This window comes from Capra hircus (genome assembly GCF_001704415.2).
Source record: "Capra hircus breed San Clemente chromosome X unlocalized genomic scaffold, ASM170441v1, whole genome shotgun sequence".
Lineage (NCBI taxonomy): Eukaryota > Metazoa > Chordata > Mammalia > Artiodactyla > Bovidae > Capra > Capra hircus.
Genome location: NW_017189517.1, coordinates 2,303,816 through 2,375,904, shown reverse-complemented (window position 1 = coordinate 2,375,904; position 72,089 = coordinate 2,303,816). Strand labels below are relative to the sequence as shown.

General features: G+C 39.7%; 1 protein-coding gene and 1 pseudogene across 1 annotated transcript; both read left to right on the top strand.

Moving 5' to 3' along the window:
- The first annotated feature begins 40,603 nt into the window (after nucleotides 1–40,603).
- On the top strand, nucleotides 40,604–41,530 carry LOC102180925 (olfactory receptor 13H1-like). The gene has a single exon (XM_005700392.2). It carries the CDS (start codon nucleotides 40,604–40,606, stop codon nucleotides 41,528–41,530), a length of 927 nt encoding a protein of 308 aa, XP_005700449.2.
- An 18,144-nt stretch (nucleotides 41,531–59,674) lies between these two features.
- LOC102180658 lies at nucleotides 59,675–61,650 on the top strand (annotated as a pseudogene).
- The last annotated feature ends 10,439 nt before the right edge of the window (nucleotides 61,651–72,089 follow it).

The following is a 72,089-nucleotide window of genomic DNA, read 5'->3' as shown; positions in this document are numbered from 1 at the left end:
AGCGTCTCCGAGAAATCATGGATGTTCTTTTAACCAAGAGTTGGCTTCTCTGCTATCCAAAAGAAAGGGCATCAATCAAAGAACAGCCAAAACACCTGCTGTGAAAATGCTTTCTTCACTGGTCTCTGAAATCTCTTTTCTAGGCTGGCTTTCATAAGAAGTATAAAATCTTCCGTACTCTGTCACCTGGGAAGCTGTGATGTTAACTGCCAAGGACTTGCGTGACACAAAAAGCTGAAACCAAAGGGCAAGAAGAGGCTCCATGGGGATAAGCAAACATGGGCACTGTGACCCTCCCAGGCATATATTGTCACTGTGGGGGAGCAAATGTGGGCATCACAGGGGGCATTTCCTCTGGCCCTTAGGAGGCTCCCTGCAAATTCTCAGCAGAGGAAATAGCAGGAGCGATAAGCTTATTTCCAAAGCCCTCCCCAACAACCTTTAGATTTGATGCATTTGGACTGCACTTAAAAATATCAAATAACTGGCCTCTGTTTTTAGGTGCATTCCAAATGAGTCACCTTTCAAAGAAATAATTGGAGGCAAACTGAGAAAGTAGCAGGCACTCACTAAATGCTTCTAAGATGAGTGAAATGAATGAATGTGTGTGAGACAGTGAATGTAAAGCTTACAATCTAAAGAGTCTAAATCTGTAAATGATCAGAAAAGTACATTTCCTGAGGAAACTGTTTCATCTCAATTTGAGAATACTAATTTCTGGCCTCAAGAGTGCAGATAATGTATTTTCCCATCCATTTCATATAGGTTTGTACACTAGCTTTTCCAGACAAATTTCATTTAGGAAAAAATAATAATAACTCTGTCCTCTGCCTGAGCCCCGGAACCTGATTGATTTGGATGAGAAACCTGATCCTACTGGCTTTTGTCCCATGCTACAGCTCTCTGATGAAGTTTTAGCTACATTAGACTGGCTTGTACCCATCTAAACTTATAAATCCCAGGTAGATTTGAGAGGGACCCAAAGAGCTAAAAAGAATGAGTTCTCTTCTGTTTCTATACCAACCCATTTCCCATTGTCAATAGGTCAGTTGCTTTTGTTCAGTGAGCAATGGCCATGCTCCTACAATAAATTATTATGAGGTGTAGAAATCAGTAAATTATGAGTTTTAATTTCCAGAGAAATAAATAAAATGTTTATGAGATGATTATGGAAGCCTTCCTAAGAATCATTTCAAATGATTTTGATAGATTATCTTGATATTAAAAACAAAATAGTACCTATAATTAATTTTCATTGCTAATTTTGGAAGAAAATTGAAACTGTTTGCTTAAATATGTATTTGTGGAAAAATAGTTCATGTTAACTACCAAAGACACTGAATTGCAGCTAACTTGATAAGAAGCCATTATTAGGGAGTAAATAATGATTCTATTAAAAATTGATGAATATAGGGTAATCTAAATATATTTACAGTGTTAACAATCTAAAATGCAGGACTTTCAGAAACACTTACCATGAATAACACTTCCCAAGTAAAGAGACGTTAAAAAAATCATAGATGTTTCATTATTAATGTGGACACCTCACCCGTATGGGATGTGAAGTGCAGAGAAAGTTAAGGAAAGCTTTTACTCGCAAAGGAAAGAAGAATGAGGCAGACTAGCAGCATAAAGGGCACCCCAACTGTATGCTGACATGCTGGGGGAAAAATTCCTACCCACAAAGGGAAAACAAAGCCCCAAAGGGAGATGGAGAAGGCAATGGCACCCCACTCCAGTACTCTTGCCTGGAAAATCCCATGGACGGAGGAGCCTGGAAGGCTGCAGTCCATAGTGTCGCTGAGGGTTGGACACAACTGAGCGACTTCACTTTCACTTTTCACTTTCATGCATTGGAGAAGGAAATGGCAACCCACTCCAGTGTTCTTGCCTGGAGAATCCCAGGGACGGGGGATTCTGGTGGGCTGCCGTCTATGGGGTCGCACAGAGTCAGACACGACTGAAGTGACTTAGCAGCAAACGGAGATGAAGTTGGAAGAAGGGGCCAAAGCAAGAGGATGCCAGTGCTCAGTACTGGTCCTTCTGCACCTGCACCTGTGGGGTGAGACCCCTTTACTTCTGCCATCTCTCGCTGCCCACTTGCTCAGGCCCGCCCCCTACAGACACCCTGCTCTTAAGAGAAAACCCTAGCTCGTGCTCACTACAGTGGAAAGACTAATCCCAGCTCCCTGGGCCTCCTGGGAATGGCTGGCAGTGAGGGTGTGACGGGCAGACAGTTAAAAGAGTGGAAAATGGACAGTGTGACTGTTAACAGAGGTGACACCAGTGCATTCAGGTAAGGGAATCTGGTGCAACTGGGAGAAGTTGGGGCAAGAAGTTTTCCCTCTCTTCCTGCATCTTGCTGGGGCTGTGCCTGGTAACCACCACTCTTTCAAGAATGTCGTGTTGCAAACAGGTGCCAATGTTCTTGCTACACTAACGAGCTAAGTGACGCAGTGGACAAAGCAAGGATCCTGTTCCTGGCTCAATCTCTCTTTGAGGACGATGATTTGCTGCATCAACTTACCTTGCCAGGCACGAAGCATCAGAGGATTAGCTATTAAAAGAAAAACATTTTCTCGCTCATTACAGCCTGCAATGTAAACCAGCTAGAGATGTAAAGGCTCTTGTTTTCACCATTAAAGTAGAAATTATTTCCGGCGGCTTTGGGAGAAAATGCAGTTCTTTCCCTTCTTGTCACAGAGGTTCCACACTCACCTAGAGATGAGAGTGCCCTATTAACATGGCCTCATCTTGCTTTGAATGATATCCATCAGTGACCATCCTGGACTTGGGGGTGGGGAGGCTGGGCCCTGTGCCCTCACCTCTTAGAATGTGGGATCACCAAGGGCAGAGGTCATTGGACAGCACTGAGTCCTTCCCACACACATCCCCTAACTGTGGGAAGAGGAACGTTTTCAGAGAGGAAAATGAGCTCTTCAGGCAGAGTCCACCAATTTTGCCAATGACCAGACCCCGCTCGGGCCAGACGGCCACAGGCTGTATCAGGGCTCTACTCCTGGAGAAGCAGCCTTAGAGCTGGGATCTGCCTGGCCACAGCTCTTTCCCCACTTGTCTGCCACCGCAGAGGCAGGAGGACACCTGTAGCTCCACCTACACTAATCAGAGCTCTTTGGCGTTGGTCACATCTCTCAGCCAGCTTGGCTGTTGAGTGAAATTGCCCCAGGTGGCAAGTTTCCTCCCTACGTTATTCATTCATTTGGCTTGAATCTGGCCACTGAGCTGGTCACAGTCTCAGCCCCTGCCAGAGGCCCTCTCTCCCTGTCAGTTCCAAAGAAGGACCCAGGGCCATCGCGTCCTCATAAATTCAGGATCGATGTTCAAAGATGACTCATTGGCACCATCTAGAATGATGAGTAATCACATCCCCACCCAAGATAGGTATCCAGAATAGATGAGTCAGGGGTCCTCTTCTCTTACACATATAGCTTTTTACCATATTTTTCATTTAGTATGTTTTCCATAGTTCAGTGAAAACAGAACACTCTTAGACATAAATCACAGCCATATTTCTTAATCCATTTGCTAGATAATGGAAATAGAAACAAAAATAAACAAAAGAAATCTAATTAAACTTAAAAACTTTTCCATAGTAAAGGAAACCATAAACAAAATGAAAAGGCCACCTGCAGAATGAGAGAAAATATTTGCACATGCTGCTACTGATAAAAGATTAATTTCCAAGAAATACAGAGTCCATACAGCTTGATATTAAAATAACCAAACAGCTCAATCAAAAAATGAACAGAAGATTTAAATAAGCATTTCTCCAAGATGGCCAGCAGGCACATTAAAAGATCATCAATTATTAGAGAAATACAAATCCAAACTACAATGAGATATCACCTCAAACCAGTTAGCAGAAACTTTGTGTGTGCGCTCAGTCATGTCCAACTCTTTGCGACTCCATGGACTATAGATGGCCAGCCTCCTCTGTCCATGGAATTTTCTGGATAAGAATACCAGGGTCAGTTGCCGTTTCCTACTCCAGCAGGTCTTCCCCACTCAGGGATCGAATTCACATTTCCTGTGTCTTCTGCGTTGCAGGAGGATTCTTTTGCCCCCTGGAAGCCCAATGAAGAAAGCTGCAACAGTGGCAAAAGGACTGGCGAGCGCCTGTGTGTCTTGAACCACCCTCAAAAGGTAATTGAATCACTTTGTAGTTGAAGGAGCCACTGATCTACAGCCAGCAGATATCAATTAGAATGGCCATAATTACAATATCTGCAAATAATAGATGCTAGAGGGTGTGGAGAAAATGGAACTCTCTTACAATGCTGGTGAGAATGTAAATTTGTGCAGCCACTATTTAGAACAGTAAGGAGGATCCTTTAAAAACAACTGAAAATAGAGCTCCCATGTGATCAGCAATAGCACTCATGGGCATATATCCACAGGAAACTATAATTTGAAAAGATACATGCACTGTTCATTGTAGCACTGTTTACAATAGAGAATAGACATGGAAGCAACCTAAATGTCTATAAATGAAAGGGTAAAGAAGATGTGGTATATATACACAATGGAATATTACTCATTCATTAAAAAGGAGAAAATAATGCCATTTTCAACAACATGGATGGACTTAGAGATTGTCATACTGAGTGAAGTAAGCTCGACAGATAAAGACAAATATCACATGATATCATTTATATATATAAGCATGCTAAGTGACTTTAATCATGTCTGACATTTCGCGACCCCATGGACCATGATCCACCAGTTTCCTCCGTCCATGGGATTCTCCAGGCAAGAATACTAGAGTGGGTGGCCATGCCCTCCTCCAGGGGATCTTCCCGACCCAGGGATTGAACCTGCATCTCTTATGTCTCCTGCATTGGCACCTGGGTTCTTTACCACTAGTACCACCTGGAAAGCCTGATATCATTTATATGGATAATCTAAAAAAATGACACTAATAAACTTGTTTACCAAACAGAAATAGACTCACAGACATAGAAAACAAACTTATGGTTACCAGAGGGAATAGTTGTGGGGGGAAGATAAATTAGGAGTTTTGGATTAACATATGCACACTACTATAAATAAAAATAGTGAACAAAAGGATGTATATAGAGTGCAAGGAACTATACTCAATATATATAATATATATTATATACCATATAATCTATAATGGAAAAAATCTGTATAACTGAAACACTTTGCTGTACACTTGAAACTAATACAACTTTGTAAAATTTTTAATGTTTAATTTAAAAAATGATGAGATTTTTATGAATCTAATAAATCATTTTCAAATGTAAAAAGCAAAAAAATAGATATACCTGCTAAATGAGCAATCCTGATATAATACTGGAAATTTGTACATAACTTTTTTATTGACAGTTAATTCTTATAAAAAATTAAATATTAATGACAAAATACAATTAACAACATTAATGAACAAAAACTGAATTCTATACACAAAAGCTAAAAATATCAATTATTTTCATAGATAAATGGAACACTTACATATATTAATTATATTAAGGGGGTGAGAAAGTTAAGTTTCAGAGAATTGGTATTTGATTAAAACACAAGTTAGATGCCAATAGTAATTGTTTTTTTAATTCCCTTACATTTGGAAATTTTAAAGCACATTTCTAAGTCACAGATTAAAGAATAATGGATGGAAGTTTTTAAATACATAGAACTAAATAATACTAAAATGCTTCATATAAAACCTATTAGATACAAATAGCTGTATTTAGAAGGAAAGTTATTGTCTCACGTTTTATTAGAAAATGATATCAATTATTATTTAATTTATTTAAATTACTCAAAATTAATATGCTATATATCTAACTTAAGAAACTTGAATAAAGAACAAGATAAAAATGTAATAAAAGAAAGGAGACAACAATGATAAGAAAAAACTCAATGAAATAAAAAGCAAGGAGATTAAAAAGAAAAGATTGATATTCAAAGTAAACAAACCTTTGGTAAAATTTATCCTAACAAAAGATAGAAGGCAAAAAATACAATTCTAGAAAGCAAAGTGGCTCCTTAATACAGGTACAGATCAGATTAAAAGTAGAATAAGATAATACTTTGAAAAACTTTATGCCAAAGAAGAAAACTAGACAAATTCTAATTACCTACACATTACCAAAAAAATTTTTTAAATACAGTTTTAATAGCCCAATAACTATTTTAAAAATTGAAGTGGTATTAAGATCTTTCTCATAAAGAAAATAACACAGAGAAAGTCTTTTCTTAGTGTTTTCTACCAAAATATGAAGAACCAGATTATTTCCATCTCAAATAATATAATCTAGAAAATAAAACAGATAATACTGCCTAACCTATGGGTTTTCCTGTGGTCATGTATGGATGTGAGAGTTGGACTGTGAAGAAGGCTGAGCACCAAAGAACTGATGCTTTTGAACTGTGGTGTTGGAGAAGACTCTTGAGAGTCCCTTGGACTGCAAGGAGATCCAACCAGTCCATTCTGAAGGAGATCAGTCCTGGGATTTCTTTGGAAGGAATGGTGCTAAAGCTGAAACTCCAGTACTTTGGCCACCTCATGCGAAGAGTTGACTCATTGGAAAAGACTCTGATGCTGGGAGGGATTGGGGGCAGGAGGAGAAGGGGACGACAGAGGATGAGATGGCTGGATGGCATCACAGACTCGATGGACGTGAGTCTGAGTGAACTCTGGGAGTTGGTGATGGACAGGGAGGCCTGGCATGCTGCGATTCATGGGGTCGCAGAGAGTCGGTCACGACTGTGCGACTGAATTGAACTGAACTGAACTCATTCTATGAAGTTATTATAATCTTGCTATCTGAACCAAAAGACAATATGAGAATGAAACTTAATATGCCATTCTCTCTCATGACCTAGATTATAAGAAAATCTTAAAATTTAGAGTTAATTGAGTCAAACAATATGTAAAGATACTAATATACAATGATCAAGTTGAATTTATCTGAAGCAGTCAAGTGGCTGGCCTAAATATAATAAATATTATTATGTTAACATATTAACCACCATGTGAGAAATTCATTTTAAACATGCATCTAGACCCATGTGGAATTTGCCTCCCACTGACACTCATTCATTAATTATTCCAATATATTTAATGAATACAGACTCTATTACACATATGTATCACATGACATTGTGATAATATATTTATGCAGTGGCCTCGTCAAAGAAACTGAGTCCTCCTTAAAGGCAGTCAGTATTCACCACTGTATCTATAGCACAATCACTGGAAAGAGTATATATATAACATATGTGCATATATGTGTGTGATATATGCATGGGATAGCCTAAGAAACAGAGCAAAAGTTTACCTAGTGTCAAGTCAGGAAAGCCTTGTTTGAGTTGCATGTGTACTTGCTCAGTCACTCAGTTGTGTCCGACTCTTTGTGACCCTGTGGACTGTAGCCCGCCAGGCTCCTCTGTCCATGGGATGTTCCAGACAAGAATACTGGAGTGAGTTGCCATTTCCTGCTCCAGGGGATCTTCCCCACGCAGCGATCAAACCTGTGTCGCCTGCATTGCCATCTGAGCCAGCTGGGAAGTCCCCTGCTTGGCAGTGCCCAAACAGGAACTTACCTTAAAAGATGCATGTAGCAATAGTCAAGCTATGGAAATAACCTAAATATCTATCGACAGATCAATGGGTAAATAAAATGTTGTGCTACCATCCAGTGAAATGTCTTTCTGCTTTAAAAAAGAAAGAAATCCTGCTATTTGCAACAACATACATGGGTCTGGAGGACATTATGCTTAGTGAAATAAGCCAGGTACAGAGAGACAAATATTGTATTAGTTTACTTACGCTTATTAAACAATTCCCCATTTTTGCTCGCTCCAACCCCTTGAAACCACAATTCTGTTCTCTGCTTCTTTAAATTCCACTGTTTTAGATACCGCATTTAAGTGACAGCATGCAGTATTTGCTCTGTATCTGCCTTACTTCATTTAGAATAATATCCTTAGCTCCATCCACAGTATGGTATATGGCATGATTTACTTCTTTAAAAATGCCTTGGAGTACAGAATGAAGCCGGGCAAAGGCTAACAGACTTCTGCCAAGAGAACGCACTAGTCATAGCTAACATCCTCTTTCAACAACACGCAAGATGACTCTACACATGGACATCACCAGATGATCAACACTGAAATCAGATTGATTATATCCTTTGCAGCCAAAGATAGAGAAGCTACATACAGTCAGCCAAAACAAGACCAGGAGCTGACTGTGGCTTGGATCATGAATACCTTATTGCCAAATTCAGACTTAAATTGAAGAAAGTGGGCAGAACCACTAGACCATTCAGGTATGACCTAAATCAAATCCCTTATGACTATATAATGGAAGTGAGAAATAGATTTAAGGGACTAGATCTGATAGAGTGCCTGAGGGAACTATGGAATGAGGTTCGTGACATAACACAGGAGACAGGGATCAAGACCATCCTCAAGAAAAAGAAATGCAAAAAAGCAAAATAGCTGTCCAAGGAGGCCTTACAAATAGCTGTGAAAAGAAGAGCAGGGAAAAGCAGAGGAGAAGAGGAAAGATATACCCATCTGAATGCAGAGTTCCAAACAATAGCAAGGAGAGATAAGAAAGCCTTCCTCAGGGATCAATGCAAAGAAATAGAGGAAAACAACAGATTGGGAAAGACTAGAGATCTCTTCAAGGAAATTAGAGATACCAAGGGAACATTTCATGCAAAGATGGGCTCGATAAAGGACAGAAATGGTATGGACCTAACAGAAGCAGAAGATATTAAGAAGAGATGGAAAGACTACACAGAAGAACTGTACAAAAAAATCTTCATGACCCAGAAAATCACGATGGTGTGATCACTCACCTAGAGCCAGATATCTTGGAATGTGAAGTCAAGTGGGCCTTAGAAAGCATCACTATGAACAAAGCTCATGGAGGTGATGGAATTCCAGTGGAGCTGTTTCAAATCCTGAAAGATGATGCTGTGAAAGTGCTGCACTCAATATGCCAGCAAATTTGGAAAACTCAGCAGTGGCCACAGGACTGGAAAAGGTCAGTTTTCATTCCAATCCCAAAGAAGGTGTAATGCCAAAGAATGCTCAAACTACCACACAATTGCACTCATCTCACATGCTAGTAAAGTAATGCTCAAAATTCTCCAAGCCACGCTTCAGCAATACGTGAACCGTGAACTTCCAGATGTTCAAGCTGGTTTTAGAAAAGGCAGAGGACCCAGAGATCAAATTGCCAACATCCACTGGATCATGGAAAAAGCAAGAGAGTTCCAGAAAAAAACATCAATTTCTGCTTTATTGGCTATTCCAAAGCCTTTGACTGTGTGGATCACAATAAACTGTGGAAAGTTCTAAAAGAGATGGGAATACCAGACCACCTGATCTGCCTCTTGAGAAACCTATATGCAGGTCAGGAAGCAACAGTTAGAACTGGACATGGAACAACAGACTGGTTCCAAATACGGAAAGGAGTACGTCAAGGCTGTATATTGTCACCCTGCTTATTTAACTTATATGCAGAGTACATCGTGAGAAATGCTGGGTGGGAGGAAGCACAAGCTGGAATCAATATTGCTGGGAGAAATATCAATAACCTCACATATGCAGATGACAGCACCCTTATGGCAGAAAGTGAAGAGGAACTAAAGACCCTCTTGATGAAAGTGAAAGAGGAGAGTGAAAAAATTGGCTTAAAACTCAACATATCAATGTATGGCAAAACCAATACAGTATTGTAAGTAAAAATAAATAAATAAATAAAAAGAAAAAAAAACTAAGATCATGGCATCCAGTCCTATCACTACATGGTTAATAGATGGGGGAACAATGGAAACAGTGAGAGACTTTATTGGTGGGGGGGCTTCAAAATCACTGCAGATGGTGACTCAGCCATGAAATTAAAAGATGCTTGATCCTTGGAAGAAGTTATGACCAAACTAGTGAAAGTGAAGTGAAAGTCGCTCAGTCGTGCCCAACTCTTTGCGACCCCGTGGACTGTAGCCTACAAGGCTCCTCCGTCCATGGGATTCTCCAGGCAAGAATACTAAAGCAGAGACACTACTTTGCCAACAAAGGTCCATCTAGTCAAAGCTATGGTTTTTGCAGTAGTCATGTATGGATGTGAGAGCTGGACTATAAAGAAAGCTGAGAGCTGAAGAATTGATGTTTTTGAGCTGTGGTGTTGGAGAAGACTCTTGAGAGTCCCTTGAACTGCAAGGAGATCCAACCAGTCCATCCTAAAGGAAATCAGTCCTGAATATTCATTGGAAGGACTGATGCTGAAACTGAAACTCCTATACTTTGGCCACCTGATGTAAAGAACCAACTCATCGGAAAAGACCCTGATGCTGGGAAAGATTGAAGGCAGGAGAAGAAGGGGACGACAGAGGACGAGATGGTTGAATGGCATCACCAACACAATGGACATGAGTTTGAGTAAGCTCTGGGAGTTGGTGATGGACAGGGAAGCCTGGCGTACTGCAGTTCACGGGATCACAAAAAGTCAGACACGAGTGAGCAACTGAACTGAAGTGAACAGCATTTGTTATCTTGTTGTTGGGATTTCTTTTTATAATAGCCATTCTAAAAAGTGGGAGGTGATATCACATTGTGGTTTTCTTTTTATTTCCCTAATAATGAGTGATGTTGAGCACCTTTTCATATAGCTCTTGGCTATTTGTATATCTTCTTTTGAGACATGTCTACTCAAGAAAATTATGCTGGTAAACCTGGATGTCTACATGCAAAGAATAAAAATGGATCTGTATCTTATGCCATATATAAATATCAGCTCAAAAGGCTTTACAGACTTCAAGATAATACCTGAAACTGTAAAACTTCAAGAAGAAAACACAGAGGGACATCTTCTGGACTTCAGTCTTGGCAACGATTTCTTGGATATGGCACAAAAAGCACAGGCAACAAAAACACATATTGACAAGTGGGACCACATCAAACTCAAAAGCTTCTGTAGAGTAAAGGGAACAATCAATAAAATTACAAGGCAAACAACAGAATGGGAGAAAATATTGGCAAATTCTGTATTTTTTAAATAGTTATAATATTTGAGGAACTCCTAAAACTTAATAGCAAAATAATAATAGTAATAATCACATTTGAAAATGGACAAGTAACTTAAATAGACACTTCTGTTTTGTTAGTTTTTAGCTTTATTATTCTCTCATCAGCAAATATCATCTGTATTTTTTTACTATTTTGACTTTATTTTCTTCTTTGAAGTTCAGTTATTGCAAATTTATCTAAGCAACTGATAAGAACCTATTGATATATTCTCTGTTTAAAAGCTGTATAATTCAATGTTTATTTTTATATAATTTCAAAATTTGAGGTTATATATTTCTTATGTGTTCTTTTCTTAAATTTGTATTGGAGTTTATAGTTGATTTTCAATGTAATGTTAGTTTCAGGAATACAACAAAGTGAATCAGTAATACATATACATATATCTACTCTTTTTTAGATTCTTTTCCTTATAGACATTATAGAGTATTGAGTAGAGTTCTCTGTGGGTCTTTTTTTTAATTTATTTATTTATTTAATGGGAGGTTAATTACTTTACAATATTGTAGTGGATTTCGCTATACATTGACATGAATCAGCCATGAGAGTACATGTGTCCCCCATCCTGAACCCAGCTCCCACCTCCCTCCCCATCCTATCCCTCAGGGTCAACCCAGTGCACCGGCCCTGAGCACCCTGTCTCATGCATCAAACCTGGACTGGCAATCTCTTTCACATATGGTAATATACATGTTTCAATGCTATTCTTTCAAATCATCCCACCCTCTCCTTCGTCCAGAGTCCAAAAGTCTGTTATTTATATCTGTGTCTCTTTTGCTGTCATCATTACCACCTTTCTAAATTCCATATATATGTATTAATATACTGTATTGGTGTTTTTCTTTCTGACGTATTTCACTCTGTACAATAGGCTCCAGTTTCATCCACCTCATTAGAACTGATTCAAATGTATTCTTTTTAATGGCTGAGTAATATTCCATTGTGTATATGTACCACAGCTTTCTTATCCATTCGTCTGCTGATGGACATCTAGGTTGTTTCCATGTCGTGGCTATTGTAAACAGAGCTGCGATGAACATTGGGGTACATGTGTCTCTTTCAATTCTGGTTTCTTCGGTGTATGCCCAGCAGTGGAATGGCTGGATCATATGGCAGTTCTATTTGCAATTTTTTAAGGAATCTCCACACTGTTCTCCATAGTGGCTGTACTAGTTTGCATTCCCACCAACAGTGTAAGAGGGTTCCCTTTTCTCCACACCCTCTCCAGCATTTATTGTTTGTAGACTTTTTGATAGCAGCCATTATGACCAGCGTGAGATGCTACCTCATTGTGTTTTTGATTTGCATTTCTCTGACAATGAGTGATGTTGAGCATCTTTTCATGTGTTTGTTAGCCATCTGTATGTCTTCTTTGGAGAAATGTCTCTTTAGTTATTTGGCCCATTTTTTGATTGAGTCATTTATTTTTCTGGTATTGAGCTGCGTGAGCTGCTTGTATATTTTTGAGATTAATTCTTTGTCAGTTGCTTTGTTTGCTATTATTTTCTCCCATTCCCAAGGCTGTCTTTTCACCTTGCTTATAGTTTCTTTCATTGTGCAAAAGCTTTTACATTTAATTAGGTCCCATGTGTTTATTTTTGCTTTTATTTCCATTACTCTGGGAGGTGGGTCATAGAGGATCCTGCCATGATTTATGTCAGAGAGTGTTTTACCTATGTTTTCCTCTAGGAGTTTTATAGTTCCTGGTCTTACACTTAGAACTTTAATCCATTTTGAATTAATTTTGTTAGAAAGTTTTCATTCTTTTACAAGTGATTGACCAGTTTTCCCAGCACCACTTGTTAAAGAGGTTGTCTTTTCTCCATTGTATACTCTTGCCTCCTTTGTCAAAGATAAGGTGTCCATAGGTGTGTGAATTTATCTCTGGGCTTTCTATTTTGTCCCATTGATCTATATTTCTGTATTTGTACCAGTACAGTACTGTGCCAGTATAGTCTTGATGACTGTAGCTTTGTAATATAGTCTGAAGTCAGGCAGGTTGATTGTAGGTCTTTATTAGTTATCTATTTAATATGTAGTAATAAGTATCTGTCAATCCCCATCTCCCAATCTATACATCCCCCACCTTTCTTCCCTGGCAACCATCAGTTTGTTTTCAATATCTGTGACTCTATTTACTTTTTACAAATAAATTCATTTGTACCATTTTTTTAGATTCCGCATATAAGCAATATCATACTATATGTATTGTTCTCTGAGTTCATTCAATATGGAAATCTCTAAGCCCATCCATGTTGCTATAAATGGCATTATTTTATTCTTTTTGTGGCTGAGTAGTATTCTGTTGCATATATGCAGCACACTTTCTTTATCCATTTCTCTGTCAATGGACATTTAGGTTGCTTCCTTGTCCTGGCTATTTTAAGTAGTGCTGCAATAAACACTGGAGTGCATCTATCTTTTCAAATTATGGTTTTCTGTGAATGCATGCTCAGGAGTGGAATTGTTGGATCATATGGTAGCTCTATTTTTTAGTTTTTTAAGGAACTTCCATACTGTTCTCCATAGTGGCTCTACCAATTTATATTTTCACTAACAGTATAGGAGGGTTTCCTTTTTTCCATACCCTCTCTAGTATTTATTGTTTGTAGGTTTTTAAAAAATCTACAGTGGATCTCATAGTTCTATTATCTTTTAGTTAATTTTTATTGGGGTATAGTTAATTTACACTGCCATGTTAGTTTCTGCCATACAGAAAAGTTACTCAGTTATACATATACACATATCCACTCCTTTGAAGATTCTTTTCCCACACGTTGTTGTTCAGTCACAAAGTCATGTCCAACTCTTTGCGATCCCATGGACAGCAGCATGCAGGCTTAGATAGATGATAGACAGATACACTAAATAGGTTTCTAGTCTCTGCTACTCCATCTTATTCTGAGTGTGTCTCTGAAAAATATATATATTTTTAATGGTAAGATTGTCTCATGCCTACTTATTGATATGTCACTTTTTGCTTTTGTTTCTTTGTGTTAAGCTTTTTAAGAAAATTTCCTCTGTGTTTTGTCCTTCCCTATATTAACCTACTTTTCTTTGTTTTATTTCAATTATGTCTTCTAAAGTTTATTGTTTTTAGTGCCAAATGCTACTTTAATAACTACAGCTTTATGCAATAAACTTAAATCATGATTTCTTTAATTATAAACTGTAGAAAATACATTAGAGGCTACACACTATGACAGATAAGAAAATAACTACTTAATACTTCTTCTGACTCTAAATCTGCCTCTATCTCTTACTTCCTATTTTTTATGTTCATATTTTTAGTTCATATGGTTATCTTCATATATACAAGTAATAAATTAAGAATAATTTTATTTAATCAACTTTTAAAGCAATCACTATAAAAGGTATTTAAGGTACACTTAAATATTCCCCCAACTGCTCTACCAATTTATACCTGCTGATTTGGATCAGAAAGAACATTGTTTCTATTTCATTAAATGTTATTGTGGCAGAAAGTGGATATACACCAATTTCATTTCCTCTTTCTAGGAACTCACAAAGGCTACATTTCCCATCCTCCCTTGTAGCTAGGTTGGACCATGTGATAAATTATACCACCAAGAATGTGGAAACTATAAGCAAGGTGAAAAGACAGCCTTCTGAATGGGAGAAAATAATAGCAAATGAAGCAACTGACAAACAACTAATCTCAAAAATATACAAGCAACTTATGCAGCTCAATTCCAGAAAAATAAATGACCCAATCAAAAAATGGGCCAAAGAACTAAACAGACATTTCTCCAAAGAAGACATACAGATGGCTAACAAACACATGAAAAGATGCTCAACATCACTCATTATCAGAGAAATGCAAATCAAAACCACAATGAGGTACCATCTTACGCCAGTCAGAATGGCTGCAATCCAAAAGTCTACAAGCAATAAATTCTGGAGAGGGTGTGGAAAAAAGGGAACCCTGTTACACTGTTGGTGGGAATGCAAACTAGTACAGCCACTATGGAGAAGAGTGTGGAGATTCCTTTAAAAGCTTGTAATAGAACTGGCATACCACCCAGCACTCCCACTACTGGGCATACACACCGAGGAAACCAGAATTGAAAGAGACACATGTACCCCAATGTTCATCGCAGCACTGTTTATAATAGCCAGGACATGGAAACAACCCAGATGTCCATCAGCAGATGAATGGATAAGAAAGCTGTGGTACATATACACAATGGAGTATTACTCAGCCATTAAAAAGAATACATTTGAATCAGTTCTAATGAGGTGGATGAAACTGGAGCCGATTATACAGAGTGAAGTAAGCCAGAAAGAAAAACACCAATACAGTATATTAACACATATATATGGAATTTAAAAGATGGTAACTATAACCTTGTATACATGACAGCAAAAGAGACACAGATGTGTAGAACAGTCTTTTGGAGTCTGTGGGAGAGGGAGAGGTTGGGATGATTTGGGAGAATGGCATTGAAACATGTATAATATCATATAAGAAACGAATTGCCAGTCCAGGTTTGATACAGGATGCTCAGGGCTGGTGCACTGGGATGACCTGGAGGGATGGTATGGGGAGGGAGGTGGGAGAGGGGTTCAGGATGCGGAACATGTGTACACCCGTGGCGGATTCATGTTGATGTGTGGTAGAACAATACAATATTGTAAAGTAATTAGCCTCCAATTAAAATAAATAAATTTAAATTAAAAAAAAAAGAATGTGAACAGAAATGATTTATACATTTTCCAGATTTGGCCTCTAGAATATCCTGTGAGAATCTTCTTTCTTGCTCTAGCTCTTGCACTATCTCTCTCTCTCCAATACATTTACTTGAAAGTGAATGATTTCTAGACAGCAGAACTACACATTGAAAATGGCCTTGAATTCCTGAGTCACTGTGTGGAAGAGAAGAGCCACTTAAGAGAATCACTTAACAGACAGTGATGGGAACAAGAAATAACCCTTTACTGAGTTCAAGCTCTGATATTTTGATAGTGCGTATTATAGCAGTTATCAATCCTTTTCCTAAATAATGCATTTGATTTTATATCCTTGTATGTAAATAGATATCTTTCATTGTATTTTAAAAATATATTCCACATTCATCACAAATTCCTTCATAAAATTTTCTTCACATGTAACTTAATTAGTTGAATTTTTCATAAAGCACGATTGATGGGGATTTTATCACCTACTCTGGTAGGAAGAATGATGACTCCTCCCCGCAGGTTGTCTATGCCCTAATTCTGGAATGCTGAGAATGTGTTATGTCAAATCGCAAGAGATACTTCACTGGTAGAATTAAGTCAGTTGACCTTAAGATAGACAGAGTATGAAACTGGATCCTATTATAGAGTGAAGTAAGTCAGAAAGAAAAACACCAATGCAATATACTAATGTATATACATGGAATTTAGAAAGATGGTAATGATAACCCTATATGCGAGACAGCAAAAGAGACACAGATGTATAGAACAGCCTTTTGGACTTTGTGGGAGAAGGCGAGGGTGGGATGGTTTGAGAAAATAGTATTGAAACATGTATATTATCATATGTGAAATAGATCGCCAGTCCAGGTTCGATGCATGAGACAGGGTGCTCAGGGCTGGTCCACTGGGATGACCCTAAGGGATGGGATGGGGAGGGGGATTCAGGATGGGGAACACATGTACACCCATGGATGATTCATGACAATGTATGGCAAAAGCCACTACAATATTGTAAAGTAATTAGCCTCCAATTAAAATTTTTTAAAAAAGAGTATCCTAGGTTAGCCAGCTGGGCCCAATGTAATCACAGGAGCCCCTTGAGACTCTAAGCAGAGACATCACCAAACTAAGTTGTACATAGTATTCTGAAATACAGAAAGTACGAGATAATACATTTATATTGTTTTAAGCTATGGATTCTGTGGTAATTTGTTACACATGCAATAGAAAATTATTATACCTTAGAAAATTATTATACCTTCATTCTTACATGTTTAAAATAATGTCTGTGTATAAATTTTTTCTCATTTCTACTTAAAATATCTCAGGCATTTCTTCACTGTTTTTTGGAATTGATTATTATTGCCTAGATGTCTGATGCCAGCCTGATTCTTTTGTCCTTGTAGTCGATTTCACTGGGAATGGAGAGTGGCCTAGGTATGTACCCATAGCATTTTTTTTGACATTTGAGGTACAGTAAACTTAGCACATTGTGCTTTGGTAGTGATATTGTTGTTAATCAGTCATTAAGTCATGTCTGACTCCTTGCAGCCCCATGGACTACAGCACGCCAGGGTTCCCTGTCCTTCACAGTCTCCTAGAGTTTTCTCAGTCATGTTCATTCAATCAGTGATGCTATCTAACGATCTCATCTTCTGCTGCCCTCTTCTCCTTTTGCCTTCAATCTTTCCCAGCAACAGTGTCTTTTCCAAAGAGTCAGCTCTTTGTATCAGGTGGTCAAAGTATGAGAGCTTTAGCTTCAGCACCAGTTCTTCCAATGAATATTCAGAATTTATTTCCTTTATGATTGACTGGTTTGATCTCCTTGCTGTCCAGGGGACTTTCAAGAGTCTTGTCCAGCACCAAAATCTGAAAGCCTTCTTTGAAGGCTTCTTTGAAATTTGGCATTTAGCCTTCTTTATGGTCCAGCCACATCTGTACATGACTACTGGAAAAACCATAGCTTTGACTACATGGACATTTGTCAGCAAAGTGATGTCTCTGCTTTTTAATATGCTGTCAGGGATTGTAATGACATATAACATAAAAGCTGAAATCAGGGAGCACTAAAAGTCTCCATATAGATAGCAAGAATGGGCAGTGTGAAACCCATCCCAGGCATACACTGCAAATTTGTGAGAGGAATCACAAATCCACCCTGGCCCCTAGTTTTCAGAATGTTTCCTGAAAATTCTCAGAAAAGACAGGCTGTGCAGTCTGATTATGCAAATTAGGGTCTTATAGTATTACTATAATACTTTTCATTTTATTTTTCTGTTCCCTTTTTTTGTAAATGTCAATTATGTATCTATTGTATCTTTATTTCCCCCTATATTTATGCTTTTCTGTTCAGATCTTCTCAGTTCCCTTTTCTTATCCATATCAACTTGATCTATTTCAAGTCACTGGAGTGGATGTATATACAATGACTCTGATTGTATGTTCACGGATGCCTAGCTTCTCATTTCTAGTATTCCTTGAGGTTTTTATTCCTCTAATTTTTAAAGTTGTTTCATATTACATATCTTTCTGGAGCTCTGCTGGTTCATTTGTCATTTCCCATTGTCTGATTATTATCTTTTCTTTAAATTTGTGAAGCTCATCTTTGAGGTCCTATTTCTGAAATTCCATTGTCTTTATTTTATTTGAGACACAAGTCTTTGTTCAATATTTTCTTCTGCCTTGGGGCATATTTCTCATTATGTATGCTCCAACTGCCTCATTTGCTGTATTTTGCCTCATTTCCATTACAGTATCTTAGCACACATGCCCTGTTGATTCATTTTTGTCATTCATCTTTTAATAGGGAGCAATCTTTGGTTGAGAATATACTGTGAAGAGAGGTATTGGAATAGTCAGTTTCGATAACCAGAAGCCTAATTTTTTTCTAAGAAAAGTTTCTCCCAAACATTCTCCCCTGGGGATATGTATGTGTTCTGAGGAAGCAGTAAATCCCCATACGTCACAGACTCCACATATGATACTTCCATATTTACATTTCTTCCATTGGCCAACATGAAAATTCACAGAGTAGATTGCAAACAAATCAATACATGTACACCACATTCATGTTCTGACCTATGGTCCTTTCAATGTCCATATCTCTGTTAGTTCTGAGCATTGCTTTTCCAGAGTTTCAGAGAAAAATATTATAATTGCTTTCCTAGTTTCCCTGTCCTTTTTCTAGCTTAGACTGCAGGATCCTTGACTCTATTCACCTTCATCATGAACACCAGCCCACATGTTTTTTACTTCCCCAAATTAATTTGAATTTGTTCAGTCTTCTAATAGTTTTCACTTCTACAACTTTTCTCCCTATTCGTCATTGCAACTGCAGGCTTATTTTCACTTTTATAGTTATTCTGATATTTTCATGGTACTTAGAAGATATGGTGAAGTGAGATCAAGGATATAATTGTCCATCTTGAATGAAAAGACTGTCCAATGGATTAAGAATTTGGTTAGCCTGACTTATATATGTAGGGACTCAGATGATTGCACTTAATGGGCAGGGAAGGTGCATCGATACAACATGAACACTTGACAGTGCACAGCGTCTCCGAGAAATCATGGATGTTCTTTTAACCAAGAAGTTGGCTTCTCTGCTATCCAAAAGAAAGGGCATCAATCAAAGAACAGCCAAAACACCTGCTGTGAAAATGCTTTCTTCACTGGTCTCTGAAATCTCTTTTCTAGGCTGGCTTTCATAAGAAGTATAAAATCTTCCGTACTCTGTCACCTGGGAAGCTGTGATGTTAACTGCCAAGGACTTGCGTGACACAAAAGCTGAAACCAAAGGGCAAGAAGAGGCTCCATGGGGATAAGCAAACACGGGCACTGTGACCCTCCCAGGCATATATTGTCACTGTGGGGGAGCAAATGTGGGCATCACAGGGGGCATTTCCTCTGGCCCTTAGTTTTTAGGAGGCTCCCTGCAAATTCTCAGCAGAGGAAATAGCAGGAGCGATAAGCCTATTTCCAAAGCCCTCCCCAACAACCTTTAGATTTGATGCATTTGGACTGCACTTAAAAACATCAAATAACTGGCCCCTGTTTTCAGGTGCATTCCAAATGAGTCACCTTTCAAAGAAATAATTGGAGGCAAACTGAGAAAGTAGCAGGCACTCACTAAATGCTTCTAAGATGAGTGAAATGAATGAATGTGTGTGAGACAGTGAATGTAAAGCTTACAATCTAAAGAGTCTAAATCTGTAAATGATCAGAAAAGTACACTCCCTGAGGAAACTGTTTCATCTCAGTTTGAAAATACTAATTTCTGGCTTCAAGAGTGTATTTAGTGTATTGTCCAAGCTGGTCAACTGGTGATCATAAAAATAGTTTTTTTGACAAAACTCATTATCAGAAAATATGAAAATTGATACCTTGTCCATACCTCTCCCTGAGCCCTTGAATCCATTTGGTTCAAATAGGAAGCCCAGGCCCTTTTGGCTTTTGTCCAGTGTTGCAGCCATCTGATGAAGTTTCAGCTGTTTTAGACTTAGTATCTGTCTATCATAAGGTGTAAACCCCAGGTGAACTTTAGGGGGACCCAAAATAGAAAGCTAAAATACATAATGGTTCCTCATCTTTCACCAAGATGCCTGGTAAAAGCCAAGATTTACATTCTCCTTCAAAAGGCAAATCTATGGCTTTGGTAAATGGTAGAGTTTGATTATTTTGTTGGAAGTTAATAAAAGCTTTATAAAGGAAATTAAAACAACAAGTGTCAGGACCTTAAGTATACTTCTTGACTAGAAGATTCTTAAGGGCTATTGTGGAAATTTAAGGATGTCGTTAACATGAAAATTTTTTATCTAAGTCTCTATTAAGGGAGCTTTCATGATTTCCTAGGAGAAGGCAATGGCACCCCACTCCAGTACTCTTGCCTGGAAAATCCCATGGACGGGGGAGCCTGGTGGGCTGCAGCCCATGGGGTTGTGAAGAGTCGGACACAACTGAACGACTTCACTTTCACTTTTCACTTTCATGCATTGGAGAAGGACATGGCAACCCACTCCAGTATTCTTGCCTGGAGAGTCCCAGGGACGGGGGAGCCTGGTGTGCTGCCATCTATGGGGTCGCACAGAGTCGGACACGACTGAAGTGACTTAGCAGCAGCAGCAGCATGATTTCCTATATGACACATCTTAAGGTGCCCTTCCCACTACATTATGGAATGGATGTGTCATTGTTTTGATATTGGAGTAATTTTTATAAGTATAAAAATATTCTATAAGCTGAACAACGTTATGCAAATATTAGTTTTCCTTGCTGCTAGTGTCCTTAGATGTGCTAGTATGCCAATAGAGGAATTAAAGTTATCTAGGGCTTCCCTGGAGGATCAGGGGCAAAGAATCCCCTCCTAATGCAGGAGACATGGGTTCAACCCCTAATCCGGGAAGATCCCACACGCTGCAGAGCAACTAAGCCTGTACGCCACAAATATTGAGCCTGTGCTCTAGAGCTGGAGAGCCACAATACTGTGCCCACGTCCTTAACTACTGAAGCCTGTGCATCCTATAGCCCGTGATCTGCAACAAGAGAAACCATTGCAATGAGAAGCCCATGCACCACAACTAGAGAGTAGCCCCCTACTCATTGCAACTGGAGAAAAGCCCTCACAAGAACGAAGACTTAACACAGCCAAAAATAAAGAAATAACTTAAAAAATAAAATACACTGCAATTTCTTTTTAAAAAATAAAGTCATCTAGAGGAGAATTGGAGTCCCTTTGCCCCAACTCTTCTCTCAAATTAGCATTAACATAACATATTTGAGGGAAATATTGTGTGAATTACATATCTCTTTAAACTTGCAGCTTGTTTGTGTTCTTCCAAAATTCACCCACTAAAGCCCTAATCCCTAATGTAATGGTTTGTAGAGGTGGAGTCTTTCAGAGGTAATTGAATCATGTGAGAAGCTCTTACAAGATACATGAGAGAGAAAACTCTCTCTCTCCAGCATATGACAATTCAACAAAAAGGTATCTCTATGCAAATCCGAACAAGAGTCCTCACCATGAACCCAGCTCAGATGGTACCTTGACTTTGGATTTCCCAACATCCAGGAATTGTGAGAAATATAATTATCTGTTGTTTAAACCATCCAATCTATGGTGGTTTTTTTTTTTTTATGGTAACTCAAATTAAGACATAGCTAAAGAAAATGGGGGGAAGCTTTAGCTTAAATGTTTCCTTTCTTTACAACTGAAGTGATGAGAATTCCATGATAAAATAATGGACAGAGTGACCAAGTTCCTTGACCCATCTCTATCTGCACCTAAGAAATGAGAATATTGACACCTCACTTCTGTCCAGTAATCCTATCAAGAAGGACAGTATAAGAAAGGTCTCCAAGCTTCCAGGAAATGAGAGATTAAATCAATTTAAGACATTTAACATGTAACACAATTTGTCCCCATTCTCATTTCCTAGTAAGCATGAAACATAAGTAATTGGTGAGAACATTTGCACAGATGTTTAAACACGGTGGAGTAGATCTTGCTCTAATGTAGCATGGGCCAAAGTACACTGCAGAAAATATTGAAATGAAAAGTTTTACACATCAAAACTTTTGTCAGTGTCAAACTAGGGGCCAGCAGCAATTGACACATTATCCTTAATAAAGTAAAATTCGGCAAGGTCCCTTAAAGTTCATTATTAGATTAAAGAATCATGTTACCTAATGTTTCAATGCAGAAAAAAATCTTAAAATGTATTCATCCAGTCTATATGCAAATGGAAACAATGATAGCTATTTCATTAAAAGCCTCTAATATTCCTTTATTAAAAGCTCAGCATTCCACTCCATGATTAAAACACCCAACAAACTAGGAATAGAAGGAAACTTTTTCAAACTGATAGAATCTAAGAAAAATCCAAAGGTAACATCATACTTAATGGGGGGGGTGGGAGAAGTGGGGGCTTCCCCTCTAAATCAGGAACAAGAAAAGTTCCACTCTTGCCACACCTGTTCAACATTGTAATGGAGGTTCTGGACAGGGCAATTTACCAATTGAAAGAAATAAAAGACATACACAGACTGGAAAGGAATGAGTAAAATTATCTCTATTCTCAGATTGCATAATCTTCAATACAGAAAATCTTAAGGAATCTGTTGAGAAAATGACTGGAACAATAAGCTCAGTAAGATTTCAAGAAACAAGATCAATATAAAAAAATCACTTGCAATAAACAATCTGAAAATGGAAACAAGAAAACACTTCCATTAACAATAAGCATCAAAAAGAATAAGATACTTAACTGTAAAACATTCTTAAAATAAATATCTAAATAAGTTGAAAAACACCAAATATTCATGGATCAGAAAACATGACATTGCTAAGATGACAATACTCCCAAAACTTATCTATGGATTCAGTACAGTTCCTATCAGAATCCCAGCTTACTTCTTTGTAGAAATTTATAAGTTGATTCTAAAATTCATATGGAATTTAAAGGGACCTGGAATAGCCAAACAACTCTAAAAAGAGAATAAAGTAGTGGGACTCACACTTCCTTATTTCAAGACTTATTACAAAACCATGGTAATCAAGATGATGCGTTAACAACACAGAGACAGACACTATAGATACATGGAATAGAAGTCAAAAAATATATTCATACATCTATGTTCAACTGATTTTTTTAACTATTTATTTTGTATTGGGATATAGCCAAATAACAAGCAATGCTGTGATAGTTTCAGCTGAACAACAAAGGGACTCAGTCATACATGTCTATATATCCCTTCTCCCCCAAACTCCCCTCCCATCCAGGCTGGCACACAACACTGAGCAGAGTTGCATGTGCTATACAGTAGGTCCTTGTTGGTTACCCATTCTAAATATAGCAGTGTGTACATGTTCATCCCAAACTCCCTAACTGTCCCTTTCCCCTACCCTTCCCTCCAGAAACCCATAAGCTTGTTCTCAAAGCCTGTGAGTCTCTCACAGACTTTTGTAAGCTCACTTCTATCATTTTCAAGTTCACTTGTATCATTTCCTTTTACATTCCATGCATAAGGGAAGTCATACAATATTTCTCCTTCTCTGTCGGACTTACTTCACTCAGTATGACACTCTAGGTCCATCCGTGCCATTGCAAATGACATTATTTCATCCTTTTTAATGGCCGAGTAATATTCCATTGTCTAGATGTACCATTTCTTCTTTATCCATTCTTCCGTTGATGGACATTTAGTTTGCTTCCATGTCTTGGCTATTGTAAACAGTGCTGCAATGAACATTGGAGTGCATGTATCTTTTTCAGACATGTTTTTCTCTGGATATATGCCCAGGAGTGGGATTGCAGGGTTATATGAAAGCTCTACTTTTGGTTTTTAAAGGAACCTCCATACTGTTCTCCATAGCGACTGTACCAATTTACATTCCTACCAACAGCGTAGGAGAGTTCCCATCTCTCTACACCTTCTCCAGCATTTATTGTTTGTGGATTCTTTGATGATAGCCTTTCTGGCTGGTATAAGGTGATATCTCATTGTAGATTTGATTTGCATTTCTAATAATTAGTGATGTATGTTCAACTAATTTTTAACAAGGGTATCAAGATGACTGAAAGGGGAAAGAATGGTGCTTTCAGCAAATGACTCTGGAAAAACTGTATTCAAAGGAATGTAGTTGAACCCTCACCTCACACTATATACAAAAAGTAACTCAAAATAGATCAAGTGTAAGATATTTTTATGGTCTGAATATGTTTCTTCAAAATTAACATGTTGAAATACCAAGTCCAAAATATTATGGCATTATAAAATGGGAATTTAGGAGGTACTTGGGTCATGAAGGTGGAGTCCTCATGAATGTAATTATCACTCTTATTTAAAAAAAAGTCTCCAGAAAGATCCTTACATCCTTCCACATTGTGAGTGAACAGCAAGAAGGTGCAGGCTATGAACTAAAGAGAGGACTTGCACTCAATCATACTGGTACCTTGATCTTAGAGGTTCCAGCCTCTAGAGCTATGAGAAATAAATGTTTATAAGCAAGCCACTCTGTGCTTTTTTGTTACAGAAGCCTGAATAGGCTAAGACAGAGTTAAAATTATATAGTCTTAGAAGAAAACGTATGGTACATCTTCATGATCTTGAGTTTGGCAAAAGAGTCTGTTATATAATACAAAGCATAAGCAGCATAAAAAATAGGCAAATCAGACTTCATTGAAATTATGACTTTTTGTTTCACAGCAAAGACTATCAAGGAGTGCAAATACAACATACAGAATCTGAGAAAACATTTTCAAATTGTATATCTGTTAAAGGGCTCATATCTAGAATATATAAAGAACTATAACAGAACCAGAAGATATTAAGAAGAGGTGGCAAGAATACACAGAACTGTAACAGAAAAGATCTTCATGACCCAGATAATCATGATGGTGTGATCACTCATCCAGAGCCAGACATCCTGGAGTGTGAAGTCAAGTGGGCCTTAGGAAGCATCACTACGAACAAAGCTAGTGGAGGTGATGGAATTCCAGTGGAGCTATTTCAAATCCTGAAAGATGATGCTGTGAAAGTGCTCCACTCAATATGCCAGCAAATCTGGAAAACTCAGCAGTGGCCACAGGACTGGAAAAGGTTAGTTTTCATTCCAATCCCAAAGAAAGGCAATGCCAAAGAATGCTCAAACTACCACGCAATTGCACTCATCTCACATGCTAGTAAAGTAATGCTCAAAATTCTCCAAGCCAGGCTTCAGCAATATGTGAACCGTAAACTTCCAGATGTTCAAGCTGGTTTCAGAAAAGGTAGAGGAACCAGAGATCAAATTGCCAACATCCATTGGATCATGGAAAAAGCAAGAGAGTTCCAGAAAAATATCTATTTCTGCTTTATTGACTATGCCAAAGCCTTTGACTGTGTGGATCACAATAAACTGTGGAAAATTCTGAAAGAGATGGGAATACCAGACCACCTAACCTGCCTCTTGAGAAACCTATATGCAGGTCAGGAAGCAACAGTTAGAACTGGACACGGAACAACAGACTGGTTCCAAATACGGAAAGGAGTACGTCAAGGCTGTATATTGTCACCCTGCTTATTTAACTTATATGCAGAGTACATCATGAGAAACGCTGGGCTGGAAGACGCACAAGCTGGAATCAAGATTACTGGGAGAAATATCAATAACCTCAGATATGCAGATGACGCCACCCTTATGGCAGAAAGTGAAGAACCAAAAAGCCTCTTGATGAAAGTGAAAGAGGAGAGTGAAAAAGTTGGCTTAAAGCTCAACATTCAGAAAACTAAGATCATGGCATCTGGTCCCATCACTTCATGGCAAATAGATGGGGAAACAGTAGAAACAGTGGCTGACTTTATTTTTCTGGGCTCCAAAATCACTGCAGATGGTGATTGCAACCATGAAATTGAAAGACGCTTACTTCTTGGAAGGAAAGTTATGACCAACCTAGACAGCATATTTAAAAAGCAGAGATATTACTTTGCCAACAAAGGTCCATTTAGTCAAGGCTAGGTTTTTTCCAGTGGTGATGTCTGGATGTGAGAGTTGGACTATAAAGAAAGCTGAGCGCAGAAGAATTGATGCTTTTGAACTGTGGTGTTGGAGAAGACTCTTGAGAGTCCCTTGGACTGCAAGGAGATCCAACCAGTCCATCCTAAAGGAGATCAGTCCTGGGTGTTCATTGGAAGGACTGATGTTGAAACTGAAACTCCAATACTTTGGCCACCTGAGGTGAAGAGCTGACTCATTGGAAAAGACCCTGATGCTGTGAAAGATTGAGGGCAGGAGGAGAAGGGGATGACAGAGGATGAGATGGTTGGATGGACCAGCCAAACACCCGACTCAATGGACACGGGTTTGGGTGGACTCCAGCATTTGGTGATGGACAGGGAAGCCTGGCATGCTGCAGTTCATGAGGTCGCAAAGAGTCAGACATGAGTAAACGACTGAACTGAACTGATTACATCTCAACAATGAAAAGACAAAAAGTTGAATTAAAAAGTGGCAAAGGAGAAAAATGGCAAAGAATGTGAATAGACATTTCTCCAAGGAGGCTATACAATGGCAAAAAAAGAAAACACCCATACACATGAAAAGATGCTCGAAATTATTAGTCATCAGGAAAACACAAATCAAAAGAGCAATGAGATACCACTTGACACTAACTAGGATAACTATCTATACAATTAAAAGGTTAGATAATAACAAGTGTTGGTGAGAAGCTGGGGAGATCAGAACACTCATACATTGCTGCTGGAAATATAAAATGATGCAATCATTTTGGAAAATAGTTTGGTAGTGCCTCAAATGATTATACTTAGAGTTACCACATGACCCAGCAATTCCACTTCTAGGTACATACCCAAGAGAAATGACAACATATGTCACACTAAAACTGGTACATGATTATTTTTTAGCAGCATTATTCATAATATCCCCAAAGTGGGAACAATCTAAATGTCCATCAATGAATGAAAGGATAAATAAAATAGGTTATATGCATATATTGGGCTTCCCTGGTGGCTCAGATGGTAAAGAATCCACCTGCAATGCGGGAGACCTGGGTTTGAACTCTGAGTTGGGTAGATTCCCTGGAGGAGGGCATGGCAACCCACTCCAGTATTCTTGCCTGGAGAATCCCCAAGGACGGAGGAGCCTGGTGGGCTACAGTTGACGTTGCCGAGAGTCGGGCATGACTGAGCACCTAAGCACAACACACATGCATATATTATTTGGCCATATGAAGGAATGACATATTGATACATGCTGCAACTTGGATGAACCTCAAAAGTATTATGCTACGTGAAAAAAGACAGTCATCGAAGTCCACATAGTACATGATTCCATTCAGATGAAAGTCCAAAACAGGTAAATCTATACACGCAGGAAGTAGATCAGTGGTTAGTTGGGGCAGGGTTGGGAGGTGAGTGAGGATATAAGTAAAGGGTATGGAGTTTCTTTTTGAAGTGAGTTAAATGATGCTTAAGCTGAAACTCCAGTACTTTGGCCAACTCATGTGAAGAGTTGACTCACTGGAAAAGACTCTGATGCTGGGAGGGATTAGGGGCAGGAGGAGAAGGGGACGACCGAGGATGAGATGGCTGGATGGCATCACGGACTCGATGGACGTAAGTTTGAGGGAACTCCGGGAGTTGGTGATGGACAGGGAGGCCTGGCATGCTGTGATTCATGGGGTCACAAAGAGTCGGACACGACTGAGCGACTGAACTGAACTGAACTGAAAATGTTCTAAAATTGAATATGGTGGTAGCTGCACATATCTGTGAATATACTAAAAACATTGAATTGCAACTTATGGTAGTGAGTTATAGCTCAATAAAGCTGTTTCAAGAAAAAAAAAGTCAAAAGAGAAAACTCAGTCATGTAACTTTGGGTTAAAGGATAAAATTCTACAGAAACTCTCCAAGAATAAGCCTTTCCTTGGAGTAAATTAGCAGAAGTTAAAGAGAGGCAGAAGGAACAAATTAATATTTTTTCACTCACTTCAAAAATATAGAGAAGGGGATGTGTACCATATAGAAAAGTCAGTCAGTCAGTCAGTTCAGTCGCTCAGTCATGCCCGACTGTTTGTGACATAGAAAAGTAGTAAGATTCCAAATTCTGCTTTCAAGGAGCTTGTATTATTTTGTTGTTGTTTAGCAGAAACTGTGGGTTTCCCTGGTAGCTCAGCTGGTGAAGAATCTGCCTGCAATGTAGGAGACCCTGGTTGGATTCCTGGGTTGGGAAGATCCCCTGGGGAAGGGATAGGCTACCCACTCCTGTATTCTTGGGCTTCCCTGGTGGCTCAGACGGTCAAGAATCCGCCTGCAATGCAGGAGACTGGGTTCAATCCTGGGTCAGGAAGATCTCTTGAAGGAGGAAATGGCAACCCACTCCAGTATTCTTGCCTGGGAAATCCCATGGACAGAGAAGTCTGGAGGGCTACAGTCCATGGGATCACAAAGAGTCAGAGATGACTGAAGTGACTTAGCACACAATAGCACAAGTGCCATTCATTGTCCTAAGAACAGGTATGAAATCCTTAGTGTGCTGTGCTGTGCTTAGTCACACAGTCATATCTGACTGTATGGACTGTAGCCCACCATTAACTCCTTTGGTCCTCACAAAACACTATGAATTAGTATTATCCCCATTTTACAAATAAAGATACAACTGAAACCTTGGTTCAAGCCTCATCTGGACTATTGCAGCAACTTTCCAACGAGTCTTGCTGTCTCCAGACTTGCCTCCACTCATTTTATCTTTCACAATGCTGTCAAAGTGATCTTTATAAAACCAAAATCAACCATATACCTATTAAACTCTTCAGTGACTTTCCACTCAGAACACAGTCTAAGTCTTTAGCATGGTGGACAACACCATTTATGACCTCTGCCTAACTCTGCAACCTGATTGCTTCCCTCATTTTCCCTTTACATTTCAGCTCCCATTATGCTGAGCTGCTTTTGGTTTCCCAAACTAGGTAGGACTTTTCACATCTCTGGGCCTTAGTACATTACCTGTCTCTGATTTTCCCTTCTACCTTCCTACATGTTTCCAGACTAGCATCCACATAGCTTAAAGACTTAACTTCAAGCTTTCCTCCTCAGTTAAACTTTCCTGACAGTATATCACTCCCAGTGGAATTGACCAGCCTCTTTTCTTTGTCCCGATATAGCTGTCATTCCTATCAAAGCACCTGCAACACTTTTTTTTTGCATGCACTCTGAGACATCTGCCTCTCCTTACTAAATGACAAGATTATTGAAGTTAGGGACCTAGACATATTTATTTATGTTCATTGAGCTTCTGATATATTGTCTGAAACCATAGTATATAATCAATATATATATATTTAACAAGTGAATACATCAGTCAATCGATAGATGAAGTAATTTAAATTTCTATGAATAAATTAATTGGGCTTCCCAAGTGGTGCTAGTTGTATAGAGCCTGCCTGCCAATGTAGGAGGCATAGAGACACAGGTTGGATCCCTGGGTCAGGAAGATCCCCTGGAGGAGAGCATGGCAATCCACTCCAGTATTCTTGCCTAGAGAATCCCATGGACAGGGGAGCTTGGTGGACTACAGTCCATGGGGTCACAAAGAGCTGGACATGACTGAAGTGACTTGGCAGCAGCAGCAGAATAAATCAATTAATGAATCAATCAATAGATAAAGAAATGTAAATTTTCTGGAAACTAGACTTCTGCATTGAGTTTGTTGTCTCTCTACAAACTATGGAGAAGGCAATGGCACCCCACTCCAGTACTCTTGCCTGGCAAATCCCATGGACAGAGGAGCCTGGTGGGCTGCAGTCCATGGGGTCGCTAAGAGTCGGACACGACTGAGCGACTTCACTTTCACTTTTCACTTTCATGCATTGGAGAAGGACATGGCAGCCCCCTCCAGTGTTCTTGCCTGGAGAATCCCAGGGACGGGGGAGCCTGGTGGGTTGCCGTCTCTGAGGTCGCACAGAGTCGGACATGACTGAAGTGACTTAGCAGCAGCAGCAGCAGCTACAAACTATGCTGTCAATAGTTTCTCATCATCATGTTCCTCCTCAGAAGCCTAAAATGCTTCTGATTTGAATATATCAAACGACTACAGATAAATAATGTCCATAATACTGTCTTTTGTTGAGTGTTTCTTATATTCTAGAGCCTTCTCTGGTAGCTCAGCTGGTAAAGAATCCAATTGCAATGCAGGAGACCCTGATTCAATTCCTGGGTCGGGAAGATCTGCTGGAGAAGGCATAGGTTACCCACTCCGGTATTCTTGGGTTTCACTGGTGGCTCAGCTGGTAAAGAATCTGCCTGCAATGCAGGAGACTTGGGTTCGATCCCTGGGTTGGGAAGATCCCCTGGAGAAGGGAAAGGCTACCCACTCCAGTATTCTGGCCTGGAGAATTCCATGAACTGTATAGTCCATGGGGTCACAAAGTGTCGGACATGACTAAGTGACTTTCACTTCACTATGCTCTAGGCACATTGCATATCTAGGCCACAGATTGTTTTATCTCCTTAAGGCTATTTCTTAATCTATAAAATTAAGGTGTGATTATGTTTCAATGGTCTTTTGTAAATTAAATGAAATAATCTATATACCAGTAGATATATATTTCCCCAAAAAATAAATCAGAAAAGGCACAGTGTATTCTACTTGAAATTTAGACCAGATATTGAGATCTATAGGCTTGCTCTGACTCTTTTTAAACCCTTAAAATAATTTCATGATTTGCATATTTCTTTATCTTTTGAATGTGTTTCATACTCTATGTAATTTGGTTCTTTATACTACCCATATGCAGTACTTAGAGTGGGGATTATGGTTCACCATTTCAAAAACATGAAGAGGTTAATAGACATACTACAATAATAAGGCAAGTTTGTGACACAGCCAAACCTAGAGCCCAGATCTCCCAAGAGGGCATTTGCATTTTTATATTGGGGTCATTTATGATAAAGTCTCATATTCTGAAGTCGGTGCCATTTACATGAGCACATTTGGTACAACTCTCTTATGAGAAACTCATAAAAAGTTTTTGAAATTAAATCCCACTGCTTGGCTTCTGTTCATACAGAACATTTTTTTTCTATTGTTTTTAAGCCTTCAAAGTTTCTCCACTCTCATCTTGAGAAATTCTCCATTCCCCCATTGTTTACAATTAGTATGTCATTATAGGGCTAGAAGTTTCAGGTGAAGTTAACCGCCAAGTCTGCCAACTTCTTAACAATGCCCAGTGTGGCATCTTTGGGGGTTTGGAAGAAATAAGTTTTAATTGTTCAACTTTGAGCAATGCATTGAGGCTAATTATGCCTCTTGAGCCTGGATGAATCTCTCAGACACAAAGTTGTTAAAAGTGTTCTATAAGTTCCTTTATGAACCATTCACAGGTTAAAACCCTAGACCCTTAGTAGCCACACCATAGTCCTTTTCTTTATATGTTTCAAATGGAAAATATTTTAATTTGGAGAGAAAGAATGATTTTTACAGTATTTAGTTTGAGCCACCTCTGGAAGGAGGCATTTATTGATTAATTCTTTATTTCAACAAATATTTATGGGTACCTGCTGTACCCTAGGCACTACTATAGCTGGGATAAAGCATCTGGTAATCTTACTGCACATTGCATTAATTAGGGTTCTCATCCTTGATTCTAAACTTACCACTTCTATTATTCCTAATGCATTGTCATAGGCAAGATGGGACATTTGTCTCAAACTACACTTTATTTTTTTAATCTGGTATTTACAGATATTTTCAAAGTTAAATAGGCAGTGTCATAAGTTCCCTTTAGTTATCATTCATTAACATGTCTTTCTTATATTTCTTCTTTTATTGATCCTTAGTCTTCAAAGGCAAGTTTATTGATCTTTAGTTTTCAAAGGCAATTTCTAAGTTTTCAATCTTTGTATCCGAGAGCAGGGGCCAAATACAGAGATCCACTTGGGTACTGTGCAATTGCAAGAAATAAATATTTATCATGAAATGTGAGAATAAAATAAAAGGATATGTTCCATTTGTCTAGGATCAACCTCAAAGCATCAGAAGTGGGAAAAACATTTTTCCATTTGAAGATGAGCACTTCATTTTTCAGTGTTGAGACAAATTCCTTATAAATCTATTTAAAGACTATTATGAGAAGCCACCAGGGCTTCCCTGGTGGCCCAGATGGTGAAGTTATCCACCTGCAATGCGGGAGACCTTGGTTTGATCCCTGGGTTGGGAAGATCCCCTGGAGGTGGGCATGGCAACCCACTTCAGTATTCTTGCCTGGAGAATCCTCATGGACAGAGGAGCTTGGCGGGTTACAGTCCATGGGGCCACAAAGAGTCGGACACAACTGAGCGACTAAGCACATGAAAAGCTGGCTGATCAGTCCTGTCCAGAACCTCCTCTCCCTTTTTTTCCTGCTAATACACGGCTCAGGTCTATCTCACAGCATAGGGAAAAGGGAGAAGGCAGAATTGTTACTTGCTAAATGAAGATTGTAGTTTTGTGCATAACTCCAGACAAGCATCCAAAGACTGTGATGAGGAATTGCCTGGATTACAGTTAGCCTTTTGGAATTCACCACACACTTTTTCTTTTGCTCATCCTCTGGTTAAGGATCTTTCAAGAGTGCGTCAGAAGCAGAGTTATCGAAGAGGTTTTCTACTAGTCACAATCTTTTCAAAATAGAGAAACATATTCCCATCAGCTTAGTCCCCCAACCCCTGCCTCTTTCCCTTTGCCCACAGAAACTCCTGCTGTTCAGTCTTCTAAGGCCTTCATTTCACTATTAGGATACATCCCTGCACTAAACTATAGAATCCACAAATGCCTCCCCGCCGGTTGCTTTTTTTTTTTTTTAACCTTAACCCAGATCTTTCCTGCCACCCTTTTACTGATACTAGGACTTAACATAACTTCCTTAGTTATCTTTCATACACAGGAAAGATATTTATGACCCACTATCAAAAAAGGATGCTTTAAATAGGAACAGTTTCTCTTTAACTGAGAAGGTCATAATTGGAATGGGCCTTGGAAATGGTCTGTATGATAAAAATAATAACAATAATAAGCCGCAGAAAGTCAAAGTGACTAGCCCAATGTCAGACAGCTTGTAAGGTGTCCACTCTCTCATTAGGCCCTCCCTTTTAAACAATTTGAGATATGACGCATTAGGGATGCCTTCAGTGGTCATAACGCTGACTGAAGTTAAGTACTTTCATAAGAGCTGATTCTTTATCTTCAATATTGTGCTGTGCTAAGTCCCCTCCAATTCTTTTTGACCCTTTGGACTGTAGCCCACCAGGTTCCTCAGTCCATGGGATTCTCCAGGCAAGAGTACTGGAATTGCCATTCCCTACGCCAAGGGAATCTCTCCGACTCAGGGACTGAACCCATGCCTCTTACATCTCCTGCACTAGTAGGCAGGTTCTTTACCTCTAGCACTGCCGGGCTCAGACGGTAAAGAATCCTACATATTACTGTTTACTAATTGACAGAGCAACAAGTTTCAGCTAAAGATTGATGCCTTAATAAAGTGGTAAAAATATGGCATTCTGAGTTACTCAAGGACCTGGAAAAAAATCTTGTTCAGTACCAGATTTGAGACCTTTGTCCTCAAAGAAAGCATCAAGTAAAATACCATACAGATAATTTCTTAAAAGTCAGTGATCTGGAAGTAATAAACCCTGAGTTTTTTCTCCATCTCTGTCTTTAATTAATTGTGTGACCTTTAGTCGATTCACTTCATTGCTTTAGGGCACAATTTTCTCATTTATAAAATAAAAAAGCCAATTTATGCGAATGCATTTGGAGAAGCAGAAAGAGCTAATAATGGTAATATGTATTGAAACTTTCCATGTGCCAGGCACTATTCTAAGCATTTTCCATGTATTTACTTATTTCCTATGAAAAGGAAAATTAGGCTCAGATAATTTGAATTACTTGAACAAAGTCACATAGTTAGTAAGCCTCTGAGTACACAGTCATAACCACTACCTCAGATGGCTTCCCACCACCCTATTATCTACTGCTACTACCATAAAAAGTGTTACAGAGTGAAAAAACAATATTTTGTTCTCAGGTTACCTATGATATAGCTAAAGAATCCAATAACATGGACAAACATAACAAAAGAGCCAAAATACTAGGCTGAGTGTTGAAAAATGGATTAGGTAGTATTTTGCTCTTGAAGTTAGTAGACCATCAGGACTATTGGTGCAGAAAGAATAGGGGTGAGCTTTCATAGAGCAATGAAGAAAGTATCCTGACTCAACTGGAGAGAAATTGTTAAGAAGTCATGGGAGACAGAGGTGGTTGTGAGAATCAATAACAAAATCACCGTGTAGTTTGTCTAACACTTATCACATGTGCATATTTATATTCTTGATTGCTCGGTTAACATCCGTTTTCCCTCCATGAAAGTGGGATCTCTGTCCGGATTTTTTTTTTTTTCTCCATTGTATCCTCAATGCAAAGTCCATTGCTTGACACATGGTGGGTAATCATTATTTGTAGAATAACTACAGTAATGTGTAAATGCCTGAGCAAATGAATGTTAAATGATAGATGGGGAACTATCATAGTTGACCTTGCATGTCACATGAAGGAATACAGACTTGAAACAGTTGAAAAAAAGCTCCCACGAAAGCTGTTGGAGCAGGCTGGGGTGGTAGAAGTGGGAATGGAAAAGCAAGCCTAAAGGGCTATTTCAATTGGGAATCAATACCACACGCACTTGCCATTGTGAGCTGTCTATCCCAGCCGTGCCCCAGTAGGCATTTCTCTACCAGCTGCAAGCTCTGTCATGGCACCAATTTAATACAGAAAGACTACGGACCAAAATAAAAAAGAATTATTTCTTAGTTCTCTGCAAAGCCCAACAGTGGTATACAAAAGTCTCATGGTCTCAAAAGTCTCCTTTCTCTTTCTCTATTTGTTTTCCCTACACAAAATACCACTTTTGTCTTTTCCAAACAGCTCTGGTTTGGCAAAATTTAATTGCCTGTTTGGGATGAGGTCCCTGAAGCTCTCACAAGTTAATTATTTCTTTCTGGACCAGAAACTTTGAACTGTACTCGTGAGATAAATGGTCTGGTAACACTTTGCAACTTCAAGTTATTTAAGTTACTGAGCAGCTCATCAGCTTTCTCCTTGCATTTGGAATTGAATCTGGAAGAGAATTGGACCCCAGACATCATGAGTAGGCTGAGAAAGTAGGATACATAGATTTAGTTCAGAGCAAAGTATGTTCCCAGAGATAGAACCTCTGGTGATAGCTTCCAGGTAAACATATAGCGATGGATTCTGAACCTAGATCAAGAGAAGGGGAAGAATGGCATAATTTCTAAAAACCAAACTGCTCATTGTAAGGCAGGTTCTGTTTGTTATGTTTTCTGGACAAATGAGGGGTAACCAAATGGCTTTGGGCTTCAACTCCAGTTTAATGCTTTTGAAACGCTTTAGTGGGTAGAGTAACTGTCATTAGATCTTTTTGCTGACTGAGGAACGCTCAGGACCTTGGAGTCTTCAGGTTGTATGCTTTCACATTCTGACACTGAAAATAGGTAGTAGAGAAGAGTAAGAAACTTGGTAAGGTATTCACAGAACCCAGGACACTTCCTGGAAATCTTTCAATTTACTTTAAAGCCCTGGACACAACATGGTCTATTATCATTTCCGTCTTTTCAAAGTGATAATTTGGTTTAATTGTGTTCCAGTTCATCAAGATAAGATAATAGATAGATAAATATTGCCAAGAGGCAAAAGGTGTCTAATCTAGCAGTTCTAAAATTGAAATAACCTACGGGTTTTGAGGCAAAGTATTTGAAAGACCTCAATCCTCCTTATGTTATAATTTTTCTAGGAAAGATAGGACAATGATGTATATGAGTCAAAAGTCAGTGAAAGAAATGTTTGTCTAAGAAATTAAATAATATAATACCATCAACAAGGGCTGTACATCAAAGATTTGGCAATTGTAACTTGACCTAATTTTTTTTAATCTTTTTTTCTTCAGGTTTCCAGGCATTTGGGGGTTTGAGAAGCTGGAAAGGCTTTTGAAATCTCATCAGGAGAGTTTTCAGGGAGATTGTCAGTGTTCCAAACCTGACAACTGTTAGAAAATTGATATTTTTGGCAGTCTCATTCTGCTCCATCTACTGGTACTTGAGAGGAACCTCCAATGGTGAGTCAATATCAGAAAAAGACTCCAATTTCTTTCATTCCCCCTCCTACTTTTAAAAAAAATCTCTAATCATTTATCAGACATGGGCAACCTTCCGGAAGGCAAACGGCAGCTATTAGTTGAAAGAAAAATTAGGCTATATAAATAATTGCAGGCAACAAGACTAAGATGGGAAACATTCTTCTTTAATGATAATTTTAGGATAAGACAATCACCACTGTCTTTGGAGAGCAGGGCCCACACTAAATGAAAAATAGCTCCCTTGATTTAGATGTTGAGAAGCCTTTGAGCGTGAAATGGAAGTTGTCATCAATTCTAGTTCCATAGGTCCAAACACAGTACTAATGAAGGCAAGTTCATAGGTTCGATCCCAGTTTCCGTCAGTAAGCATAACACCATTAAAAACAAATCTTCCCACACCCACACAGACTGAGCACCAAGTTTTAGTCAAACGGCTCATTAGCTTTTTCAGTTAGGTTCAGGAAGGGCTAAGGGATAAACTCTATAAAAAGTGAAAAGAAAGTAAAGTCACTCAGTTGAGTCCGACTCTTTGTGACCCCATGGACTGTAACCTGCCAGGCTCCTCCATCCATGGGATTTTCCAGGCAAGAATACTGGAGTGGGTTGCCATTTCCTTCTCAAGGGGAGCTTCCCAACCCAGGGGTCGAACCTGGGTCTTCTGCACTGCAGGCAGGCTCTTTACTGTCTGAGCCACCAGGGAAGCCCTAGACTCTATAAATACAACCTCAATACTGGAGAAACAAAACACATCTTTCAGGTCATTAAGAATGATAGATTTATATAAGGAGAGAAAACAGTTGATCAATATTTAATATTCAACAACAAAATCAGTCTGTTTTATAGCGTTCTAGGAGCAACAGAAATTTTTAAATGGCATAATAATCAGCAGTCTCTATCTATGCAAAACCACTTCACCCTCCCATCTGCAGCTTGTCCACCATCTTTCTAGATATTCTACTATGAATGGCCCATATATAGGCAATTGAGAGTTAAACACAAACCACTCAAATTTCAAGTATGAGTGTGTGTGTTAGTCACTCAGTCGTGTCTGACTCTTTGCAACCCCATGGACTCCTCCATCCATAGGATTCTCAAGGCAAGAATACTGGAGTGGGTTGCCATTTCCTTCTCCAGGAAGTATGAGTGTACTAACTTAAAATATAACAGGCTTCACGGCATTGTTTCATATAGTCATGTGACTCTAATCTTTCTGCATTTTCCCTCTGTGGAAATGACTATTTCAATTTTAGCTTGGGAAGGAAGAAGCAATCCAAGGGAAACCTCTTTCTCAGAGTACCATGATAAATGAGGACAAAATCAGCATTAGATTTCTCAAGCTATGAGCACACTCCTGTGAAGGCAAGTTATTATTCTCCTTAACCCTTACATGTGTTTACCACTTCACAAGTGGCATGCACTTTCACTTCCATGAATGTAACATTCTTGTGTACTTAGCCTGTCTGGGAGGTTGAACAAGTAGAGAACTAGACACAGGGACAGGTTACTTGGACTCCAGGATAGAGAAGTGAGAGATTTATAGAATCTTCTTTGCTAAAGACTTCTAAAGACAAGTGAGTCTCCCATTTCAAAGATGGTTAGAGAAATTCCATCCCTTAATAAACCTTTTCTGTAGCCCACATGCTTCTCCAACAGTGGAGGAAAATGTAGATTCTTCCTATTCTGAGGAGTGTTGAGTTTTGTTTTGTTTTCATTTTAATTGAGGGAAATTAGAGAATCCTAGCAAGTCAGAGGTAGAAGGACTCTTAGAGATCACTTAGTTTAACTAGATTGCAAATAAAAGCCTCAGCCAGTGAAGGGAAGAAACTTATCCAGAGAAATGGCCAGTGAGTAGCAGAAGCTTCAAGAAATGGATAGAAGAGAAGGGAAAGTTGCTGTCATGAAGGAGCACGTATACATTAGGGGGTGCTTGGCATATGAACAGCATTATCTAGGGAAGAGGCAGGTGGAAAGAAAACCTGTCTTTTAGTATGGAACAGCTGAAGAGTTGCACTCACACATCCATTAAGCAGATAATCCTTAAGAACCTTTCATGTACCAGGCACTATTCTAGGTTTTGGGCATGCAGCAGCAACTTCATTGAGTGTATATTCTAGTTGAGAGAGATAATAAACATAATTGATAGATAAAATATATAATATGCTAGAAGTAATAATTCTAAAGAGAACAGTCATGTAGCAAAGGGGGGCATAAAATGCCAGGGGTGAGATGTAAAGCTTTTACACAGGGCGGCCAAAGAAAAACTAAACAAAAAGATGCATTGTGAGTAAAGACTTGAGAGGAGTGGGAAGGTAAGGCATACAAGGATCTTGGTTTCAGAAATACGGAGTAACAAGATCAAAGAGATCAAAGGCTCTGAGAAAGGGATGAGCCATGGTGTTTAAGGAACAATGAGGAGGCCGGTGTGACTAGAGCGAAGTAAGCAAGGAAAAGAATAGTAGGCACTGGGGCCCAAGAGGTAAAGGGAAAGCAAACCGTTTAGCACCTGATAGCTCACAGTAAGGAGACTGGTGCTAAATTGGGTTGAAATAAAAAGCTATAGAAATTTTTTAATGGAAGAGTAATCTGATCCAGTACTCTTGCCTGGAAAATCCCATGGACGGAGGAGCCTGGTGGGCTACGGTCCCTGGGGTCGCTAAGAGTCGGAGACAACTGAGCGACTTCACTTTGACTTTTCACTTTCATGCATTGGAGAAGGCAATGGCAACCCACTCCAGTGTTCTTGCCTGGAGAATCCCAGGGACGGCGGAGCCTGGTGGGCTGCCATCTATGGGGCGGCATAGAGTCGGACACGACTGAAGCGACTTAGTAGTAGTAGTAGTAGTAGTAGTAGTAGTAGTAATCTGATCCAACTTACAATTTAGCTGAATCATTTGAAGTGAATGGGGGCAAAGCCAGAAAGAGGGAAACCAGTGAAGAAGTTGTTGGCAAAATTCAGGAGAGCAATGACAATGACTTGGAATAAAGAACGGCAGTGCAGGTGACAAGGGGAATAGTTTGATTCTGAATAATATGTGTGACCTCCCAGGACTTTATACATTCATCTATTCACTCCATATCTATCAGTTACTTATGATGCCCCCCCAGGCACTGTCCTAGGTACCAAGGACAAGCCAGTAAAAAAAAAAAAAAACAGACAAGGTTCGGTCCTCAATCAATTTACATTCACATGGCAGACAAATAATTAAGTACTAAACCATCAAATCATTAATGCAGTTTCAAATATTGGAATGTGCTATAAGAAAAAGTAAGCAGCATGAGGGGAAAGAGAGTGATGAAGGTGAGAAGAGAGTGCTTTTTCAGGTAGGCTGGTCACTTCTTACCACTTTTTTTTTTAATTTAAATTTATTTATTGGGAACACGTGTACACTCAAACTTTTAGAAACATCATATTAGATTGTCACATTCTTAACTGGGGCCCTGCAATCACAACATGGAAAACACCAGAAGAGCTGGAAATGTAACTCCAACCATGGACATTCGCAGAGGGTTTTCACAGACCTCAACGCTTCCATGATAAACCATGTTTACAGAATATCACTTCAGACCAAAGAAATACTCGGCAGAACTCTATGACAAGCACCGTAGTAGATACTAGCAAAATGGGAGAATGGAGGTATGAACAATCTAGGAGTGAGAGACAAGCCTAGGCAATATTTTAGCTAAGACTGTTAGAAGGTACTCTCTTGGTGGAGGTAAGTAACTCAAGCTGACAGATGTTCAACCATTTTTATGAATCAGATTTGTCTTGGAAAGTGAACAAGTGAGAGAAGCAGAAAGATGCCCTCCTTTTCCTCTCTTCTTACTTGGAAAAAAATGAAACAAAAAAGGCATCTGGCAAAAGTGGGTTGGAGAACTGTTCATATAACCATCTCAAAAGGATGGGGAATTGGCTGTTTTCCAGGGGAGGGAGTAGATTTTTAGCTTGCCCTCTGTTCCCATTATAGATATCTCATTTGTATTCTTATATCTCTGGAAGAGGACAAAGAGAATGATCCTGTACACCCTAATTATTTCCAACTTTCTTATACCATCCTTCCATGTTTATTCTCATTCTCTCAGGTAAAACTAGACAGCTACATTGGCACCCATTCAATGAATAGTGGAAAGTGGAAAGGATGGCCATGGGTAATGCTACAGCAGTATTTGAGTTTCTCCTGATTGGAATATCTAACTATCCTGAGTGGAAGGTCACATTTTTCACATTGGTGCTGATCACTTACCTCAGCACATTATTGGGGAATGGACTGATCATCTTTCTTATTCACAGTGACCCTCACCTCCACACTCCAATGTATTTTTTCCTTAGTAACCTGTCTTTCTTAGACCTTTGCTATGGAACAGTCTCCATGCCCCAGGCTTTGGTGCATTGCTTCTCTGCTCATCCTTACCTTTCTTACCCACGATGTTTGACCCAAATAAGTGTCTCTTTGGCCTTGGGTACAGCAGAGTGCCTCCTACTGGCTGTCATGGCCTATGATCGTGTGGTTGCTATCGGCAATCCCCTGCGCTATTCCATGGTCATGAATGGCTCGGTGTGTGTCTGGCTGGCTGCTACCTCATGGGGGGCATCTCTTGTGCTCACTGCCATGCTCATCTTATCCCTGAGGCTTCACTTCTGTGGGATGAATGTCATCAACCATTTTGTCTGTGAGATTCTCTCCCTTCTTAAGCTGGCCTGTTCTGATACCAGTCTCAATGAGCTTCTGATCCTCATCACAGGCATTTTTACCCTTCTCCTACCCTTTGGATTTGTTCTCCTCTCCTATGTCCGAATTGCCACTGCTGTCCTAAGGATTCGCTCAGCCCAGGGTGGGCTCAAGGCCTTTTCTACCTGTGCTTTTCATTTGACTGTGGTGGTAATCTTCTACGGGGCAGCCATTTCCATGTATATGAAACCACAGTCCAAGTCATCCTCGGATCAAGACAAATTTATCTCAGTGTTTTATGGGGCTCTGACACCCATGCTGAACCCCCTAATATACAGTCTGAGGAATAAGGATGTTAAAGGGGCAATGAGGAAAGTTATGGCAAAAAGGCCATAAGTCTTCTTTGCTCCTAAACTTCTAAAATACCATTCAGCTACATCTTCAATGATGGTAAAAACTGTTTAAAAGTTTCAATTTTACCTTTGCTGGTTGTTGTTCAGTCATTAACTCATGTCCAACTCTTTCAGACCCTATGGACTCTATGGACTGCAGCACGTCAGGCTTCCCTGTCCTTCACCACCTCTCAGAATTTGCTCAAAAATGTGACCATTGAATCAGTGATGCTGTCCAACCATCTCATCCTCTGTTATCCCCTTCTCTGGTGGCTCAGATGGTAAAGAATCCACCTGCAGTGCAGGAGACCCAGGTTTGATCCCTGGGTCAGGAAGATCCCCTGACCCACTCCAGTGTTCTGTCTGGAGAATTCTGTGGACACAGGAGCCTGGCAGGCTACAGTCCATGGGGTCCACAAAGAATTGAATACAACTGAGGGATTAACACCTTTACCCTTGGTACAGTAGGTGATTATCATGTGAGAATCTTCAGGATGTGTTCACCACAAAAGCTTATTCCTACTGAGACTTCAATTTCAGTTACAGACAATACTTTGTGGCGGGGGGGGGGGGCTTCCCTCATAGCTCAGTTGGTAAAGAATCCGCCTGCAATGCAGGAAACCCCAGTTCGATTCCTGGGTTGCGAAGATCCACTGCAGAAGGGAAAGGCTACCCACTCCAGTATTCTGCCCTGGAGAATTCCATGGACTGTATACTGTATGGGGTCGCAAAGAGTTGGACACGACTGAGCGACTTTCACTTTCACTTTCACAATATTTTCACTCTTTCTTTACAAAAAAAACACATTAGTAGTCACCCATTAAGTTATTCAACTTCAGGTAAATAAATTTCTCAGAATCATTTCCTCACTGACAGAAGAGACCTAAGCTGTAAGACAACCTCCTATGACTGTTAGCAGGAGGTGAGGCATAAGTGAAATTGGAAAATAGGACGAAGAATGGTGTAATAAAAGGCCAGAAGACAAATGTCAGAAATTTTACAACTTTACTGAAGGCAAGGCCTGTTGTAAAAGCACTATCCTCTCTCCACTTAACCTCAGAATCATGAGAAAATTGTATCAGCCATTTCCTACGTTAGTGTAGTGTTTCACTTTTTTTCTTTTTCTGAACTTCTTTCAAATATATTATCTCATTCTGTATTCCTAATATTGCTGTAAAGCTGGTAACAAAAGTTACCATAATCCATCCCTCATGTTAACAATGAGACAAACAGAAGCCCAGAGAAAGATTAACAGTTGTCTAAAGCCTCACACAAAACAGAAAACTGGATGAAAGATATACTGAGCACGGCCCCACCCATCAGAACAAGACATAGATTCCCCCACAGCCAATCCTTCCCATCAGGAAGCTTCGACAAGCCTCTTATCGTTATCCATCAGAGGGCAGACAGAATGAAAACCATAATTACAGAAAACTAACCAAACCGATCACTTGAACCACAGCCTTGTCTAACTCAATGAAACTATGAGCCATGCCATTTAGGGCCACCCAAGAGGGACGGGTCATGGTACAGAGTTCTGACAAAATGTGGCCCACTGGAGAAGGGAATGGCAAACCACTGCAGTATTCTTGCCTTGAGAATCCCATGAACAGTATGGAAAGGCAAAAAGATATGACACTGAAAGATGAACTCCCCAGGTCACTTGGTGCCCAATATGCTACTGGAGAAGAGGGGAGAAATAGCTCCAGAAAGAATGAAATGGCTGAGCCACAGTGAAAACAATGCTCAGTTGTGGATGTCGATGGTGATGGAAGTAAGTCCAATGCTGTAAAGAACAATATCGCATAGGAACCTGGAATGTAAGGTCCATGAATCAAGGTAAATTGGAAGTGGTCAAACAGGAGATGGCAAGAGTGAACATCGACAGTTTAGGAATCAGTGAACTAAATTCCAAGGGAACATTTCATGCAAAGATGGGCACAATAAAGGACAGAACTAAAGACCTAACAGAAGCAGAAGATATTAAGAAGAGATGGCAAGAATATATAGAAGAACTATACAAAAAGGATCTTAATGATCCAGACAACCATGATGGTGTGATCACTCACCTAGAGCCAGACATCCTGAAATGAGAAGTCAAGTGGGCCTTAGGAAGCATCAATGCAAACAAAGCTAGTGGAGGTGATGGATTTCCAGCTGACCTATTTCAAATCATAAAAGATGATGCTGTGAAAGTGCTGCATTTGATATGCCAGCAAATTTGGAAAATTCAGCAGTGGCCACAGGACTGGAAAAGGTCAGTTTTCATTCCAATCCCAAAGAAAGGCAATGCCAAATAATGTTCAAACTACTGAACAAATGCACTTATTTCACATGATAGCAAAGTAATACTCGAATTCTTCAAGCTAGGCTTCAACAGTACATGAACCAAGAACTTCCAGATATTCAAGCTGGATTTAGAAGAGGCAGAGGAACCAGAGATCAAATTGCCAACATCTGTTGGATCATAGAAAAAGCAAGAGAATTCCAGAAAAAAAAATCTACTTCTGCTTTATTGATTACGATAAAGCTTTTGACTGTATGGATCACAACATATTGTGGAAAGTTCTTAAAGAGATGGGAATACCAGACCACCTTACCTTCCTCCTGAGAAACCTGTGTGCAGGTCAAGAAGCAACAGTTAGAGCCGGTCATGGAACAACGAACTAGTTTCAAATTGGGAAAGGAGTATGTCAAGGTTGTATATTGTCACCCTGCTCATTTAACTTATATGCAGAGTACATCATAAGAAATGCCAGACTGGATGAAGCACAAGCTGGAATCAAGATTGCCGGGAGAAATATCAATAACCTCAGATATGCAGATGACACCACCCTTATGGCAGAAAGTGAAGAGGAGCTAAAAAGCCTCTTGATGAAAGTGAAAAAGGAGACTAAAAAAGCTGGCTTAAAACTCAACATTCAGAAAACTAAGATCATGGTATCCAGTCCTATCACTTCATGGCAAACAAATAGAGAAACAATGGAAACAGTGACAGACTTTATTTTCTTGGGCTCCAAAATCACTGCAGATGGTGACTGCAGCCATGAAATTAAAAGATGCTTGCTCCTCGGAAAAAAAGCTATGACCAACCTAGACAGCATATTACAATGCAGAGACTTGACTTTGCCAACAAGGTCCGTCTAGTCAAAGTTATGGTTTTTCCAGTAGTCATGTATGGATGTGAGATTTGGATCATAAAGTTTAGTGCCAATGAATCGATGCTTTTGAACTGTGGTATTGGAGAAGACTCTTGAGAGTCCCTTGGACTGCAAGGAGATCAAATCAGTCAATCCCAAAGGAAATCAGTCCTGAATATTCATTGGAAGGACTGATACTGAAGCTGAAGCTCCAATACTTTGGCCACCTGATGCGAAGAACTGACTCCTTGGAAAAGACCCTGATGCTGGGAAAGATTGAACGCAGGAGGAAAAGGGGAAGACAAAGGATGAGATGATTGGATGGCATTACCGACTCAATGGGAATAAGTTTGAGCAAGCTGTGGGGGTTGGTGATGGATAAGGAAGCCTGGTGTGCTGTAGTCCATGGGGTTGGAAAGAGCTAGACACAACTGGGTGACTGAACTGAACTGAAAGTCATACATAATTGGTAACAGAATAAAAATTAGAATTGAGATCATCTATATGTCACCTCTGAACTTTTCAATATTGTCCAGAAAAGTATCTGGAATTTTAAAATTATAAATGCACCCAATATTTATCAAGCACTTAACCATATACTAGGCACTGACCTATGTCCATTATCACATATAATTCTCACTACAATTCAGGGAAGTATCGCTATTATCAATCCATAGTAGAGATAAGGAAATTGAGACTCTTAGAGGTTCCATGATTTGCCCATGGCCATAGAGCCAGTATTTAAACCTAGATATGACTGATTTCAGATCCCATTCACTGTATCCAAATTTCAGAGGCCTTAGAGATTATTTAATGAAGTGATTTTTAACCATTTAATTTTAATATAATTTATGTACAATAAAATTTATGTAATTACAGTGTACAATTTAAATTTTGATAGGTATCCCCAGAACCACCACCACTATCAAGCTACTTAACAATTTTATCACATCCAAAAGTTTCCTCACGGTCTTTTGTAGTCCACCCTTTCCTCCACCCCCAAGCCCTGGCAACCACTCATCTGATTTTTTTCACTATATGTTAGCTTTGATTTTCTAGAATTGACTATAAGTGGAATCATACAGTATATCCTCTTCTGTGCTTGGATTCTCTTATTCAGCATGCTTTTGCGATTCATCCATGTTGTTGTAGGCATCAGTAGTTTGTTCCTTTTTCCTGCTGAATAATATTCCATCATACAATTTACTATGTTTTTAAAACTCCATTCCCTGTTACTGTACATAATATAGTGGTTTTAAACTTTAGTGCATTCAGTTCTATGGGTTTGGCCGTGGTGCCTGGAACCTGTCAATGGAGGTGAAATTTTCTGTGAAAAATTTCATTTGAAAATGGAGTTCTGATAATAAAACATTTGACAAACAATGATCTATTACAGAGCTCTTGCTTTAGATAAAGAATCAATCGCTCAGTGAACAGAATGTAAATTTCCCAAGACCATGAAACTTTTTGGAAGCAACCTGAGACAAAGACCCAGATATCTTGTCTCCCGGCTTCACTTTTTGGGCAGTTTGACCAAACATGATGAAGTCTTCTCCAAAGCAACCTAGTGGAGAACTGGACATAGATGCACAGATAAAAAGATGATGCACAGCACCTAGATCTGAAGTACAGCTTCACTGAGCAAGCAGATATTCAATGCACTCGTCGGACACTGACCACTGGGAGTTGATGCCATTTTGTTTGGTACTGCAAAGAGAGTACCCGACATACAAGGGACCTGTCTCACATGTTTACTCACTAAATAAATAAAAAGAATGAGTAAATCACTTATCAAAATAGTATAATTTTCAAATACATGCAATATTTATTCAAATTCCATCTATTACATATTTTTAAAAGATTGTAGTATTCTCGGCCACTGAAACTATGTTTTAATATCAAGAAATAAAAAATAAATGCAATTATCCTCAAATTAAAAAAAAAACATTTTAAAAATAAATAAAAACTAATTTTGAAAAAAAAAACCCAATTGATTTAAATCTTGGATTTATTCATTCAACCAAGGTTAACTTTCTACTTTTAACCAGGCACTAGGTACTAGGTGCTAGGGCAAGTTTCATACATTTTGCAAAATATTCTCTACTATTAAAATAAATATTTCAAATTAACATTGTGAAATAAAGTAAAATTGATGAAATCAATAAAATTTTACATGAAAAAATAATAGAGCCTTTAGGGAGGGAGAAAATCAGAAATTAGGAGAAATATTAAGAGTGCTCATTTTAGTGACCTTGCTTTCAGGGGGAGAAATATTCTACTCTCTATTACAGCTCTCTATTTGCAGCTTAAAATGAGAATCGTATTTTTGTTAATAATGCCTCTACTACAAACCTATAACTCTGTCGCTAGATGCTTTGTCTCTTTATTGACTTGTTGGTAGAGACACAGCTTACAGACAGAGTGACATAGTGGAGTCTGGAGATGGCACTGCCGAATTGATTCTGCTACTAACTAGTTGTGTGACCTTAATTATATCACTCTTTGGCCCTCAAATTTGCTCATCAATACAATAGGAAAGTTCTGTTTGTTACCCAAGGATCTCTCTAGTTCTAACTTTCTGTATCTAGGTGTTATTTTATATAAATTTTTTTCTTTCCTTAAAAAGACAATAATATCATCAATTTACTCTGAAACTTGCTTTTTCCACTTGACAATATATCATCAATATTCTTCCAGATCAATATATACGGATCTATCTGCCTGACTTTAAATGTTAACTTTGAAACAAGTAGGCATGCATAGCAGGTAGTTATCATAGCTATGGCCCTTCCAGCACCAATGTTCTGTTTCTAGGCATCTAAATCCCAGTTCAGTTCAGTTCAGTCACTCAATCATGTCCGACTCTTTGTGACCACATGAATCACAGCACGCCAGGCCTCCCTGTCCATCATCAACACCCGGAGTTCACTCAGACTCACGTCCATCGAGTCAGTGATGCCATCCAGCCATCTCATCCTCTGTCGTCCCCTTCTCCTCCTGCCCTCAATCCCTCCCAGCATCAGAGTCTTTCCCAATGAGTCAACTCTTCGCATGAGGTGGCCAAAGTACTGGAGCTTCAGCTTCAGCATCATTCCCTCCAAAGAAATCCCAGGGCTGATCTCCTTCAGAATGAACTGGTTGGATCTCCTTGCAGTCCAAGGGACTCTCAAGAGTCTTCTCCAACACCACAGTGCAAAAGCATCAATTCTTCGCTGCTCTGCCGTCTTCACAGTCCAACTCTCACATCCATACATGACCACAGGAAAGACCATAGCCTTGACTAGATGGATCTTAGTTGGCAAAGTAATGTCTCTGCTTTTGAATATGCTGTCTAGGTTGGTCATAATTTTTCTTCCAAGGAGTAAGCGTCTTTTAATTTCATGGCTGCAGTCACCATCTGCAGTGATTTTGGAGCCCAAAAAAATAAAGTCTGACACTGTTTCCACTGTTTCCCCATCTATTTGCCATGAAGATATGGGACCAGATGCTATGATCTTCGTTTTCTGAAAGTTGAGCTTTAAGCCAACTTTTTCACTTTCCACTTTCACTTTCAAGAGGCTTTTTAGCTCCTCTTCACTTTCTGCCATAAGGGTGGTGTCATCTGCATATCTGAGGTTACTGATATTTCTCCCGGCAATCTTGATTCCAGCTTGTGTTTCTTCCAGTCCAACATTTCTCAGTGACAATATACAGCCTTGACCTACTCCTTTTCCCATTTGGAACCAGTCTGTTGTTTCATGTCCAGTTCTAACTGTTGCTTCCTGACCTGCATACAGATTTCTCAAGAGGCAGGTTAGGTGGTCTGGTATTCCCATCTCTTTCAGAATTTTCCACAGTTGATTGTGATCCACACAGTCAAGGGCTTTGGTATAGTCAATAAAGCAGAAATAGATGTTTTTCTGGAACTCTCTTGCTTTTTCCATGATCCAGCGGATGTTGGCAATTTGATCTCTGGGTCCTCTGCCTTTTCTAAAACCAGCTTGAACATCAGGAAGTTCATGGTTCATGTATTGCTGAAGCCTGGCTTGGAGAATTTTGAGCATTACTTTACTAGCATGTGAGATGAGTGCAATTGTGTGGTAGTTTGAGCATTCTTTGGCATTGCCTTTCTTTGGGATTGGAATGAAAACTGACCTTTTCCAGTCCTGTGGCCACTGCTGAGTTTAATCCCAAAGGCAATCTAATTCAACATTGATACTAATTCATTTTACCTATGAAAAATGAATTCTATGAGGATGCTGTGGAACATAATCAATTCTAGATTGTTGAAAACCCCTAAAGTTGACTATCACTTGGCCACTTGATCACTCACAGGCACTGTGAGAAGCATTCTACTGTGCACCCCATTCTAGATATCTGGGTCGTGAAGCTTATCTTGCTTCACCTTGGAAAGCAAAGATTTGTTTGAAACTAAGATAGCTCTGCTAAAAATTGAGAAGAAAGTTTGCACACTGAAAAAATGTTTCAAAATGATATTTTTCAATAGAGATTTAAGAAAAAATACCATGCCCCGTTCATAGGATTGGGGATTTCACTTGAGGAAAGGCAGTGAGTTATCACTATTTAGACCACAGGCCCTGGAGCCAAACTTTGTGGATTCAGAGCTTCATTCTGCTAGTCTTCTTGCACGTTACTCTCTGTGCTTCGATCTCTCCATGTGAAGTGGGCTAATGTAACACTACTTATAGTGTTCAGAGTTTGATCGTGGAGACAGAACCACTCTAGTTATATCAGGCAGGAAGGGATTTAATAAAGAGAATTAGAGGCCTATGAAGCCTTTGGAAGTGTTGTGAGAGGGAAGGTAAACGAATGTTGCCAACAACTTTAGACAGTTGCAGGAGTTGCAAGAATCTTGGGAAGTTTTAAGGAAACTGTTACCAATGGTGTCACTGAAGTAGATGCTTCAAGGAACAATGCTCAAAAGCCGCTGAAATCTCTGCTTACAAAGTCTACATACTTTTACAATACAGCTGACAGCTTAAAAGGATGGGAATGGTGTTGAATGTGACTTCATAGCTTGGTTATAAGAACTGTATGACTCAAGTCATGTAAAGCACTTAGAAAAGCACCTGGCCTATAGTTAGAGAACAGCACGTGTTAGCTGTCATCATGAAGGCTGGATCACATGAACCTAAGACACCAGGAATTTAAATGCCTGTACGCTTCTTAAATAGTGCTTTTCAAGGCTGCTCCCTCATCTAGGCATTCAAGCATCTGTACATATATCACTCATTTCACAGGCACTTATTAACTACCTACTATACAAGTACAGTGCTATTGCCAGAGATGGAGTGGTCAAAAAAACATATTTGATCCTTCCACTCAAAGAATTCACTGTCTAGGTGTGAAGAAAAACATATACGCAGGCAGCATTACTATGTGAATTTATATCTTCCTAGTTCTTAAGATTATAAACACTTTATACACTTTACGGTTTATCTTCTTCTTGAACATATATTACCTCATATCATCTTCAAAATAATGTAATGAGATAAGCAAGCAGATATTATTACTATTGTGAAACTGACATTAACAGATGATAAAGAGCTGTAAAAAGGCTGTGATATTATCAAGGTTAGCAGTTAGTGATATAACTGGGATTAGAATACAATTCTCCTAGAATTATTGAGGTGGTAATTACTGATTGTATACAAATATCAAATCATTATGTGTACACCTGAAACTAATATAATGTTATGTGTCAATTATACCTGAATAAAAAATTAATTTAATTTAAAAAATACAATTCTGATGCCTGATGCTCTTTTTGAGGTGAGCCTGATGGGTTCAGGAGTCTTTGAAAAAGAAAAGTAGGAAGAAGGTAAAGCTGTTGCTGAATTGAGAAAGGGAAAAACATTAGATTTTCAGATTGTCCAGTACTCTTGCCTGGAAAATCCAATGGGTGGAGGAGCCTGGTAGTCTGCACTCCATGGGGTCGCTAAGAGTCGGACACAACTGAGTGACTTCACTTTCACTTTTCACTTTCCTGCATTGGAGAAGGAAATGGCAACCCACTCCAGTGTTCTTGCCTGGAGAATCTCAGGGATGGGGGAGCCTGGTGGGCTGCCGTCTCTGGGGTCGCACAGAGTCGGACACGACTGAAGCGACTTAGCAGCAGCAGCAGCAGCTAAAAAAATCTGACCCTAACTCTTATTGGCTATACAACCTTGGGCAACTTCCTGTCTCAATTTCCTCATCTATAACAGGATGACAATCATAGGACTGAATTTATAAGGTTGTTAAAACGATTGGATCAGTTGATTTTATATAAAATGCTGAGAACTATGGCTGGGACATAGTAAGTTCTCAATAAGCTTTATCTATTGTTGTTATTTAGAAATAACAAGGGAACATTTCATGCAAAGATGGGCTGGATAAAGGACAGAAATCGTGTGAACCTAACAGAAGCAGAAGATATTAAGAAGAGGTGGAAAGAATACACAGAAGAACTGTACAGAAAAGATCTTCACAGCCAAGATAATAACGATGGTATGATCACTCACCTAGAGCCAGACATCCTGGAGTGTGAAGTCAAGTGTGCCTTAGGAAGCATCACTATGAACAAAGCTAGTGGAGGTGATGGAATTCCAGTTGAGCTATTTCAAATCCTGAAAGATGATACTGTGAAAGTGCTGCACTCAATATGCCAGCAAGTTTGGAAAACTCAGCAGTGGCCACAGGACTGGAAAAGGTCAGTTTTCATTCCAATCCCAAAGAAAGGTAATGGCAAAGAATGCTCAGACTACCACACAATTGCACTCGTCTCACATGCTAGTAAAGTAATGCTCAAAATTCTCCAAGCCAGGCTTCAGCAATACGTGAACCATGAACTTCCAAATGCTCAAGTTCATTTTAGAAAAGGCAGAGGAACCAGAGATCAAATTGCCAACATCCGCTGGATCATGGAAAAAGCAAGAGAGTTCCAGAAAAACATCTATTTCTGCTTTACTGACTATGCCAAAGCCCTTGACTGTGTGGATCACAATAAACTGTGGAAAATTCTGAAAGAGATGGGAATACCAGACCATCTGACCTGCCTCTTGAGAAATCTGTATGCAGGTCAGGAAGCAACAGTTAGAACTGGACATGGAACAACAGACTGGTTCCAAATAGGAAAGGAGTACATCAAGGCTGTATAGTGTCACCCTGCTTATTTAACTTATATGCAGAGTACATCATGGAAGAAGCACAAGCTGGAATCAAGATTGTTGGGAGAAATATCAATAACCTCAGACATGCAGATGACACCACCCTTATGGCAGAAAGTGAAGAGGAACTAAAAAGCCTCTTGATGAAAGTGAAAGGGGAGATTGGAAAAGTTGGCTTAAAGCTCAACATTCAGAAAACGAAGATCATAGCATCTGGTCCCATCACTTCATGGCAAATAGATGGGGAAACAGTGGAAAGTGTCAGTCTTTATTTTTTTGGGCTCCAAAATCACTGCAGATGGTGACTGCAGCCATGAAATTAAAAGCCGCTTACTCCTTGGAAGGAAATTAAAAGACGCTTACACCTTGGAAGAAAAGTTATGACCAACCTAGATAGCATATTCAAAAGCAGAGACATTACTTTGCCAACAAAGGTCCGTCTAGTCAAGGCTATGGTTTTTCCAGTGGTCTTGTATGGATGTGAGAGTTGGACTGTAAGAAAGCTGAGCACCAAAGAATTGATGCTTTTGAACTGTGGTGTTGGAGAAGACTCTTGAGAGTCCCTTGGACTGCAAGGAAATCCAACCAGTCCATTCTGAAGGAGATCAGCCCTGGGATTTCTTTGGAGGGAATGATGCTGAAGCTGAAACTCCAGTACTTTGGCCACCTCATGCGAAGAGTTGACTCATTGGAAAAGACTCTGATGCTGGGAGGGATTGGGGGCAGGAGGAGAAGGGGATGACCGAGGATGAGATGACTGGATGGCATCACCAACTCGTTGGACATGAGCTTGAGTGAAGTCCGGGAGTTGGTGATTGACAGGGAGGCCTGGCGTGGTGCAATTCATGGGCTCGCAGAGAGTCCGACAAGACTGAGCGACTGAACTGAACTGATTGTTGTTATTGTACAGTTATTATTACTAACACTGAAGTCTCAGTTGACTCAGAAGTAGTTGGTGTTCATCTCACTGTGTTCCTTCCTCTTTTTTCCCTGCTAGTGAAATGCATCATGATGGAGTGAGAAAAGCACATGATTAGGTGTCAGGGAGTCTGGATCCTAGTCTGGGTTCTGCTGCTAATGAGCTATGAAACTCTGGATGAGAGTTAACTTCTCTGGACTGCATTTGTCCAACAGGGAAAAAATGTATTCTTTAACCTGTCTCAGAAGGGTTGAAAGATCAAATGAGATCATCGATGTTAGACACTAGAAAGCTAAAAGTACTCTACAAATACTACACAATGGTATTTTCATTATCCTCATACTTAACCTCTACATCTTCTCCTCACTTACCCTTAACGACCACTCACTCACCGAATCTTATTGATTCTTGCTCTGAAATATTTTTGAAATCCATCTCTTCTCTGTCCTCAGAGCACCTGCCCTAGTTCACAGCTTCCTCAACCCTTAACAGGATGACTGTAATCAGCTCCTATTTTTCTTTAATCCATTCTCTCTCTAAACTAGCCATCCAATCAACTTCTCCAGAATGACTATCTAAATGGAAAAATCTCATCATATTAAACCTTCCTCTACAATCCCACTCCAAGATTAGAAACTTGCAATGGGTCCCTATTGCCCATAGGATGCATGATTGTGTACTGAGCCAACTCAGTTGTGTCTAACTCTTTGCGACCCCATGGACTGTAACTCACCAGGCTCCTCTATCCATGGGATGCGCCAGGCAAGAATACTGGAGTGGGTTGCCATCTCCTTCTCCAGGGGATCTTCCTGATCCAGGGATAGAACCTGGGTCTCTTGCATCTCCTGTATTGGCAGGCAGATTCTTTCCTGCTGAGCCACTGGTGAAATCCTACCTATAGGATATACAACATTACTTGAGACACTTGCAAACCTGTTTATCCTTATTCTCTACCTGAACTCTGCAGACCCCAGGCCCCAGGAAAGCAATACTTTTTTCTGACCCCTTTATGTATATACACCACTGTGTACACTGTTCTCTCTGCCTGCAGTGATCTTCCTGTCTTCTATGCCTGGCAAAACCTCAGTCATCCTTCAAGTTCAGATCAAATGTCATGTCCTCAGTGAAGCCTTCACCAGAGCATACTCCATTCTGTTTAAACCTGGAAAGGTGACTTAATTCCATTTTCTTTTGCTTAATAACATTCAGTTCAATCTTAAATTCAACATCTTCCATATTATTTTATAATCAGTTGTTTTGGAGTTTTTATCCCAAATTAGATCATAAGTTTATTGAGAACAAGAAGGTTTTCATCTGTTTCCCTAGCATAGTTCCTGGCACAGAGTACATATATAAGAATTTGTTAAATGAATACGTGGCCAACTAATACTTAACTATCTGGGGTAAAATGCAACTATTTTTAAAGTTCCAAGCTATTTCAGACTGATATTTTACAAAATACAACAAAAATATTATGGCAATGTCAAATCACTTTAAAAGTTACGGTTTACTCTCAATTCTGTTTTTATCTCATTGAAAACATTTTGAGAAGCACTCCCTGGTGGCTCAGTAATAAAGAATCTGCCTGTAATTAGCCTCCAATTAAAATAAATAAATTTTTAAAAAAGAATCTGCCTGCAGTACAAGAGACCTGCGTTCGATTCCTGGGTCGGGAAGATCCCCTGGAGAAGGGAATGGCAACCCATTCCGTTATTCTTGCCTGGAGAATTTCATGAACAGAGGAGCCTGGAGGGCTACAGTCCATGGGATTACAAAGAGTCAGACACGACTGAGCTACTAACACTTTAACTTTCACTTTTCCAGCTAGACTATTTACTAAGATGCCTCATTCCTAGCCCCTAAAATCTCAAACTCTGAGTTGGAAATTTTAAGAAGGATACATGTAAAATAATAAATAATCAGATCATATATTCAGGCTACAATTGGGCAAGAAATCAATAAAAGAATACTATCATAATTAGCTATATGCACAGATGAAGTAGATCAATGGCACAGTGAATGAGAAGGTGCAGGATTATATTTAGACAGTGACAGCTTATGAAGTGCATGCATGCTCAGTTGTGACCAACTCTTTGAGACCCCATGGACTGTAGCCCACCAGGCTCCTCTGTCCATGGGGATTCTCCAGGCAAGGATACTGGAGTGGGGTGCCATTTCCTACTTCAGCGGATCTTCAAAACCCAGGGATCGAACCCACACTTCTTGTGTCTTCTGCACTGGCAGACAGATTCTTTACCAACAGTGCCACCTGGGTATGGCACCTCAAAAGTAATCCATCAGAGTTTTAGGAAAAAGTGGGATTTCCAGAAACCATTCAAGTCAAAGAGGCTGGGATGGGCTGGGGAAACTCAGGGTAAAGTGAAGAAGAAGAGGAAACCTCCAATAAACACTATTAACGTAATTTTATTTACCTGAATCTTAATTGAGCTTTCACAGCATCACAATAGATTGAAGCCATTCCTCCTTTCCTGTTCATTCATTACCTTCTTGAGTCACTGCATTGGAAACCCTCCCAAGAAATATAAGACTCTGAGTAATCACCCTAGTGGTGGTTCCGTTATCTGGTAACTTAAGAGCAGAAGTCGAGTTGATAGTGTTAGTCAAAAATTTTACATACTGTCACTAATAAAACATTGGTACTAATAGACAAAATCTACTTGTATTTTAATGACTTAGAAATAACATCCCAGAAGAATATACAGCTTTAGTTCAGTAACAGGATTTAATTGCCTATTTTAGGGACCTAATCCCTGAAGTCTCTTAGTGAAATCACTTCTTTGGAACCAGAGTGAATAAATGCAGACAGTAACAGCAGATAATGTTTAAGATTGTTCTCTTCTTCTCTTGTTCATCGTTTGGACTACTTAAAGTCCTGGTTTCTAAAGTGCTGAATAGAATCAAAATAAAACCCATTGCAAGAGCAGGTGAAGAACATACACCCAGCAAGGAAGAAAGAAGCCATAACTGTCTTTTTGAACAAATCAACATATATGTATGGAATGGTCAGTCTTGACATGGATCTCCTAGGATGCACCTGTAACTCACTCCCCTTGAAAGACCCCAATACGTCAGTAAGGTAATGATCCTACAACACATAAGGGGCTACATATTAAAACAACTCTTAGAGACCTTGCTGTTTTTGTTTGGGGGGCTTTTTTTGCTATTCAGGTGAGTAAAATCAATTTGATTCTCCCAATCTTCATTTATTCATGAACTTCCTGCCATGTGTGAGGAATTGAGACACGTACTGGGGTTATAGAAATAAATAAAATGCAAATCCTTCTTTCAGAAGGCTCATAGTATAATGTGACCATATTGCCTTATTTATGTCTTCATTCATTTAATTATTTCCCCTCTTCCAGAAAAGAAAGATGACAAATGTGGTCACATTGTCATGGATGCCACTTCCCAAATGAAGATTCACTTCAAAATAATAATAGCTAATATATATATTATATATATATATACCAGATATATAAATATATATGTAGCACAAAAGCCCTATGAGGTAGTTACTATAATTTCCCCAACTTTATAATTGAAGAAACCAAAATAAATGAGTTAAACAAATTACCAATGTTACATAGTGAATCAGTGATGGATCCAGGATTCAAACTTTGGTTAAGAATCCATGCTCTTAACCAACAGTCTGCACCGCCTGATATGAATAACAGAAATTCCTGTCTGTACGCACTATTTATTCCAGTGGATTTTGAGGATCTGGGAGCTTTCTGAAGAGCGCAGAGAACAGGGAAGATACTCCAAGCATCCATTAATTTTAGTAGCAAAAATGAAATGAGTCCTCCTGGGAAGCATGCTTTTACATGGTAAGTGGGACCAGGAAAGCCCTTTTTGGGAAACCTGTGTGAAGAAAAGTGTACCCAAAATATTTCTGAAACATCAGAAGCCTGTGACTAAATGTGAAAATCTCCACATATGTCTAGTTAATTTAGAAAGAGTCTAGCCCACACAGTGCTAAAACACTGAATTATTCAATACACACACACACACACACATGCTTAGTCTAGTGAGATTCTCTGCTGCTGCTGCTGCTGCTGAGTCACTTCAGTCATGTCCAACTCTGTGCGACCCCAGAGACGGCAGCCCACCAGGCTCCCCTGTCCCTGGGATTCTCCAGGCAAGAACACTGGAGTGGGTTGCCATTTCCTTCTCCAATGCATGAAAGTGAAAAGTCAAAGTGAACTCGCTCAGTCATGTCCGACTCTTCGAGATCCCATGGACTGCAGCCCACCAGGTTCCTCCGTCTGTGGGATTTCCCAGGCAAGAGTACTGGAGTGGGGTGCCATTGCCTTCTTCGAGTGAGATTCTCTAAAATCATATAAACACAAAAACTTCTTCTTTGTTTTCCAGCTATCTACACTGGCATTTGTTTTCAGATTTTTGGGGCTATATGATGGCAGATATTGCCAGTCAAAATAGGGCTTTATGATTTAAAATACTGCCATTCTAGGGGAAACTTTAGTATTCCTTGAAAAAATGTGTGCCCCGAAAATTCCATTCTTGTAATGCTATTAAGAAACTGTGCTTGTGGTGTCACCATTAAATAAAGATCAGATCACCTGACTTTTGCTTCAGTCACAATCCCATAACTCTACTCTAAGAAGACTTTTTCACTTCTGACTGATTCTTGTTTTCTGATTTTAATTCTGGGAGTATACAGAATAAAAAGGAGCCTTTAAATTCTCATTCAGTTCAGTTCAGTCACTCAGCCATGTCCGACTCTTTGTGACCCCATGGACTGCAGCACACCAGTCTTCCCCATCCATCACTATCTCCAGGAGCTTGCTCAAACTCGTGCCCATTGAGTCAGTGACACCATCCAACCATCTCATCCTCTGTCATCCCCTTCCAGTTAAAAGGCCTCCTTGTAGGATCACTCATAAGTAAAAACAACTGCAATTCAAAGTTTGGCAGCAGCTCAGTATTTTTTCAGTTTGTTGGCCCTTGGTTCTGATTTCTTTTCAGAAGACTTTATCCTGTATTAGGTATTATTGAGGATCTTGTTATAAATTCTTACTCTATTTCCTGAATTACTTGTCTATAAACATCATGTGCTTTCTGAGATTTGGAATCCTGAGTAGAGAATCCAAAGAGATCACCTACATCATTAGCCTGGATAGTTCTCCCTGCTGTCTAGAGCCCAAGACAAACCTTCCCATCCACAGCCTGTTCTCACCAAGGCCTGACAACTGCCTCATGAGACTGAAACTACACCGTAGATGCCCCAAATCCTGATTTGTGACTAAAACTTCGTGAGAAGGGGTCTTTCCAGGTGGCACTGTTGGTAAAGAATCCACCTGCCAGTGCAGGAGACAAGAGGTGTGGGTTTGATCCCTGGGTTGGGACGATCCCCTGGAGTAGGAAATGGCAACCCACTCCAGTATTCTTGCCTGGAGAATCCCCATGGACAGAGGAGCCTGGTGGGCTACAGTCCATGGGGTCGCAAAAAGTCAGACACAACTGAGCACGCACGTAATTCATGAGAATTTTTACAAACAATCCAGGGAAAGAGCTTGACCTTAATAATGAACTAGTCTGTGATAGTATGCATATCTGATATAATCATATCAAACAAAAAAAATAAAATTTGGAATGGATGGAAAAGGGTGAAACTTTTTTTTTTCAGATTCTAGAATAAACCCATTCGCTCTCTTCACTATCACACCTTCCCTCCATGCAAAGGGTTTTCCCAGTGGCTCAGCAGTAAAAAGTCTGCCAACAATGCAAGAAACGTGGGTTAGATCCTTGAGTCAGGAAGATCCCCCAGAGAAGGAAATGACTACCCACTCTATTCTTGCCTGGCACACCCCATGGACAGAGGAGCCTGGTGGGCTACAGCCCATCAGGTAGCAAAGAGTCAGACAGGACTGTTGTGACTAACCACGTACTCCATGCAAAGGGCAAATTGAAGAGCTAAAAAAGTATCATTTCTGAGCTATTAATAAAACTGAATACTATGAGGGACTTCCCAGTGGCCCAGTGGTTAAGACTCTATGTTTCCCTTGCAGGGGGCATGCATTTGATCCCTGGCTGGGGAACTAACATCCCACACGTTGCAGGGTGTGGCCAAAAGTTAAAAAAGAAAGAAAGACAGAATACTATGATACTGTTTATCATCATAGCTTTTTACCATCAAATCAAACATTTATTTTCTTCAGCCAGTTGAAAGTAGCTTCAGTCAAATCAATTTCATGACATTTGGTAAGACAGAAGACCAAATAACTGGCTTTGGTTCATTCAACAAACATACACTGAACCCATATTTTGTGGGTTCACACAAGGCATTGTGTAAGATGGTGAAAATAAAGCAGTACATAGAAGAGTCAGGGGCTTGTTCTTCCTAGTCCTATAGTAAGAGAGCAAAAATTAAATAATCACACAACTATATAAATACAAACTATGATAAAAGCCATACAGGAAAAGTTCTGAGTACTATGAACAATGTTAACAAAGAGATCTGATTTAAATTACTGGGGTTTGGGATGGCTTTTTGAATGAACTTTCTTTTGGACTGAGATATTAATAGTAAGAGGGCTGCTCAGGTGGCGCTAGTGGTAAAGAACATGCCTGCCAATGCAGGAGACATAAGAGATGCGGCCTTGATCCCTGAGTTGGGAAGATCACCTGGAAGAGGGCTCAGCAAGCCATTCCAGTATTCTTGCCTGTAGAATGCCATGGGCAGAGGAGCCTGGTGGGCTACAGTCCATAGAGTTGCAAAGAGTCACCCACAGCTGAAGTGACTTAGCATGCACACACACATTAATAGTAAGAATGACTAGGAATTCACCAAACAAAGAAGGTAGGAAGAATATTTCTAGCAGAAGGAACACACTGTGCAAAAGTCCTAAGGTGGGAACAAGCTTAGATTCTTCATAAAGATAATATGACTGAAAGTCAGCATGAGAAGAGACAGCACAAGGTAAGGTTAGGGTCAGATCATTTAGAATCTTGTGGGTCATGGCAAGTAGGTTAGATTACATTCCAATTGTAATTAAAAGCTCTTCCAGTGGCTTTTTAGCATGGGAAGGTCATAATTCTGTATGTTTGTAAAACGTCTCTGGCTGCTATGTGTAGATTAGACTATAGGGAGGTAAGAATGGAAGAAGGGAGGCGCATTAAGCAGCTCATGGATCATTAAGCAGTCCAGATGTGAGATGATGCTGTAGCTGTGGATACGGAGATTTGTAGGCAGATTTGAAATACATTTAGGAGGATGAACCAATAGTACTTAGTGATTGAGTACAGGTTAAGGAAGAAATGAGAGTGAACTGGGCATATATTTTATATCATGAATATGAAGCAGCTAATGACAAATCTGTGGCTAATATTCAGAGCAGGAAAGAACAGTTAGTAATTTTGAGACTCAGGGATCTGATTATGTTTAAGCAGTAAATTAGCACATTTTCTTTAAGGGGGAGTGTTCAAAGCATGTTCAGGTGGAGTCTAACCTCCCTCATTTTATATAGGAAGGAATTAAAACTTACAATGGATTGTGCTACTTTGTAAATTAATCTTGTTCTGTGTATGAATGCTTTATCTTCCAAAATAGAACATAAACTTACAAACAGCATCACTTATTTGGTAGATATTCTCCTTCTCCTAATAGCACCTGATATGCTACTGAGGGGGCTTCCCTGGGTGGCTCAGTGGTAAAGAATCTGCCTGCAATGCAGGGGACACAAGAGATGTGGGTTCGATCCCTGGGTCGGGAAGATCCCACGGAGGAGGGCATAGCAACCCGCTCCAGTATTCTTGCCTGGAGAATCCCATGGATAGAGGAGCCTGGTGGGCTGCAGTCCATAGGGTCACAAAGAGTAGGACACGACTAAAGTGACTGAGCACACACACATACATGCTACTGAGGATACAGCAAATAATCAATGTCTCCCAAAATAAAATGATTTCAATTTCTTCTACTTCAGCAAATAGGACAAAATGGATATTCCAGTTTCTGATAATGCCAGCGAGGTGACAGAGTTCATCCTGGTGCGTTTGTCGAATCATCCAAAAGACCAGATTGCCTTTTTCTGCACCATGGTAGCAGTCTAACTGATCACATTGGTGGGTAACAGTCTTATCATTGTCTTGGTTAGAAGTAGATAGACAGCTTCACACCCCTATATATTTTTCCTTAAGCAACTTGTCCTTCCTTGATATCGGCTACTCTAGCAATTCAGTGCCTTTTATGTTGTTCAGTGCTTTAAGAAACTACCCCACCATTTCCTATACTAGCTGTTATGCTCAGATGGTCATTTCTCTTTTTCTGGGGATGACAGAGTGCCTCCTCCTTGCTGTCATGGCTTATGACAGATTTATTGCAATCTCAAATCCCCTGCATTACACTATCATTATGAATAACCAGGTCTGCCTACAGTTGTCTGTGGTGACCTGAGCTAGTGCTTTCCTTTTAGCAGTAATACCAATCACTGCAATTCTGGCCCATTTTTGTGGACATAATCTCATCAAACATTTTACCTGTGAGACACAGGCCCTTTTGAAGCTCATCTGCTCAGAAACTCCAGTTAGACTTATTCTGGGTCTGGTCATTGGTATATTCACACTGCCCCTGCCCTTCACCTTCATCCTCATCTCCTGTACTCGCACTGTGGTTGCCATGCTGAAGATCTGTTCTGCAGAGGCCAGGCTCAAAGCTTTTTCCACCTGTGGATCCCATCCACCTGTGGTCAACATATTTTATGGGACAGCCATCTACATGTACCTGAAACCTCAGTCAAGGCAGTACCAGGATCAGGATAAAGTCATCTCTGCAATTTGTGGTAATGTAACCCCTATGCTAAACCTTCTCATTTATATTTTGAGGAACAAGGATGTGAAAGCTGCCCTAAGAAAAATAATTAAGAGGCAAGAATCCTAAACAGGGCGTGAATAGCCCACAGAGGCTCATCTAAGCAACAGCTTGACATTGACTTATAAAATTAACGAGGCCTAAATACTAAACAATGTTTTAGTAAGGTAATTAGTTTCAAATGTGCTTTGTTTTTCCTATTTCCAACAGGCATGTGATAAAGAACTTACTCCCACTGAGAAAAACATGTTAAACATTTACAATGCTACCCATTTAAGTAATAAATTATACAGGACAATCTTGTGGGAGCGTTTATAAAACAAAATAATAATTAGTACATTTGAATCCTGAGTAGCTTGATTTTGTTTTACTAAATGAGAAACTGTTCAATATTCTAGATTCTCTTTTATAGATGATAAAGAGCAAAGCTATAAAATGGACAATTCTTATCTCAATACATTTTGAATGAGGTATATTATGACCCAGGCTTAGGAGTGATGCGTGTGAGTGGGTAGAGAGAGGAAATATACTCAATTTCTATATAAGACTTCCACATGGAAAGTCCTCTGCTGAAGCAAAGAGCCTTTCAAGACTATATGCATACTGAGGGCCACAACTGATGACTCCATGAAACCTACGATTGCCTGTCTTGGTCCCTAAATAGGGCTGCATTCTCTCTGCAAATATACCTTACTTCTGGATAATTTCATGCCACTTCCAAAGTTGTTGATCTCACATAGAGCAAATTGAGAAATACAGGAGGAACTCCTTAAAAAATGAACTGTATCTTTTGATTATGAAAAGTATAATGTTCATTTTTTTTAAAGATACATTGAGGGGAGTAGGGAAGAACAATGCATGATACTGGATGCTCAGGGCTGATGCACTGGGATGACCCAGAGGGATGGTACGGGGAGGGAGGAAGGGGGGTTCAGGATGGGGAACATGTGTACACCTGTGGTGGATTCATGTTGATGTATGGCAAAACCAATACAATATTGTAAAGTAATTAACCTTTAATTAAAATAAATAAATTTATTTTTTTTAATAAATAAAGTATCTCCTATAATTCCAACACTCAATGAGGCTGGCATAGGTGTTAGAATCCAAAAGACATGTATTCAAGTCTGCCACTCACAGTTTTATGGGATTAGGTCAGTTACTTTTCATCTCTAAGCTTCAATTTTCTCATCTATAAAATGGGGATAATAAGGGTGCCTACCTCACAAACTTGTTTTGAGAATTAAATAAGATAATGCATGTCAAGCTTCTACCACAATATCTGGCACGTGGTGGACAAAGAATACACATTAGTCAAAAACGGGGGGGCAATCTGTCAATTCACTAACACAAAGCCATTTTTGAGTGTTTGCTTGCTTATGTCTATATAAATAATGACTATATTGTTTTTAAAATAATTCACGAAAATAGGATAGATTGAAAAAATTATGTTCCCACTGTGTTCTTAATTTGAATTTATCTTATTAGAAATATGTTCTCAAGTTCATTGGTCATTTGTATTTCAATAGTCAGGTTGTTTACTGTTGGTTCAAAATAACAATGAAAAAGCCCAATTTAGGGAACAAAATGCTGCATTCAGTAACATATAACTAATAGAAAAAAACCAAAATCGTTTCAACATTGATTGACTCCACCATTGTTTCCAGATACATCCTGACAGGCAGATCCCCAGTTTGAGCCACTTTATTTCACCCTGGTAAGCACTCCTGCAATTAATGCCTAACTGGCCAACAACAGAAGCTGATGGGAGACTATTGTAAATGAAAACGAAAATAATAAAACTATGGGAAGGCGGGAGGAGAAGGGGACGACAGAGGATGAGATGGTTGGATGGCATCACCGACTCAATGGACATGAGTCTGAGTAAACTCTGGGAGTTGGTGATGGACAGGGAGGCCTGGCGTGCTGCAGTCTACGAGGTTGCAAAGACTTGGACATGACTGAGCGAGTGAATGGAACTGATGGGAATTCCAATAGAAAACTCTTTAGAAAGAGAACCTATGGTGTCATGCAACTGTTGTTGTAACATTACCATTTTAACCTGGAACAAATTCTTCTATAAGTTTTATTTCTGGTGTTTCTAAAACTTCTCATTTAACCTAAAGCACCCCTGAAACTAAATGGAAGGTGCTAATAACTAACAAGACACAGTGAGCAGATAAATTCACACACTAGAGGCGGGGAACAAATGTGATTCTTCAAAAGGAAGGAAAAGCGGAATAAAACTGCAAAACTGAAAACGTAATACTGGAGTTTGATCATTTCATTAGGGACTAAGAAGAGGTAGAATAGAATAAGCAGTGAGATGTGCCTTTTGCTGACAGAAAGGAATTTATTGGGGAGAGGCGGGGACTTTTTTTGGCAACAAGAGAAAATTAGCTAAAGTAATGTCTCCCCTTTTTATTACCTCAGGAAGAAGTTAGACAGGGTTTTCACTAGAGAGAGAAATATGTTACATCTCACTTTCATGCATTGAAGAAGGAAATGGCAACCCACTCCAGTGTTCTCGCCTGGAGAATCCCAGGGATGGGGGAGCCTGGTGGGCTCCTGCCTATGGGGTCTCAGAGTCGGACACGACTGAAGCGACTCAGCAGCAGCAGAAGCAGCAGAAGTAGAGAACAAGCTGCAGGAAGACTTCTGACATGAAGTCAAGACTGGATGAAGGAAAAATGTAAGAAATTATATGAACCGCTAACCAGCTAGAGATATGTGCATAAGGTGTTTTATATTAAATGTTTGTTATGAGAGTTGTTTTTTTAAAACCCTCCTTGTATTGCTAAGTAAACAAGTTAGAATTATAATACAGGCAATAATTTGGAACTACCTATGCCTTGGGAAGCTTGTTTAAATTTCTTATCTCTGCCAAACAGCACTTATGACTTGCAGCTGATAATGGGCAACTCTGCCTCCCTGTACACCATCTCCTCGTAAGGTGTGCCAGAATCACAAGGTGACATCTTAAAAGGTTGAACTGACCCTGAAAAATCAGCATCACTGAGAAAAGAGCTTTGTGCTGTGTACTGGCAGCAGCAGAATGAAGAAAATGCACTTGAGAGCCATAATAACAACTTTTCCTGTAAGTGTTTAAAAGAATTAACCCTACCATAATTTGGCCTTAAGCCAAAGAACAGGGAGAGAACACAGCCCTGCCCATCAACATAAAATTGGATTAAAGATTTACTGAGCACTGAGCACTGCCCCCACCCATCTTGAGAAGGCAATGGCACCCCACTCCAGTACTCTTGCCTGGAAAATCCTATGGATGGAGGAGCCTGGTAGGCTGCAGTCCGTGAGGTCACTAAGAGTCGGACACGACTGAGCAACTTCCCTTTCACTTTTCACTTTCATGCATTGGAGAGGGAAATGGCAACCCACTCCAGTGTTCTTGCCTGGAGAATCCCAGGGACAGAGGAGACTGGTGAGCTGCCGTCTACAGGGTAGCACAGAGTGGGACACGACTGAAGTGACTTAGCAGCAGCAGCAGCCCAACCCATCAGAACAAGACCCAGATTCCCCCACAGCCAGTTCCTCCCACCAGGAAGCTTCCACAAGCCTCTTATCCTTATCCATCAGAGGGCACACAGAATGAAAACCACAGTCACGGAAAACTAACCAAACTGATCACATGACTCACAGCCGTGTCTAACTCAATGAAACTATGAGCCATGCCCTATAGGGCAACCCAAGATGGACGGGTCATGGTGGACAGTTCTGACAAAATGTGGTCCACTGGAGAGGGGAATGGCAACCACTTCAGCATTCTTACCTTAAGAACCCCATCAGTTGAGTTCAGTTCAGTTCAGTCGCTCAGTCATGCCCAGCTCTTTGCGACCCCATGAATAGCCTCCCTGTCCGTCACCAACTCCCAGAGTTCACCCAAACTCATGTGCCTCGAGTCGGTGATGCCATCCAGCAATCTCATCCTCTGTCATCCCCTTCTCCTCCTGCCCACATTCTTCCCAGTATCAGGGTCATTTTCAATGAGTCAACTCTTCACATGAGATGGCCAAAGTATTGGAGTCTCAGCCTCAACATCAGTCCTTCCAGTGAACACCCAGGACTGGTCTCCTTTAGGATGGACTGGTTGAATCTCCTTGCAGTCCAAGGGACTCTCAAGAATCTTTTCCAGCATGACAGTTCAAAAGCATCAATTCTTCGGTGCTCAGCTTTCTTCACAGTTCAACTCTCACATCCATACATGACTACTGGAAAAACCATAGCCTTGACTAGACGGACCTTTGTTGGCATAGTAATATCTTTGCTTTTAATACGCTGTCTAGCTTGGTCATAACTTTCCTTCCAAGGAGTAAGTATCTTTTAATTTCATGGCTGCAGTCACCATCTGCAGTGATTTTGGAGCCCCAAAAATAAAGTCTGACACTGTTTCCACTGTTTCCCCATCTATTTCCCATGAAGTGATGGAACCAGATGCCATGATCTTCGTTTTCTGAATGTTGAGCTTTAAGCCAACTTTTTCACTCTCTTCTTTCACTCTCATCAAGAGGCTTTTCAGTTCCTCTTCACTTTCTGCATTAAGGGTGGTGTCATCTGCATATCTGAGGTTATTGATATTTCTCCTGGCAATCTTGATTCCAGCTTGTGTTTCTTCCAGTCCAGGGTTTCTCAGGATGTACTCTGCATATATGTTAAATAAGCAGGGTGACAATATACAGCCTTGACGTCCTCCTTTTCCGGTTTGGAGCCAGTCTGTTGTTCCATGTTCACTTCTAACTGTTGCTTCCTGACCTGCATATAGGTTTATCAAGAGGCAAGTCAGATGGTCTGGTATTCCCATCCTCTTTCAGAATTTCCACAGTTTATTGTGATCCACACAGTCAAAGGCTTTGGCATAGTCAATAAAGCAGAAATAGATGTTTTTCTGGAACTCTATTGCTTTTTCCATGATCCAGCAGATGTTGGCAATTTGATCTCTGGTTCCTCTGCCTTTTCTAAAATGAGCTTGAGCATCTGGAAGTTCAAGGTTCACATATTGCTGAAGCCTGGCTTAGAGAATTTTGAGCATTCCTTTCCTAGTGTGTAAGATGAGTGCAATTGTGCAGGAGTTTGAGCATTCTTTGGCATTGCCTTTCTTTGGGATTGGAATGAAAAACTAAACTTTTCCAGTCCTGTGGCTACTGCTGAGTTTTCCAAATTTGCTGGCATATTGAGTGGAGCACTTTCACAGTATCATCTTTCAGGATTTGAAAAAGCTCAACTGAAATTTCATCACCTCCTCTAGCTTTGTTTGTAGTCATGCTTCCTAAGACCCACTTGACTTCACATTCCAGGATGTCTGGCTCTAGGTGAGTGATCAGACCATCGTGATTATCTTGGTCGTGAAGATCTTTTTTGTACAGTTCTTCTGTGTATTCTTGCCACCTCTGCTTAATATGTTCTGCTTCTGTTAGGTCCATACCATTTCAGTCCTTTATCAAGCACATCTTTGCATGAAATGTTCCCTTGGTATCTCTAATTTTCTGGAAGAGATCTCTAGTCTTTCCCATTCTGTTGTTTTCCTCTATTTCTTTGCATTGATTGTTGAGGAAGGCTTTCTTATCTCCTCTTGCTATTCTTTGGAACTCTGCATTCAAATGGGATATCTTTCCTTTTCTCCTTTGCTTTTCATCTCTCTTCTTTTTACAGCCATTTGTAAGACCTCGTCAGACAGCCATTTTGCTTTTTTGCATTTCTTTTCCATGGGGATGGTCTTGATCCCTGTCTCCTGTACCATGTCACATAGTTCATCCAGCACTCTATCTATCAGATCTAGTCCCTTAAATCTATTTCTCACTTCCACTGTATAATCATAAGGGATTTGATTTAGGTCATACCTGAATGGTCTAGTGGTTTTCCCTACTTTCTTCAATTTGAGTCTGAATTTGGTAATAAGGAGTTCATGATCTGAGCCACAGTCAGCTCCTAGTCTTGTTTTTGTTGACTGTATAGAGCTTCTCCATCTTTGGCTGCAAAGAATATAATCAATCTGATTTTGGTGTTGACCATCTGGTGATGTCCATGTGTAGAGCCTTCTCTTGTGTTGTTGGAAGAAGGTGTTTGCTATGGCCAATGCATTTTCTTGGCAAAACTCTATTAGGCTTTGCTCTGCTTCATTCCGTATTTCAAGGCCAAATTTGCCTGTTACTCCAGGTGTTTCTTGACTTCCTACTTTTGCATTCCAGTCCCCTATGAATAGTATTAAGAACCCCATGAATAGTATTGAAAGGCAAAAAGATAGGACACTGAAAGATGAACTCCCTAAGTCAGTAGATGCCCAATACGCTACTGGAGAAGAGTGGAGAAATAACCCCAGAATGAAGAGATGACGCCAAAGCAAAAACAACGCCCAGCTCTGGATGTGACTGGTGATGGAAGTAAGTCCAATGCTGTAGAGAATATTGCATAAGAACCTGGAATGTTAGGTCCATGAATCAAGGTAAATTTGAAGTGGTGAAACAGGAGATGGCAAGACTGAACAACAACATTTTAGGAATCAGTGAACTAAAATGGACTGGAAAGGTCAATTTAATTCAGATGACCATTATATCTACTACTGTGGGCAAGAATCCCTTGGAAGAAATGGAGTAGCCCTCATAGTTAACAAAAGAGTCCATAATGCAGTACTTGGGTGCAGTCTCAGAAATGACGGAATGATCTCTGCTCATTTCATTCAATATCACAGTAATCCATCTAGGCCCAAACTACTAATGCTGAAGAAGCTGAAGTTGAACGGTTCTATGATGACCTACAAGACCTTCTAGAATTAACACCAAAAAAAGATGTTCTTTTCATCATACGGGACTGGAATGCAAAAGTAGGAAGTCAAGAAATACTTGGAGTAACAGGCAAGTTTGGCCTTGGAGTACAACATGAAGCAGGGCAAAGGCTAATGGAGTTTTGCCAAGAGAACGCACTGGTCATAGCAAACACCCTCTTTCAACAACATAAGACACAACTTTGCAAATTGAATACCACCAGATGGTCAATACCAAAATTAAATTGATTATATTCTTTGCAGCCAAAGTTGGAGAAGCTCTATACAGTCAGCAAAAACAAGACCAGGAGCTGACTGTGGCTCAGATCATTAACTGAAAATCAGTTAAATCATTTATTGAAAATCAGACTTAAACTGAAGAAAGCAGAGAAAACCACTAGACCACTCAGGTATAACCTGAACCTAATCCCTTATGATTATACAGTGGAAGTGACAAATAGATTCAAGGGATTAGATCTGATAGAGTTCCTAAAGAACTATGGATGGAGGTTCATGACACTGTACAGGAGGCAGTGATCAAAACCATCCCCAAGAAAAAGAAATGCAAAAAGGCAAAATGGCTGTCTGAGGAGGTCTTACAAATAACTGAGAAATGGAAAGAAGTTAAAGACAAAAGAGAAAAGAAAAGAAAAGTCCATCTGAATGCAAAGTTCCAAAGAATAGCAAGCAAAGAAAAGAAAGTGAAGTTGCTCAGTCGTGTCCGACTCTTTGCAACCCCATGGACTGTAGTCTACCAGCTCCTCTGTCCATGGGATTTTCCAGGCAAGAATACTGGACTGGGTTGCCATTTCCTCCTCCAGGGGATCTTTCCAGCCCAGGGATCAAACCTGGGTCTCCCACATTGCAGGCACATGCTTTACCATCTGAGCCACCAGGGAAGCACTAATTAATTGATCCTTAATGATCAATGCAAAGAAATAGAGGAAAACAGTAAAATGGGAGAGACTAGAGATCTCTTCAAGAAAATTAAAGACACCAAGGGAACATTTCATGCAAAGATGGGCTCGATAAAGGACAGAAATGGTATGGACCTAACAGAAGCAGCAGATATTAAGAAGAATTGAAAGGCTCCACAGAACTATAGAAAAAAGATCATAATGACTCAGACAACCACGATGGTCTGATCATTCACCTAGAGCCAGACATCCTGGAGTGCAAAGTCAAATGGAGCTTAGGAAACATCACTATGAACAAAGCCAGTGGAGGTGATTGATTTCCAGCTGAGCAATTTCAAATCCTAAAAGATGATGCCATGAAAGTGCTGCACTCAATATGCCAGCACATTTTGAAAACTCAACAGTGGCCACAGGACTGGAAAAGGTTAGTTTTCATTCCAGTCCCAAAGACAGGCAATGCCAAAGAATGCTCAAACTACTGCACAATTGCATTCATCTCACACACTGGCAAAGTAGTGCTTAAAATTCTCCAAGCCAAGCTTCAATAGTATGTGAGCTGAGAACGTCCAGATGTTCAAGCTGGTTTTACAAAAGCCAGAGGAGATCAAATCACCAACATCCATTGGAACATAGAAAAAGCAAGGGAATTTCAGAAAAAAAAATCTACTTCTGCTTTATTGACTACACTAAAAAGCTTTTCCTGTGTGGACTGCAAGGAACTATGGAAAGTTCTTAGAGAGATGGGAATACCTGACCACCTTACCTGTTTCCTGCAAATCCTGTATGCAGGTTAACAAGAAACAGAACCAGACATGAAACAATGGACTGGTTCCAAATTGAGAAAGGAGTACATGCCGGGTTGGATGAAGCACAGGTTGGAGTTAAGATTACCAGGAGAAATATTAATAACCTCAGATAGGCAGATGACACCACCCTTATGGCAGAAAGTGAAGAGGAACTAAAGAGCCTCATGATGAAAGTGAAAGAGGAGAGTGAAAAAGTTGGCTTAAAATTCAACATTTAAAAAATGAAGATCATGGCATCTGGTCCCATCACTTCATGGCAAATAGATGGGGAAAGAGTGGAAACAGCAACGGACTTTTATTTCCTTGGGCTCCAAAATCACTGCAAATGGTGACTGCAGTCATGAGGTTAGAAGACACTTGCTCCTTGGGAGAAAAGCTATGACCATCATAGACAGCATATTAAAAAGCAGAGACATTGCTTTGCCAACAAATGTCTGTCTAGTCAAAGCTATGGTTTTTCCAGTAGTCAGGTACGGATGTGAGAGTTGGACCATAAAGAAAGCTGAGCACCAAAGAATTGATGCCTTTGAACTGTGGGGTTTGGGAAGACTGTTGAGAGGCCCTTGAACTACAAGGAGATCAAACCGGTCAATTCTAAAGGAAATCAGTCCTGAATATTCTTTGGAAGGACTGATGCTGAAGCTGAAGCTCCAGTACTTTGGCCACCTGATAGAACAGCTGACTCTTTAGAAAAGACCCTGATACTGGGAAAGATTGAAGGCAGGAGGAGAAGGGGATGACAGAGGATGAGATGGTTGAATGGCATCACTTATTTGTTGGACATGAGTCTGAGCAAGCTCTAGGAGTTGGTGATGGACAGGGAAACCTGGTTTGCTGTGGTCCATGGGTTTGCAAAGAGTCAGACACGACTGACTGAACTGAACTGAACTAAAGAACATATCACTGGGTTTTGAGTGAGTTTGTCAACAACACCAGTACTAAGTAATAAGAAAATAAAATTAATTACTGCAGAATGATCCTTGTTTTCCTACAATTCAGGAAAGCATAACTGTGAAATCTACCATTTTCATCATATGGAAGGGCAATACAGAAAAGTGTTCCTTTATTCCTGCAATAGTTTTGTTGACTATGTTCAAATAATAGAAAATGATATAAATGAAAGCATACAATATGTACCATTTTTAGCATAATGTTTTCTTTTTTTGAGGCAAGGAATACGACTCTATTCTGAAAGCCAGTTGGCTGGGAAGATGGCAGACTTATGTCTCAAAGTAACCATCTTTTGGGGGTCTGGATTCCAGGTTCTTTTATAGAACCAAAGAGAGAAGCAATGAGGAACCAAAGTCAAAAGGCAGAATACAGAGGGAGAGGCAGTGGGCAGGAAAAGCAAAAAGGATCTTCAGTCTTGCACAACATCTCCAGAAGGACCAGCCTTTAGTAGGGGTGGGTTAATATCTCCTTTTTTGTAGCAACTGACAAATGGGCAGGGTCTGAATATCTCGCTATGAGCTGAACAAAGACACTTTAGTTTAATAGTCAGGCAGAGGGGCAGGGTCCTTTGAGGCAGGCCACTATGTATGATTATAATAACAACAGCAATGAAAAGCAAATCAAATAGAGTTCCAACATGGAGTCAGAATTGGTTCTTCTCTGCAACAGTTCCCCACTGTTGAAGTCCATTCCACAATCTTGTGGTTTCACCAGATGGATCTTTCTGGGAGTGTCTGCCATCAGTGCCAATGTTTCAAATGTTGAGATTTGTCTTCTTTCTGTTCCTCTTTTGGAAACTGTCTACTTTACACCTGCAAACTTAGAAATACTGAACTTCAAACCCAGGAGGCAGCATTTCAAGTTAAGGAATTTAGTTCTTTTCTATGTATGGGAAGATGCAAAAGTCAGGGCTCATTAAAATTATTTTCTTGGTATATACATTAGCTATCTGGGGACCTATAATCTTGTATTCTCAGAATTTCCTTGGGGCTCACAATAGGGAGTGGCTACAGTGTGATGGCTACTAGATGGCAGGTATTCTCCTTCCTTGGGGCTCACCAG

Excerpts from the sequence above, each read along its gene's own strand:
- LOC102180925 (XM_005700392.2), top strand. The coding sequence starts at position 40,604 with ATGGCCATGGGTAATGCTACAGCAGTATTTGAGTTTCTCCTGATTGGA.